The sequence below is a fragment of the Scleropages formosus genome, chromosome 12 (assembly GCF_900964775.1).
Source record: "Scleropages formosus chromosome 12, fSclFor1.1, whole genome shotgun sequence".
Taxonomy (NCBI): domain Eukaryota; kingdom Metazoa; phylum Chordata; class Actinopteri; order Osteoglossiformes; family Osteoglossidae; genus Scleropages; species Scleropages formosus.
In genome coordinates, this window is record NC_041817.1 from 20,525,654 (window position 1) to 20,596,501 (window position 70,848).

General features: G+C 42.8%; 4 protein-coding genes across 7 annotated transcripts in view; all 4 read right to left on the reverse strand.

Moving 5' to 3' along the window:
• Positions 1-9,024: 9,024 nt before the first annotated feature.
• Positions 9,025-20,367, reverse strand: sugt1 (SGT1 homolog, MIS12 kinetochore complex assembly cochaperone). 2 transcript variants are annotated; one of them, XM_018746413.1, is made up of 13 exons: positions 20,268-20,367; positions 20,108-20,156; positions 19,459-19,549; positions 19,016-19,085; positions 18,645-18,715; positions 18,512-18,565; positions 16,138-16,166; positions 15,582-15,601; positions 15,141-15,237; positions 13,659-13,766; positions 10,417-10,468; positions 9,813-9,985; positions 9,025-9,378 (listed from the first exon to the last, which is right to left on the reverse strand). In XM_018746413.1, the coding sequence occupies exons 1-13, from the start codon at positions 20,279-20,281 to the stop codon at positions 9,277-9,279; spliced, it is 930 nt and encodes a 309-aa protein (XP_018601929.1). In that variant the 5' UTR covers positions 20,282-20,367; the 3' UTR covers positions 9,025-9,276. The 2 variants fall into 2 exon arrangements, with proteins under 2 accessions (XP_018601929.1, XP_018601922.1); XM_018746406.2 differs by having other exon boundaries at positions 10,378-10,468.
• Positions 20,368-23,344: 2,977 nt separating this feature from the next.
• On the reverse strand, positions 23,345-36,624 carry LOC108930495 (ETS-related transcription factor Elf-1-like). Of its 3 annotated transcripts, XM_018745770.2 has the most exons (11): positions 36,557-36,624; positions 34,062-34,135; positions 32,904-33,054; positions 32,401-32,778; positions 30,135-30,309; positions 27,762-27,872; positions 27,379-27,480; positions 26,394-26,471; positions 25,382-25,574; positions 24,464-24,979; positions 23,345-24,218 (listed from the first exon to the last, which is right to left on the reverse strand). In XM_018745770.2, the coding sequence occupies exons 4-11, from the start codon at positions 32,467-32,469 to the stop codon at positions 23,756-23,758; spliced, it is 1,707 nt and encodes a 568-aa protein (XP_018601286.1). In that variant the 5' UTR covers positions 32,470-32,778; positions 32,904-33,054; positions 34,062-34,135; positions 36,557-36,624; the 3' UTR covers positions 23,345-23,755. The 3 variants fall into 3 exon arrangements, with proteins under 3 accessions (XP_018601286.1, XP_018601295.1, XP_018601303.1); XM_018745779.2 differs by lacking the exons at positions 32,904-33,054; positions 34,062-34,135; positions 36,557-36,624 and having other exon boundaries at positions 32,401-32,892; XM_018745787.2 differs by lacking the exons at positions 32,401-32,778; positions 32,904-33,054; positions 34,062-34,135; positions 36,557-36,624 and having other exon boundaries at positions 27,762-28,670; positions 30,135-30,152.
• Positions 36,625-46,201: 9,577 nt separating this feature from the next.
• On the reverse strand, positions 46,202-52,807 carry ednrba (endothelin receptor Ba). Its single transcript, XM_029256583.1, has 8 exons — positions 52,559-52,807; positions 51,455-51,933; positions 49,590-49,702; positions 49,279-49,483; positions 48,175-48,321; positions 47,935-48,068; positions 47,724-47,832; positions 46,202-46,710 (listed from the first exon to the last, which is right to left on the reverse strand). The coding sequence occupies exons 2-8, from the start codon at positions 51,899-51,901 to the stop codon at positions 46,573-46,575; spliced, it is 1,293 nt and encodes a 430-aa protein (XP_029112416.1). The 5' UTR covers positions 51,902-51,933; positions 52,559-52,807; the 3' UTR covers positions 46,202-46,572.
• An 11,260-nt stretch (positions 52,808-64,067) lies between these two features.
• The window catches only part of cog3 (component of oligomeric golgi complex 3), a 14,989-nt gene continuing 8,208 nt past the window's right edge, over positions 64,068-70,848 (reverse strand). The window contains exons 13-23 of the mRNA XM_018741505.2: positions 70,842-70,848; positions 70,633-70,741; positions 70,290-70,408; positions 69,843-69,932; positions 68,241-68,361; positions 67,929-68,017; positions 67,507-67,641; positions 66,996-67,071; positions 66,560-66,687; positions 65,572-65,670; positions 64,068-65,347 (exon numbers count right to left, since the gene is read on the reverse strand). The exon at positions 70,842-70,848 is cut by the window's right edge and continues 154 nt beyond it. Coding sequence (XP_018597021.1) covers positions 65,318-65,347; positions 65,572-65,670; positions 66,560-66,687; positions 66,996-67,071; positions 67,507-67,641; positions 67,929-68,017; positions 68,241-68,361; positions 69,843-69,932; positions 70,290-70,408; positions 70,633-70,741; positions 70,842-70,848 — 1,003 coding nt within the window. The 3' untranslated portion in view covers positions 64,068-65,317. The remainder of the gene's footprint in view (positions 65,348-65,571; positions 65,671-66,559; positions 66,688-66,995; positions 67,072-67,506; positions 67,642-67,928; positions 68,018-68,240; positions 68,362-69,842; positions 69,933-70,289; positions 70,409-70,632; positions 70,742-70,841) is intronic.

A 70,848-nucleotide genomic window follows, 5' to 3' on the forward strand; every position in this document is an offset into this window, starting at 1 on the left:
ACTGCTAGATACACTACTTACACTGAGTCACTCATTCATACATCAGCAGATGAACACACACTAACTGTACACTACAGTTACTCCTTGAGCTATCACTTTTCTCCCATGCACCTAACAATTATTTATCCTTTTATACAGCTGGGTAATTGTAGCAAAGCAATTCAGGGTAAGTACCTTGCACAAGAGTACTACAGCCAGAGAGGAGGCTCAAACCTGCAACCTTTCAGTCTAAAGGCAGCCACTCTAACCACTACACCATCAGCTGCAGCAGCAGAGGGCCTAAGGGGGGTTAAACCTCCGCAATGTAACTTGCACAGTTAGAGGAAATTAAACATGCATGTAGGTCATTTAAAGTTTTAAAGAAATTGCGAATTAAGTCCCGCCGACAGCCGAGCGCGGCGCGTCCGACGGGAAGGCGAAGCAAACGTCGCTCACGGAGCCCCTGAATTATCCGTCTGCTTTTCATACGCGCGTTATCGTGTCTCATTCCCCCTCCACGTGTCTTATTCCCGCCGGCGCGGAGCACAGAGGCAGCGCAGCGCAGCCCCGCAGACGCAGCCCGTCCTCGGCAGATTGGAGCGGCGCTCCTTATCGCGGGGGGCCCCTCCTCTCTTTACCATGGCAAAGTCAGCGGTAAACATGCAAGCCCCTCCTTCCCCCTTTCCTCCCCCAAGCCCTGTGCTTTAATGGGACTGTTGGTGAAGTTGTTCATCCGCTAGGTGTCGTGGTGCTTAAGATCACTTTTTTTAGAATTTTTAAATAAGCCATTGTGAGAAATAAATGGCTCTCGTGTTTCTTCTCTACCCCGATCTCTCTGTCCTCCCTGTCATTTTGGTGTGTGTCGGACCTGTTAAGAAAGCTGAAGTTCCTGTTTAACTTTTCTCCCTTTGTTTATGCTCAAGGGCAAACGGACACGACTGTAATATTACATATCCCCCCTATATCCTCTCTATATGTATAACCAATCACAGTGTTCTGTCGTTTAACATTACCTTTTATAGTTTTGTCCCTAGACCCCGACTCACTTTCTGAACCAATGAGAACTTATTTCTTTGTTCTGCAACATAGTATATAATTTTTGTGAACGTGCAATAAACTTGAGGAGAATTTGGAACGAAACACGTTGCTTGTTCTTGTGTCCTACTCCTCCCAGTGATCGTTGGTCTCTGGTGTCCGGATGGCTTTGAGGTGGCAGAAAGCTGAGATAGAAATTAAAATAATTTCTAATCTAACAGCCATATAGTTGTTAGTTCGAATCCCACTGCCCTGGGATGATAATGGCGTGTGTGGTTGCCTTCTCATACTTCTTCACCACATTTTTAGGGGGAAAGAGATGCAGGTGACAACTAGTTTAGCAAACTACATATGCACATCTCATTTTCATTGTCTGAAGGCTTACATTTCCACTGCAGCTCTGATCGAAATCATTGGCTTGTGGATTTTGCTGAATTTAGAAACGACTTCAGCAGTTCACTGCTGAACACTTGTTTCAAAAGACTATAATTCCTGTATGGACTTTTCAGGAGGCAGCAGGTGGTGCAGTGGCTGGATCCGTCACTTTGCTGTCCAAGAACCCCTTGCTGAAATTCCACCCCCCACTGTAACACCCTCGATCGATGTACTTACCCTTAACTGATGCAGTGAAAATTACACAGCTGGATAAATGGGTAGTAATTGTAAAGCTGATTATGTAGCACCAGACAAAGGAGTCTGATTACTAAAGATGAACAATAATAATTTCAGGATGCGGTAAATATTGAGGTAGGCTAATTAACTGTTGGGTAGCGTGGTGGTGCAGCGAACTTGGCTCGGTCCTGTTCTCTGGTAGGTCAGGGGTTCGAGTCCTGCTTAGGGTGCCTTGTGATGGAGTGGCGTCCTGCCCCAGGTGTGTCCCCTGCACCCTATGTTGCCAGGCTAGGCTCTGGCTTTAGCCAGTGTGTGTGTACCTTCAGGGTTTTGGTAAGATCTTGCTTATGTTTAATAGCTCAGAAATTGTTATTCTTGTTATTAACTGTGTGTTTAAAGCCACTTATAGCCAACAGGTGTCCAATTCCCAAAACACAGTGACATCGAGATGCTCCCAACTCAGCAAAAGATGATTTAAAGCTAATTATAACGCTTCTTATGCTTTTGGGAAACTGACCAAACAGGTATCAGGGACTAGAGGTGGCAGGATTTCAATTGCTGAGGTTTAGTTCCGGGGAACTGTCCTTTGTCCCCGCCCATTAGTAGCAGTGGTGAGCCAGCAGGGGGCACAGTGGTTAAGGACATGGCGTTAAGGTTGGGGGTTCAATTTCAGTTGACCCTGAATTGGTCCTCTATGAACACCCTGGTGTGTATAGGAATGAAATGATGAAACAATGAAAGTCGGAATTTAACCCTTCAAATAATCACAAGTTTGAGCATATAACTTTTATACGATGTATTCTAAACATGTAGCCACTGTGATGGTTTGTGTATGGTTTTGATTACATTATTTTCTCTGTATAAAGGGGGTGCGGTGGAGCAGTGGGTTGACCCACAGTCCTGCTCTCCGGTGGGTCTGGGGTTCGAGTCCCGCTTGGGGTGCCTTGCGGCGGACTGGCGTCCTGTCCTGGGTGTGTCCCCTTCCCCCTCCGGCCTTACGCCCTGTGTTGCCGGGTAGGCTCCGGTTCCCCGTGACCCCGTACGGGACAAGCGGTTCTGAAAATGTGTGTGTGTGTGTATTTTCTCTGTTTTGCAGGTGTTCTGCAACAGTGAGAAAGGTTGTGAGCATTTGAAAGTTATGTAATAACTTGAATGAAATTGAATACAGAAGTAATTAGGAAAGTTCAGATCAGAGAATGGAGATGGGTCCCTGTGGAGGACACGTGCAGTCCGATTCCCGCCCACCAATTTAACAATTTTTGTCCATTTTTGGGAATGAGCAGTGAATATTTATTTTGATCAATACTGTAGAGGAGAACATTTCTCATTCTGAAGGTTATAGTGCTCCCTGAGCGCTCACAAATGTAAGCTTTTTAGTTGTTTTTTGCAGCAGTTTAATTGCAGTAATTTTGGTGATGGCTGAAATGATTGTGCTGGAAGTGAACAATAAGTCTGAGTGCAACAGAGATGTGAAAGTTGTACTTCATCATGTTCAGATGTCCTCTGTGTTACCAAGTAACGTTTTACAGTGTACACTTGGGAATAGGAAATTAGAGGACAATGGTGTTTGACAGTGAAGAGACGTTACAGTCAAACCCAAGCGAAGGCTCCCCTTCCGGGTGTGGAGCTACTGGAGATGGAGATCTTGGAGTTCTCCCTGGTAGGATGTGAAAGAAACACTTACATGGCATGAACTGATACTTGGACATGGAGTCCTGTGAAGTCCATAAGTCCGGTGTATGACCAGTGCGTTTTATTTAATTACTTTTGGGTGTATAAATGATGTAAATGATTTAAATCATTTAAATCAGTGTGTTTCACTGATGTATGAATGAGTGACCCATTGTAAGTAGTGTATCGAGCAGTGTAAATCACCTTGGTGAATAAGGTGTGTGGGCTGATAACACTACATTGTATCCATTGTAAGTCGCGTTGGAGAAAAGCATTTGCTAAGTGAATAAATGATCTAAATGATCTAAATCAGAAATGACAGCAACAACGGGCTGCAGCTGGTAGTGTTCTGGTCAGAGCCGTGGCCTTGTAAGCTGAAGGTCAAGGGTCTGAATCCCATCCCTGCTATAGCACCCTTTGCCATAGTATTTACCTTGAATTGACACAGTAGGAATACTCTGTTCCAAGCCTAAGACAATAAATCATTACCTGATGGTAAGTCACCTTGAACAAAGGCATCTGCTCAGAAAAGGTTTACAATAACCATAAACTACAATTTTTCGACAGTTGCAATTTTGACAAGAAAATTATTGTGTTGGTATAAAGTTCAGTACATTGTTTTTTTTAAAAAAAATCAGACCTAGATATTAAGTGGGCTACCAAGTATTGGGATGCAGCTCTTTCTATATTTTATGCTATAAATCTGCTAGAAGCATTTAATTCAGTCTCATACATAATAACCAATAGTCCAAAACATCCTCACAACTCCTATTTCTATTGGGACTGCTGTCAAAACAATTTCCAAATTAGCCAGGCAAAGCCAATTCACTGAACAGCTGCAGCATTCATTTTGCAAAATGCTTTATTATAGTTCTAACTGTAAGTCATTCCCGAGCAAATTTATTTCAGCACAGATCATTTGAATAATTTATTCTTCAGTTTTGTGAAATGTTATTTTGCATGTCAATTCCTATGCTTCTGCTTTTTTTTTTTTCTTAAGATAGCTGGACCATGTAGATAATTCCTTTATTGCTTTGAAAAGGAGCTTTCAGCATTTTAATATATGCAAGCTGAGAACGAAAGATGACTTTAAAGTATTTTAACTCTTTATGGCACAGGAACGTGCGCAAGTGTCACGAGCCATGAGAGAAAATGATTGTGCAGATGTACGTACAATTTATTTACATACAATTATAGAAGTTTTGTAACTGTCCTGTAAGGATATGAATTTTAGTTATACATGTATGCATGGTTGTAAATGAGGATGTAAAGAGATGCATTTCTTTTCAATAAGGGGGCATAACAGGTGGCACGTGCTCTGGTTTCTTCTCACTGTCCAAAGGCAAAGGCATGCAATTAAGCTGAACTGGACACTCTAAACTGCAGATGGTGTGTGAATGGATGAGTGTGTGGCTACCCTGCAATGGACTGAAGTCCAATTCATGGTGTAAATACCCCCCCACCCCACCCCAGGCTTGTGCTCATTGATTCCGAGATAGGCTCTGGACCACCCTAACCAAGAGAAGCGGTTAAGAAAGTGAGTATAACACAATGCAGTGATGATGTAACATGTTCTGATGCCTTCTACATTTTGAGTATAAGTGTGTGGAAAATTCCCTGGTTTTGGTGACAGCTGAGCGGCTTCCTCTTTTTCCACTCAATCCTGCACATTGCCAGAGGTACCCAGCTGACCACTGCCCTGTGACTCCCAGAATTCATTTCCTATTTCACAGACTGAGGAACATGATCCCGGGCATCCTCACATCCTGCATCGTCCATGGGCTTACACTCCTGCCAGGCATATTTAGTTGAACAACGTTAATTTGGAAGGAAAACATAAAAAGTAATATGAATGTTAAAGAACTGGAGATGGCCTGAGTTTATTATGAGTTCATGAGCTTAAAAGACAAAATGAAGGCCTCTGCAATGCCAGAGAAACATGTTTTGGAGAGTTATGTTCAACGGCTGAGCAAATTTAGCACGATCGATGTGAAACACGGTGACTTCAGCAGTCGAATTGATTCCTGAGAATCCACTGAGAACTGATTGTTCAGCTTGTTTACTACGCTTGGGTTATATAGGTGGGAAGAAGAGTTGGAGGCCTGTCCTCCATGGTATAAAGGCAGTCTGAACCCTGAGTGTACATCCTGGGGGCCTCTGAGAGGGCAAATGAGGACACAAGTCAGTGGGAAGAGAACGGCGGATGGAGAGAAGGCTGGAGGAAGGGAAGAATCATGAAATAACTTAAAAAAACCTCAATCACATGATGACCGCGAGCCTTAGGTAACACAAGGGTCAAGTGTAAAGCACTGCTCAGTTCATGCATTCATTTATGTTTAGAACCCGCTTCATCTAGAACAAGGTTGTAGTGGAAAGAGCTTCTCCCCAGCAACATCCAGTGGGGAGCTGGAGCCTGAGCAGGATACTGGGGGTGGGGGTTGAATTATCATAATTTCTTATGAAAAAAAATCAGCTCCTGAATGAAAAATGTCACATGAAATTTTAAAAAAGTATGATGAAAAAAATTTTTTCATTTTTGTACTGTATTATTTAAACAATTTAGTTAATAGTGACTTGTTCATAGTTTATTTGTAAAGTGTGAAATAGAAGTAGGTGATGTAGTGGTTACAGCTGCCACCTTGGGACCCAGGTTCAAATCCTACTCCTGCTGCAGGACCCTGAATTGATTCAGTAGAAATTACCCTGCTATATAAATGGGTATTGAATTTGCTATTTCAGTTGGAGTTTACCTTAATCGGTGATTGGCTCAGATTGTTAATATCATAGAAAGTGATTATTTGTTATGGAAGAAGTGTAGCCTTTAATAAACTGGGGGGATGTTGTAGTGTAGTGCCTTTATTAAAAGTGAGGAGTCCAACTACTACCATTCGAACCTCACTTGTAATCTGGGGGTCATTGCTTCCAGTGTCATGGAGAGGTTGATGCTCTAGGTTAATGTAGAAAAAGCCAGATTGACACCAGTGATGGACAAAAACATTCTGGGTTGGAGACACCGAGTCTGTATCTCTATCCCAATAGTATGATATAAACCACAGTACAGAATTAAACACCCTTTGTTGAAGCTGAATGATAGGATGATGACCAAAAATGCTGTTGTACAGAATAACAAACCTATTGTTTGAAAAATGGGCGCATATTTCCAGCTGTTGCCATTTTTTGTCGTGCCGAACCCTGTCACAAGAGACCTGAGTGTGTTTATATTCTGAAATATAAAACATTTCAACAGCGGCATGTGTATGCGTGGTCGGAGACTTTAAAATACAATATGCACTTTTCAACTAAATGTAAGAAAAGCTGTTTTTCTTCCTTCCGGAAAGTTCAAAGAAGGAAATATGAGATGGCTTTTAGAGCTGGTCTCTTATAACTGCCCCTTATAATCAGGAGAAAGTTTCCAGCCTAAAGCAACTGTGACGATACCATTTCATCCCGCTGCAATCCCATGAAATGCCCTACATTTGTGACTATATTTATATAAAATCATCTCAGTTCCGGTCAGGGGGAGATACACAATCTCCTTTTGGCTCTTAACTCTATTAGAATAAGCCCCTTACAGCAGGGCAGCTGTGCGGTAAGTAACAGCTGCTGCAGCAGCCAGTGCGCGCGATGGTTGTCACCCAGAGTTTATTCCAGAGGGTCTTTCCCATCTGGGAGGCCAGAGCCTTTTGTCACCCGAGTCATTGTGTAAGGGGATTCCTCCCAAACCCCTCGACACGAGAGCGGTACAAGGGCGCACGGCAGGACGGCATGCTGGATTTCTCTTTCCCCGTGTCGTCTTTCCTCCATCCCAGCAACAACATACCCCCCCCCCCCCCCCCCTTATCGGAACCACTGAATCCCAAACTTAGCCAAACATTAAGAGGAAAAAGCAGTGGGTCGATAATCTAATAAGGGCAAGAGCTTTTAATCGCCACTGCTGCAGGCAACTGGATAAGCCTGATTAGTGCCTACATTGCCAGAAGTTAAACTAAGCAGTGGCCTGAAACGCGATAGTGATGATTTAGCATATTCCGATGCCTTCTATGTTATGCAGTAATGTTATGTTAAATATTGCATTTATCATAATTTTTTTCCTCTCATGTTTAATGCTTAGGAGAGAAAATGTTTTAAGTGGGAGGGAGCTGGAAAATGATAAATGTTTTTAGAATGTTTTATTTCAGGGTGCTGATGCAGCAGGTAGTGCTGGTGTCTATGAGTTCTTGGGCTGCGGGTTTGGACGTGGGTTTGGATCCGGCTCTGTTTGTGCACGGTGTGCTGTGTTTGCGTGGGTTTCCTACCACAGTCCGCAGACATGCGTTGCAGGTGAAGTGGTGACTCTAAGTCGCCCTTAGCGTGCGAGGGTGTGATCACTCTGTGGTGGACTGGTGTCACATCCAAGAACAGGTCCCAGACCATGGTGCCCATACGCTCGACCAGCATTTATTGATGAGAGTTGAATATTTTCTCCTCAACCTATGACAGATTACCAAATAATCTGTTGTAAATAACTTTCATAGTCACACTTCTGGTTAGACAGTTTGCGAGAGCCTCAGTGGCTGCTGTGTACAGGGTATATCTGGGTATTCTTTAAGTTATCTCACGAACTTGTGGCAAAAGAAAACGTGCAGCCAATTCCAAACAAGTCCTTCAAAATTCATAGGTGTAAACAATTTTTTTTTTTTTGTCTCAAGAACACATTGTATAGATTTCATTTGCCTGATCCGCTTTGAAGGCCAATGATTTCCCTGTTTTAGCAGAGCTGACACAAGAAACAAATAAGCTAATAAAATGTTCCACTTCTGCATGGGTTTTTTAATCACATTGGTAAATAGACTTTCTCTGCAAGAAGTGCATCTCAGAAATTGTAATTAACCAATGTTTTTTATGTACTAATAAACCCTCATGTTATTCTTAGATGTCTAGACCTTTATAAATCATTTTTAATTTAAAGTTTTTTTATATCTCTGATAAACATGTGCAAAACAGGACTTTTCATAAATCTTTAGCATACTTAAAAAAAATACAGTTCAGCTTCATATTTATGAGCTGCTTGTTTGATGCTCTGCAACATGGAGAATTTAAAGCAACAAATTAACCTTCACATCATAAAATATGTATAACTCTCAAAGCTCCACAAACAGTTAATAAATGTGATTTATGGTTTTAATGACTGAATGGTTTGAAATGTTACCCTTAATATTAATCAGAGTGCTCCTTTTGATGTCTGAACGAGGCTTTAAGCGGAGAAAAACAGAATTTCAACTGAAGCCCCGAACCTCTGTTTGATCAACAAGACAGAGGAATGTGTGTTATGAATTAAACATTCAGCAGACTGTCACCAAATTTGATCTGTTTGGGGCAAATTCATATTTATGCACTTCTGCGATTTTTAACGGCGCTGCTGCGCAAACTGGCACTCAGTGGAGCAGCAGACTCGTGAAGCTGGGAGAATATGGTGCGTTCTGACATCTTCACTGAGGTGGACTAATTTATGGTGAGTGCTGGTCTTGCAGTAAATCATATGGTCTTAAGTTTAAGAACATCAAGAAAGCCTACGAGTAATACAAAGACATTTTTAATTATATTTTTTAAAGGCATCCAAAGAAAAATAATTTGAAATCATAATCCAAAGGAACCAAAAATGTTGTGGAGAGAGTGAGACGGATATCAGCTCCAGTATTTTTAATTGCAACACGGTCGCTTTTCACAAAAAAGAAATGGGAGATGAAGTGCAAAAAAGGTCAGCTTTAATAAAAGATTTTAAACCTGTCTGGACGACAGCGGCACTCAGAGATGATCCACAGAGAACCCCTTCGTCTTCCTTCTTCACCGCATTGCGGAAATGTACAATATTGCTAAGAATATTTTCCAAGAGAGACAGAAATGGGTCAAGGGGAGTTCCAGTGCATGGTGAATCATGGTAACTGATCGTGTCGACCAAAAAAAGAATACGTATGAGGGTGGCAGTAGCGTGGGGATGGCTCAGTACTTCTTCCACTCCACGTCATCCGGAGGGCTCATTTCTACCTTTCGTCTGCCCACATCTGTCCAGTTGGTGCTCAGGACTGTACCTCCAGATTCCATCTGTAGGGGTAAAACAGTTTGCTTGTGAAGTAAAAGACTTCAGTCATCTTGTACTTGGTAAAAAAATACATACAGGTATAGCTTATTAAGTATTTTTTTTTTTTTTTTAATTTGATTGGTGAGCAAAAATATATATGGAAGACCAATGAAATTGTAAATACAACTAAAAGAGCAAGTAAGGTGGAGGCAAGGCACGAGTTGGGTGTTGAGTTAATACGGGGCCACTGTTGACTTGGACCTCGTCACAAGTCAGTGTCTGGAATGCTTGGTCTTTTAGCAAAAATGATGCCATATTGCTACATGTGTTCTTCAGTGACCTCGAAATAGCTAGAGAATGCCCCTGAGAAATATCTGCAATACAAATGAACGCTGACAGCGACGAGGTGAATGTTCAAGCTGCCCGGGTGCTAATACGCCAGGATGCTTTCACTCACAAAGGACTTGTTCATGGCACGTTTGACATCGTCGGAGCCGTCAGAGTAGATCTGCTGGAACAACTTGTTGAGAGCTGCATCCCCCTCCAGCTTCTCGTTCTTCTCCTCTTCCTTTATGTCCCCCACAAGCTTGTCCCAGTTGCGAGTATAATGTGAGGAGGAGGGGTACTGGTCTAGGATGAACGAAAGAGAACATGTGATTGATAACTGATTAATCAAAATTATTAATATGTGAAGGACTGTGGCTGACTTAATTAAAATACAAAATTACATACTGAACATGGGTCAAACGAGGATTGGGTTCATTAAGTGTTGGCCTAAGAGTCTAACAACATGATGCATTGCCTATGTTCATGGAAAAAGGAAAAAAGGCAAATTGTGATTTATAGATGAAGCTTCTTACATGAACCTTACAAGAAAGGCTACATTAATCCTCAAAATGAAGCAGAAAGGATGGCATTCTTTGCATCAGTTGTATATAACTCCATTCAGTATTACTGGCAATATTTTTGACCCCCCCGCCAAGTACCTACCAAGTCGTTACACCACCGCTCTACAGACTAACCTGGTGTGAAGTGCTTCACGTTAGGCTGGGACCCCTCACCTTCCAGCTTCTCCCACCTGATGGCTTCAGTTTTCTTCATCTTAATCTCCACCTGCGGCACAGGATGTAGGGTGTTTATTAAGGTACGGAAGAGCCTTGCAGCACCTCCTCCTCCTTCTCCTCCTCCTCCTCTTCCTCCAGAGCAGCGAGATTTACACATGTCACACCGATTCTTTTGACGACACGCATGACTTAAGGAGGCGGTGTGACATGCAACCCAAAATTGTGAACTGAAAAAAGAAACACCACTGCCTCATGTCCACCTGGGAGGCTTTTACTTCATGATGAATTCAAACTTATTTGAAAACAAAGGAGTCGGAGTTCAAGGGGCAAACTCCAGGTACAGTTAAGTCAGTAATGAGAAGTAGTCTCTGACACTGTACTTTACTCAGAGTTCCACTGCACTCCTCCACTAAGAATGACAAAAAAAAGCAGTGTGATGCAGCCTGATTCCACTGGGTGGAGGTACTTATTGTGTACAGTGTTAATAAGACCACAAAGCTACCGTAGGCTATGTAATATTAATCTGCCTCCCACGTCCACGGATGTGCTTAAAGGAAGGTGACAAGCATGACATATCCAGGACCTCCTGGCGACTTGGGCACCAGAGCTGCGCAGTTAAAAGAGCCCAGAATGCCCTGAAGTGAGGTACATTTGCAGAGGAGTCCAATTCCTATCACCGGGCTGTCACAGTCACGGTCGTTACATTCAAATCAACCAGCTGCATTGCGTTTTCCATGTTCTTAAGTCTCCTAAATAATACAGTCCTACGTCCTCCACCGAGTACAGGAGCCATATGAAAACAGGAAACCTGACAGGCATCGGGGGGGGAGATTGTAATTCTTTGAGATTGTCAGAATGAGAAAAAGGTTGCATGTTAACTTTTAATCACTGCTTCTGATGGTACTCAAATGAACAACACGTTATTGCAAAGAGAATAAGCCTAATTTAAGAAGTGGAAAAAGCAGATAAAGTACTTTTCAAGCTCAAATCCAGAGTTTTCAACTGCTACAGAAGCTGTGGCTTCATTCTCTGGCAATGTGCTAAATAATAGCCCTTGTGCTCCTTCTCGCACCCTCAGGGAAAACATAGCCCCGTTGATGTTTCCTCTGAACACAGCCAAGGGAAGAGCAGAAAGAATGTTTGAGGAGGGCATGGGTGCAGCTCTTTCTACAGCTGGGATCACCCACAGAGCCCTGCAGGCCAGGGAACAAGCAGACCTTTACAAAAACCACCCCTGCTGAGAGCCTAGATGCTGCTGGTAATAGGAGCCACACAAATAGACGGCATTGGGCAGTCACGGTCGACACAGCGTGCAACCCTACGTACACCCTTTCTTTTGTGTGGATGTAAAACCTATTCAGTGTTATATGTGCAAGATTTTGCAGGTATCTGCAGGAAATTTTACACTGCCATTCTGCATATAGTAACGTGTCCTTCAAAGTCTATGCATTTGTTCGTCTAGTAGACACTTTCCTCCAGCAACTTCAAATTAACACTAGGTAATGATTTAGCTGATACCATTTCACCTAGGATGTCTCACCATGCTACACACCCTACCTACAGTGAGTCACTCATCCATATAGAGGTAGAAAATCTCTTATAAACAGACACACACACACACAGTTACTACGAGCAACTTCAGAGTCACCAACTCACCTCAAACGCATGTCTTTTGGCCATGGGAGGAAACTGAAGCAGCCAGAAGAAACCCAGGTGAACATGGGGAGAACACGCAAACTTGACACAAACTGAGCAGGGATCGAACCCACATCGCACCACCCAAGCACTAGGCGCTGTACCACTGTAACACCCATCATCATCAATGGGTGTAAAAACAGCATCCTATAATGTATACTGCTAGAATGGTGTGCAGTGACTAAAAGGCAGTTTGTTTAAAATACAGACAAGATAATTTTACAAAACTCATGGATATAGTTGTAATAAACTAAAACACAGGCTGTATACATCTTTATTTTACATTTCTCACTTTGAGTTATATGAAACATTCATTTTAAATGAATGAAAAATACACTTCATCTTCACATCGCCTATGAAAGTAAGCTGAGTTAAGGAGGTCAGACACTGCCATTCTGTTTGGCTGAATTTTACTGACACCTATGAGCTGAGTGAGGAAATGCCAGTCCTATTCACTTCACTAGAGACACAAACTTTAGAAAATAGAAAAAAGAAAAACTTTGGAAAAGTTGGTATCTTCAAAAACTCCTTCATTTATAATAGGTGGAGCCAGGAATAGGATGGTGACAGTGTATGCAATTTTTTCTGTTTACAAAGATAACACAAAATGCAACAAGGCAAAGCTATAAAAGCAGTAGAAGTTGTAGTTTAGCAAATACCCTTGCATTCAAAAAGTTAAAATTTTATAATAAGGACACACACTGACCAAGAGCAGACAGTACCTCAAATGATGTTTCTTCAGAAAATAACTTCATTACTAATCACAAACATCCTGAAATCACCCAAAGGTAAGATTTTTTTTTTTTTTTTTTTTTTTTGTTCTCAAACTAGTACACAGAAAACCTTTACAGAAGCGCTCATTACATTTCTCTCCAATGCAGCATGTTCATTACTGCTTGTGTTTGTCCAGGGAGCCCCGTAACAGGACTTGCTTTATGTCCAGACCATATACTCTCCTATTCCCTCCTGGTGTTAATACCATCAAAATAAATGTGGCTACAGTAAGAAGATTAAACGCTTTTCAATCTCATGCTTGAGTGACCACTAGCAGCCTGGGCAACCAGATTCCTCCTCCTGAATTCAGGTTTCGTTAGAGTTCTCCTGCCTGAGGACCACCATTCACCCAAGCACTCCCCCTCACTCTATTTAATATGCAGAGCTCAAATTGTGTTGCAAATTGCCCCCAAATAAATGCACATTCAACCCTCACCACTCCATTATTTATGTGCTGCTTGTTCCTTCCTGCCCATCATCACAACCTGACTCTTTCATTTGTACTCCTGCCATCACACATTACATCATGTATTTTGTATGAAGAATTTCCACACAGTACACTCCTAGTGTCTGACAGGTTGATCCACAAGTGAAATTGCGCCTTCAAAAGCCTTGTTAAAAGCCGCCTTTGTTCTGTAGATTGCTGAAGTGTTTAGCGCCGGCACGGTGTTCCAGCACATCTCCACAGCACCTAAACAGTGTCCAGCTGAAAGGTGTTCTACAAAGAACAGTTCACAGGGAGATGAGTGGAAGGCAGCGCGTGCACTCACCTTGGTGGAGAGGACTTTGAAGGTGCTTTGCTGTGGTATTACAGGGTGCAGAAGATGAAACTTCAGGTTGAAGTCCTCACCTGATGGTAGCTTTATAGTGGCAGTCAGCTGCAAACACACAAACATGGGTAATGGGTGTGAGATGATATCCAAACTTCCCAGTACTGTGATTCATGATACAGAGATCACAGCAATTATTTCTGTGCAATCTATCAATGCCACTGTTGTCACAGTACTACTTCTTTTCTAAATAAATTCCTAGTATGGAGCAGCAACATTTTGATCCACAGCTCAATGCAATGTTTTTGGCCACATGACAAATCAGACAGTTATAATATCCTGACATTGATCATTTCAGAATTTAGTTTCATGCTTAGTAGACAGATATGCTGCTCTGAACAGGGGTACGCTCTGATTGAACTGAAAGTGCCACGTAACACTGTGAATAAAGCTTTGGAAAAACAAAATCACAGAGTAAAAGAAATGCACTTAAGGTTGACAGTTTGCCAGTTCCATGAGAATGCTTGCTGCTGTACACAAGCATGTAAAACATCCAATATTTTGCACCTCATTTATCTGGAATGTAAATCACTCAGAATGACCACAGCAAAAGGCTCCAAGTTACTGTTAACACAAACTCTGTATAATTACACTAAGAACAGAAAACCACAAGAACATCTGCGTGCCTTTCCACACAGCGCATTAAAATGGTTAATGGGGGAATGTGCTGGATCTGGCTCCCCAACACAGAGAGGGTTGGGACATGAAAGAGCGCCTGTTCAAAGTCATACCGGAAGCACTAAACAACTTCACGGAGAAAAAAATGCGCATGTGTCTCTCTCTCACTGGCTGCTATTGCATGAAGGTGGGTGCCTAACAAGCCTCATTACTTCCTTCCACTGGCGGCAGATCCTACCAAGCTGTGTCGCAGGAAGATGCGGCTGCGCCGCCAGGCTTTCAGTCCAACGCTCTTGCACAGCTACTGTACATAATTGCCATATGGACAGCATTTTGAGCCAGACTGAAAACTAAAAAGCCCAGCGGGCAGATTCCCCAGATAAGTCAATTAATATTTTATCTCATTTCCATCTAATTTGCACCAAATTATTATACAGAACTAAAATTTTTAATTAATTTATAGAACAGATCAAACACAGGTTCATACTTTGATTTTCGGGAGTTTTTTTTTTTTTTTTAAATTTGTAAGATTTTCTTTTCTCTCCTATTTCATTCTCAGGGCTTCATCACATTTACATACAATTGTACACTGAAAAGAAAAAACCCAATACAACATAAATAACTGCAAACAAGTTAAATGTTTGTCATGTCTGTATGTAAAGGTGAGAATTTATCTGCCATCCTATGGTTTAATTAATTTCACACAGTTTAATTAACAGTCTGGGGAGTGTCTCCCCAGGAAATGAAAGCAGCTCTGGCCACTCTTTGCAAAGACATCAGAGAGAGTACAAGTCCTTGGCCTACCTCTCTTTCGTCAATGTTGACCTGGACATCTTCCTGCCTGACATTTTTGACCATCACTGTGACAATGACTTGAGATTCTGTCTGGTACCAGTCGTGCCTAGTACAATAATAAACATGGTAAAAGCCAAAACACACCTTAAGCTTTTCAATCACCATGGGCTTATCATATTTAGACAATTCAGCACAAGCCTAATAATCCATATATTATCAACATTACATAAGTCACAGTAAATCAGCTCCGCATATTATTTATTCATTCATTCATTCATTCAGCAGATTCTTTTCTCCAAAGTGGCATACATCTGAGGAAAAAAACAGTAAGTGAATTACATATTATATAGTAAAAGTATTTAGGTTTGATATTAATGAGACAGTTTAAAACAACTGCACAATAATTTCAGATCCAAAACAAATGAATATTCAAATGCAGATGACACTTACTTCACAGTTGGTGCTGCAGGCTGCCATATCAGTTAATTGCAGGTCCATTAATCGAGAAAAAAAACAACATAAAGATAAACCTTCACAAGTAAATTTTAACTCGAGTTATATAGAGCATAACAAACTACACCTTGAGAAAACTTTCAACTGCAAAAAAACAATTTGAGGTGAAACAGCTCCCTCGTGTGGTGAGAAAAAGCAACTAAGATAATTCATTTCAGTTTAAAATCTTAATACCAAAAAGCACACACACACACACACACACACACACACACACACACACACACACACACACACACACACACACACACACACACACACACACAGAATCTGAAACCGCTTGCCCCAAGGAGTCGTCGAGAACCGGAGCTTAACCCGGCAACACAAGGCGCAAGGCCGGAGGGCTAGGGGACATACGCAGGACAGGATGCCAGTCCGTTGCAAGGCACCCCTAGCAGGACTCAAACCTCAGACCCACCAGAGAGTGGGACCCGGCCAAGCCTGCTTCACCACCGCACTCCCAATTCAAAAAGCAGATATACTAAACAATTCGTACCTTGTCAGGTGTTACATTCTGGTTTTCAGCTGTAATTAAACAGAAATGTATTCTGAGCATTAGTATTCATATAAAACTATAGATGCTACAGTTGCAAGAAAAAGTTTGTGAACCCATTTGAATTAGTTGGATTTGAAACTTTCTTCCTCCTAAAAAGTTGAATTTAACTCATGATAGAGTATTATTTAACAAAGTACACATAAAACATTTTAAATTGGCCTATCTTTACATTTTTTCCACTTAACAGACACTTTTCTCCAAAGCAACTTTACAATGGATACTATGTAGTGTTATGAGCCCACACACCTTATTCACCAAGGTGACTTATTCTGCTAGATACACTACTTATAATGGGTCATTCATCCATACATCAGTGAAACACACTCTCTCTGTGACACTCACACACTATGGGAGAACATGAACAGCATATCTTTGGAATGTGGGAGGAAACCAGAGCACTTGGAGGAAACCCATGCAGATACAGGGAGAACATGCAAACTCCACCTAGACTGAGCAGGGACTGAACCCACGTTCTCTCGCACCACCCAGGTGCTGTGAGACAGCAATGCTACTCGCTGTGCCACTGTGCCACCCATCTTTACTGAACAAATAGTTTAGACAATCTAGGTCACTGGTAGGGAAGAAAAAAAAAAAAAAAAAAAAAAGATGTGAACCTTTATGAAAACTGGATTCAGGTACTCCAATCAATGACTCATATGGTCCAACCAATTCAGGTGTGCCCTAGCATATTACAGGAAATAAAGGGAGGGGGGGGAAACCCACACAATTCTGTTTCCCTCTTCTTCAAAAGAAAATTGTGATGAAGAGGTATATGGCTCAATCAAAAGAGACTGCAGACTTGAGGAAGACATCTGAAAAAGAGCTGTCAAAGATCTGAACACTAGGAAAGGTTACAAGAGGATTTCTAAAGATTTTACCTCTATCAGTCCACAGTCAGGCAGGTTTTAAAAAAAAAAAAAAAAAAAAAAAAAAAGTTGCTATTCTTACTCTTCAGGGAGTGGGTGTCCTACAAAAGTCGGGGCAAGGACAAGCTACACAATCCTCAAACAAGTGAAAGAACCCAAAGGTGACAGCTAAGGATCCGCAGACATGTCTTGCACATCATAACTTCTGTGTTCGTAAGTGTAGCACAAAAAAAAGCTGAACAAGAACAAATGTCCTGTGGATCAACAAGGTAAAAATGGAACATTTTGATAAATGTGCACAACTTTTTATTTGAACAACTGCATACCAAAAACAAAACCTCATCCCAGCTGTGAAGCATGGTGCAGGAGTCAGGACCCAGGCAGGTTACAGTCAGTGAAGGACTAATGAATTCAAAGTTTGATCAAGAAATTGTACAGCAAATGTCTAAGGGTCTATGAAGAAAACTCAAAATAAGTCAGAGCACTAACTTATGCAAGAAGTCCCAAAAATATACATGAACTGGAACAGTTTTGTGCATATAAATGGGCTAAAATTACTGCTGGGCAGGTCTGATGAGTAGTTACAGATTTTGCTGAGGTTCCAGCAGTTACTTAAAAATAAGGGGTCACATATTTCATCCATCGATGACCTTGGCAGTTTATTTGTTCAATAAAGATATAGCAAAGTAAAATATTGTGTTTGTTTAAACAAGACTTCTGACTTAGAAGATCAGATCACATTTTAGGAGCCATTTATGCATAGAGATAATTCCAATGGGTTCACAAACTCTCAACTGTATATGGGCAAGCAGTAGTCTGATTAATACCACTTTCTAGCTCTGTAACTACCACAATTTAACAATAACCTTCAAAATAACTGTTACATAAGTTGACAACTGCTGTCTTTCATTTCAATCATGCACAGAGAAAGTGCAACAGAAAAAGCACAACTGGAAACCTAACAAAAAGCCCAGTAACACTCACACCGCTTTATGTTATCCCTGCTCAAGTTCATACATTTAATGATAATACTTGTGGTGAAGTGCTACTGAGTTAAAGTGTACTCTAGCAACTGCATAGTTGAGATGGCTTCAGACATTTGTGTTCTACTTATATCCTTAGGCTGGAAAAGAGTTCACCCATTGTTGATGTGAACAAATAAATAATAATAAGATATGCCACAGACAGGCGACGAGCAGCCTACCCTAACTAGACCTAAACTGTGGAAATTACCTCCTACCCAAGACCTTCAGCTATACCCTCTGAAGAGGTCTCTTGAGCAGGTATAGCTTTAATGCTATCTGAAAAGCTGTGAGATCTGAAAAACCAGAATAATAATAACAACAATAATCCAAAACTGGGGAAGAAGGGGAAAAAAAAAGGTCGATAAGGATAATGTCAGAACACTGGAATGAAAGCTAAGAACTTTGAAACAGAACTGTACTCACGGTCCATCTTCTCTTCACAACGTTTAATCCAAATTTCAAAGGTTTTGTCTGAATCTGTACAAACACATGACACCGTTACAACAGTTTAAAATGATTCATGGTAAAACGTGTTAATAATACTTCTTCCTCTTACCGTCTAACTTCCGTCCTTCTAGAAAGGCCTCGTGTGACTGTTTGAAGTTGTTCAAATGGTATTCAGCAATTCTGAAACACAAGTAAAAATGTTGTAATTATAAATAAGTACTAATTAAATTTGTGTTATTTTATCTGAAAGGCTGTACAGACTTCCAGTTTTCAGAGTTACATTATCCTTATCCAGAAAAACATGAGCATCAGCTTCTGACAGAAGTCAGCTGTAAAAACATCAGTGACCAATCCAAAACTGAAAATGAACCTTTCCGACCACCAGTAACTCTGTGCAAAGTCTAATTTATAAATGTTAAGAGAATTAACACTGAAATTATAGGTAGTTCAAAAACATGCTGAATTAAGTTATTTACACACCCCTTTCTCATGAAGGCAAGGGCAAAATCAGACTTGAGCTCAAGGGCCTTTGTAGCATCTTCAACAGCCCCTGGAATAAAAGAGGAAAAAAAATAAAAATAAAATGGAAAATAGGAGAAATGCTGGATTGGCTCAAAGTATTTCATACTCATTTTCAAAGACTTCAAACTGTTTTGCCACATAAACAGCTTAAGAAAACTACAACTTCTTGGTTTCGATAAAGCCACCGACTTTATTTACAAAGGCATTGCTCTGTTGATAATATTGTAAATGTACTAAGTAGACAGACATATAATAAGTAATGCACTAACTGTAAATGTACTGTACTGATTACTCATTATTTGTGTTGTAAACATTAACTGGTTATCTGTTCCCAGAGATTGCCGCATGCGGATTGAAATATTGCGTTTCAGCAAAACGTGGGCGAATCCCTGCAGACTTACTGCAGTATTTTTTAAGTAATATGTGGGCGTATGCTCGCTGGCAGAGCCATTCTGCGTTGTCAGATGTCTCCTTCAAAGCCTCATTCAGATCCTGCGAAAGACAAATTACTTCTATTAACTGCAAAGTTGATTCCTGTATTCAAACCCAACTAAGACTCTGCCCTTTTTATATACAGCTGGGTACCTGAGTGTACACCAACTTAATTACCATTCTCTAGGGTACAGCAACGGTGGGTTTCGAACCAACAACATTCAGGGCACATGATGTAATGTAAATATGTCAGCAGCAGTGCAAACGTCTGCAGCCATAAACTGCTCCTTCATTTGACACAGCCAGTTAACCCGTGGGTCTAACCTGTGTGTGGATGAAAAACAGCTCTGACCTGAGGCACTGTGTGTCACTCTGTGTGTGTGTTAGCTGTGACAGAGCCAGGTCGACGTGTGAACTCACTCAGTACTAAGCAACAGGAGGACAAGCCATATGTGAGTGCAGCACAAATAAAAGACAGCAATGAAAGGAGCAACTATTGCAGTTGGCTAAAGAGAAGCTGCTTATAACAACAAACAATACTCCATTTATTCTCCAGAGAGATATCATATAGCTAGCGAAGCAACTGACTGTGTGTGTGTGACTCTCTGAAGCATTTACCTCAAGAGCTTTCTTGGGATCCTCGTCTACGAAGGCATCAGAAAAGATCCTGCAAAACGAAAAATAAAAAGAAACAAAGAGAGGTAACACTTTGGGATTAGTAAAAATAGCGAGGATTAATTATAAATGCATCGCGTATGATCATTTGGGCAAAGCTTACCGTGCGCTTGCCATTAGATTCGTGCTATCAGTTGTCTTTCCGAAAGTTCTGGATCACAGGAAGTGAGCTGCGTCATGGCAACGTCAGGACTGTCGATTGCGCTCGCGCCGCAAAGACCCCCCATTTCTCCCGCCGGTAACGCTTCGACGGTGTCCGACAGCGGACATAAATAGAGTACTGCCACCGCGAGACTCGGGGTGGTAAAGCAATGTGATAGAAGTAAAAGTTGTCTTCACCAGGAAAGAAAAACTGAAACGAAGTCTTGTAGGCACGGAATTTTTTTTTAAACTTAAAGTGCTGTTCAGATCAGATTTATAACGAAAACTAGATTTTTGAGTGCAGGATGTGTGCTTCACTGGGATATTTTATTGTCAGTTAGCGCAGTTTTTTCCTGTGCCGTAAGTGACCCGAAAAAAAGTAAGATGCAGAATTTTAATGAAAATTCTAGAAAATTGAAATTCTAGGTTACTTACTGAACACAACAAACTTGAAACTATGAAGTCAGTCTGAACTTTAGAAATGTGGATAGGCATAACACTGCGAATACGTTTTCGTAACGTGTAAATGAATTTCGTCTTTTTTAAATTGAACTAAGAAACAAGAAGAGATTTTATTCTGCCTTCCACTCACTGAAGTTTGTCTTACTTATTATGTTATAATAACTTTCATCCTAACATTTCACTTTGAGAAAATCAGTAGTATATTTTGTCAAGTTTAAGTTTAGTTTGTCATGTAACATAGGTACAAGACCAAGTATCATGAAATTCTTCCTGAATGCTTCTCCACAGACTATGGACAATGACAATAGAAATACTGCACAAACAAAACAATGACAATGACAGTGAGTAGTGCAACAGCAATAGCAGTAAATAATGGTAACAGTAATAACAATAATACCAGTTGACAGCCAGAGAACTCAGAACGAGAGAATGAGAATGAGGACGCTTAAAGTGGCAGTGTAATTTACCAATATGCTTGGGTGGAGCAGTCCAACTCTATTTACTAAAGGTGGCACATTGGTTAGTGTTTTATAGTCTTACAGCAGTGGGGTAAAAGCTGTTCCTGTACCTAGCAGTGCGGGTTCGAATAGACCTGAGCCGCTTTGCAGATGGCAAGGAAGAGAGAAGTGCCCGTGTGGGGTGACTATGATCTTTCATGATGCGCATCATCTTTCTGAGGCAGCGTGTGGTGTAGGTGTCCTGGACTGCTGGTAGCTGTGTGCCGATGATTTCCCGAGCTGTTTTGATCACCCTCTGTAGGGCTTTCTTGTCCTGTATGGAGCAGCTGCCACCCCAAGATGTAATACACCCTGTGAGGACAGACTCCGCAGCACACCTGTAGAAAGTGGTGAGGACTGTAGTGGACATCCTAGCTTTCTTCAGATGCCTGAGGAAGTGGAGACATTGATGGGCTTCTTGATGGTTGATGCTGTCTGCTCAGTCCATGTAAGTTTGGCAGTGAGGGTGACCCCTAGGAATCTGAAGCTGTTGACCCTCTCTACCATGTCCCCTCCTACGTAGATGGGTGCCTGAACCGTATCCTGTTTGCTGAAGTCAATCACCAGCTCCTTAGTTTTACTGACATTGAGAGACAGGTTGTTGTCCTGGCACCACTCTGCCAGGAGCCTCACCTCCTCTCTGTAGGCCGTCTCATCATTGCTGGTGATCAGACCCACAATGGTGGTATCGTCAGCAAACTTTATGATGGTGTTGGAGCTGTGACTGGCCACACAGTCATGTGTGAACAAGGAATATAGCACCGGGCTCAGGACGCTTCCTTGTGGAGTGCCAGTGTTGAGGGTCAGTGGGGAGGAGGTATTACTGCCAATCCGCACACGCTGGGGTCTGTTAGTGAGGAAATCCAGGATCCACTTGCACAATCTGGCACTCAGTCCCAGCCCTAGTAGTTTGTGGATCAGCTTGGTTGGGATGACAGTGTTAAAAGCTGAGCTATAGTCCACAAATAATAGCCTTGCACAGCAGTTTTTATTATCCAGATGAGACAGAATGGTGTGAAGTGTGTGTGATATTGCGTCTTCAGTGGATCTGTTGTGGCGGTCGGCAAACTACGGTGGGTCCAAAGTGTCTGGGATGGTGTCCTTAATGTGTCCCAGCACCAGCTTCTCAAAGCATATATGACAAATAAATCAAAAATTTATTTAAAAATTCAGTTTATATTTCACAAATCTTGTAACATTTGTCAGTGCCAGGGATAAGAAATTTTCATAAAGGCCTTGATCACCATTTTTAACACACTATATCCAGTCAAAAATATTTTACAGTATTTACATCATTCCAAAATATGTATTCACATGTAAGAGTCCGTAAACCAGCATGTCATAATATTTCCAGTATGATTTCATTAAGAACAGTCATTTCTTAGAAGGCAACCAGCAGATCGTAAAAAACGTGAATGAAAATTTAAAGCAATTCTTATATGTTCACCGGTACGTAATATGAGTTTTGAATAAACTGAGCTATTCAAAAGAGCCAATAAGACTAAAAAAACTTTAAGATTTCATATAAGAAAATACATATTTGCAGACAAGAACACCAACAGATGAAAGGCCGTATGTGTGAATCTCCATCCAAATATTTCAATAAGCTCTTCTCCAGTGAGATTGTGCTTGTATGGAAACAATCCAGGGGGAATTATGGAAAAAAATGTATAAAATTTCCTAACTTTCTGAAACCCTTTGAATGTCCAACAGACAGCTAAACACTACACATATCCCACATTTTTTCATTTTGCTGGGTTACAGTTGATGGCTGGTATCCCTGGACCACAGAACCACACCAGTGACCAACTCTGTAATAATTCAGGCAATTTGATGTACAACTTGAATTGTGATCTGAGCTGTGTAACCCGCTTGGGAGGACAGTTTATTTTTGACCGAAGCAACTTAGGTTCAGTGTTTTGCTTGAGGGTACAACATAAGTGCCTCTCCTGAGACGTGAGCCAACAAACTTTGATGACAAGCCCCGATTCTTTAACCGCGATGCTGCCGTCTTCCCTGGCCTGTGTAAACTGCACATTCAGGACAAGCTATCGCACATCTTTGAGCAGAAAACAATAAAAGTGAGTCAGTTTTTTTTTTTTTTTTTTTAAATCGAAGCTACACTGAACGCTTTAATCATCAGATAAGTTCAATGGAATCTGAATAAATAATGACAGTAAATATCTGATGAAGAAAATTACACAGTGTATCAAATGTTTGATTTTACAAATTCTTCATAGTCTTAGCAGGAAAAAAAAAATATTAATTAACATCTCTGAAAGCCGTGTCGAACTTCACACGGCTTACACATGGGTTTATGCTTGCAGGAACTGGCTAATTTTAACCAAATTCATTTATTTATTATGGTCTCATTGGATTATTTACACTGTTTGGTGTCTGTTGAGGAGAGGTAGATGACCTCCTGGGTGGTTCATTGGTAGGAGTACTTAAGGGAGCAGTCAGAGTGATGCTCCATGATCAGTGTCCCTTTTCAGGATTCTGTGTCCTTCTGGCTGTCCCCGACACCGACCCAAGCGTCATTGAGGACCACGACGCTGATGGGTTCCACTTTGATGCCTGGCTGCCTTTCCAGCTCCTCGTCTCCATTGGATGGCTTTGCGGTCAGTTTGCTGTCCGATGTCGAGGTGACGGAGGCTATGACGGTGCCGGGGGGATGCGACACCAGTTGCTGGTTGCCTACGAAGGTCGTCACGGCAGACGCTGCTGGCTTGTCCCTGACTCTGTCTGCTTCCTCTTGCATCAGGTAGCTTTCTGGGGTGACTTTCTTCATCATCACTGTGACCGGCTGCAGCGAGGGGACTGTCTGCAGCAAGAAGGTGGAACTGCTAGTGGTCAAAGTCCCTGACTCAGAGCTCATTGGCACCGTCTGCAGCGTCACACACTGGCTTCCGGCTGACATCACCACCGGCACTTGTGTTTGACCAGCTGTGGTACTGAAGGGGAAAATACGAGTTGTAAACATTTATCCATTTATAAATATAGTCTTCTTATCTATAGTCTATAGTCTCCTTATAGTCTTCTGTTCAGCTACAGTAATCAAACGTGCAGTAACTGTTAGCCAATGTGTTTATCAACCTTTGGAAATACATGTTTTTGGCAAGTTATGTCTGGGGAAGTTGCTTAGAGAAAATGTTTTAAAAAGGACAAACTCAACAGGCTGTGAACTGATGAGTGATACCTGATGGGCCCAGCTAGCGCCTCCTGGTGGATGTCTTTGGCAGCGTGTCTCTCTTGCGCATTCTGTAGGCTTTCGAGCAACTGCACCGTCCTGAACACCGAGCCGTTTTGACCCGGCTGCAGTGACTGTATGTTCTGCAGTGTCCTCATCATCTCCGCAGACACAATGGGAAGATGGTGCTGCTGGATGAGCCCCAGTGGCCGAGCTGCTTTTGGACTACTTTCATTGCCCACTGCTGGCTGGAGGTCTTCCGCTTGCTGATCTGTACTACTTGCTCTGTAGTCCGCCATTACTTTCGATCCTCTGGCTTTGTGTTTCAGGCCTCCACTCCTCATGTTCGATTTGGGTTCGGACTGTGTGCGAACAGGTGCCTCAGATGACATTTTCTCATCCAGCGACCGGCCATTGTCAGGATCATCTTCACCTATCCACACAAGATTTTTGGGCATCTCCGTAAACTGATACACCAGTCTTTGGCCCTCGACTTTGGCCAAGATCCCGCGCTGATAGTAGTATCTTCCATAAAAAAAAAAAGAAAAACAAGTTAAACTGAAATATCTGCATAAAAATATGAAAAGGGGTACAAGCCAATTTATTATTATATTATTTTATTTATAATGTATAATTTGTAATTTATACTCAACACATTATTAAACTTAAAATCAGACTGGATGCATATAATAACATAATATAATACGGTACAAACTGTATCGGCACTTTAAATGACATAAATCAATATCCTTGACCCGACGGTCGCTTAAAAATATTAAAGGGTCAGAAGAAATTTGGATGGATTTAATGTGCAATGAGACCAGAGATGATGAAGACAGATGCAAGAGGATGCTATTAATTAAACTACACCTTGCAATAAATGAAACCTAATAGGCAAGTGCATCCAGTCCGACAAGGAAGAGTTACCTCAGCGCTCGGCCCATAGTTTCATAATTCATGTCAGGTTTATTTTTATGCTTTCCCCACAGACGGGACACAGCCTTGGAATCCACCAGCTTGAAGATGCCCTTCTCTCGGTGGGTCCATTTAATGTATTTGGGACATGTTGACTTGTCCTGCAGCAAGGCCATGAGGAACTCCCACAGATAGAGTGTGCTTCCTAGAAATCGCAGAACAGGTTATTTTATCAGTGTGGTGTATGTGTTCTTATTGTGTCCTTCACGTATGGAAATCATTAATGATCCTTGTGAATCTGCAGAAGACCCAGAACATAATTAGTTAGTTTAATAATTAGTTTTAAAATGTATTGAGCATTCTCATACATGGGACTTCCCACAATACAGGGAAGTGAAAGCAATAATTCTCACTTCATCTAAAATAAAAATGTTGAAAAAGAAAGGGTCTTCCCAGTTTTAGTTGTGTTTCCCTTGTTTTCTTTTAGATATTGTTGGAAGGTCTCCATAATACATTACTTTATTTAGCAGATGCTTCTTTCCAAAGCGACTTCCAATGAGCTCTATGTAATGTTATCAGCCCACACACCTAATTTACCAAGGTGATTTACACTGCTAGATACACTACTTACAATGATTATTCATCCATACATCAGTGAAACACGCTCTCTCTGTCACTCACACACTACAATATCTATAATACTTACAGTCACAAATTGACCTGAACAGCATGTCTTTTGACTGTGGGAAGAAACCAGAGCACTTGGAGGAAACCCATGCAGACACGAGAGAAAATGCAAACTCCACACATACTGAGCAGGGATGAAACCTATGTCCTCTCGCACCACCCCGGAGCTGTGAGAAAGCAGCGCTACTCACTGTGCCACCACTATAGCATAAGAATATCAATAAAGGGTGTATTTGACATGCGCAGACAACTAATGTCCATGTAGGTGAGAATGCCATGCAGAGCGACTCGGTCATTTTAGTGGGACGCACCCAGCCGACAGCCCTGGACACACTACCTCTACCATCTTTGCTCTTCTTCCGTATCTGGACATCTGGCGTTGGAGACACTGGGCGAGGCTTCCTTGGTTTCCTCCCTCAAAAGGTAGAACATGACAAAAGGAAAACTCAGACCCTTTGGAACAGAACACAAACTATGCTGGTGTTTTTTCCATACTAAGAGCCAATATTCAAATCATTTCAGATTGCTTCCATAGCATTTTAAACCATCTATCTGTTTGTTTATATTTACTCATTAAGCTGATGCTTTTCTCCAAAGCAATTTCCACGGTTAAGAAGCTTACAATTATTTACCTATTTATATAGCTGGGCAATTTATACTAAAGCAATTTCAGGATAATTTCCTTGCTTAAGATTGCTATAGTCAGAGATGGGATTTGAACCTGCAGCCTTTAGATGCAAAAGCAGCAGCTTTAACCATAACGCTTTCAGCATTTAACTTGTGCTTTTTTGCCAAAGGGACTTAGATTATTAGGTTTGCCCCCTAAGGTAATTCAAAATAAAATTGCTGAAACATTCATGCAGTTGAGTCATTTTTACTGGAGTAATTCAGGGTAGGTACCTTGTTTAAGAGTACCACAGCAGAACTTGGGGTTCAAACCCAGGTCCTTTGATTACAAGGCAACAAGTACAACCATGGTAGCAGTTAGAGCTGTTGATTGGGGACTCAACGATTATAGGTTTGAGCCTTATCTCCAACTGTAGTACAGCTGAGCAAGGTACTTATGTAAGTACCTTAACAGTGTAAGTTACATTGATAAAAGTGTCTTTTGAATAAATAAATGTAGATGACTTTCTTATCCAATGCCTAGTTTTGCACATTTCTACAGTAAGATATTTTAGTCGTGACCATCAGCTGTATTCTTTACCATCATGTTACCTGTTGTTCTTCAGGTGTGTTACGCTGTTTATGTGATGTCTTATGGACTGAGCTCTTGTTTGTGTTTTCCTTGTTGGATTTTGTCTCTACAGCCTGACATGTACCTTTCTTCCCTCCGAGCTGCTGGGCAGCAGATTTAACCAGGGCTTCCTGCTGGAGCTGAGAACCGGTCTTCCCTATGCTCAGTGGCACACCAAACGGTTGAGCTGTGGGCAAACAGAGATGCGTGTGATGCCGAGTACAAATGTCACAAGTGGAAACTCGAAGGACTGTCAGAATACTGTTGCCGTGGACACAGTAGCGATGCTTCGGATCTGTACGGTGCAAATCCTCTGACTTATGGATCCATGTCCGTAGTGAATCAAAACGTGACAGAAATGGAAAGAAAATTAAGAAAATTTGAAAGCATTGTGAAGGAGAACCTGCTTCCATGGGTTCTCCTTCACATGAAGCAGCTGGACAGCGGAGGCTCATGCTCCATACTCACACGTCTGCTTCTCCTCAAGAAGCATGGTGGAGGGGTCCAAGCTCAGCAGCATCTCCGGAGCCTCCACTGCTTCCATGGCCTCCTCTTCGCCATTGTGACAGCACGTCTCCACTGGAAGCAGGTCAGGTGCAAGGTGATTCCAAAAAAGAGGGTGGATAACAAAGAGGTGGAAGGTGATTCCAACAGCGTCCTCATTGAGGAGCAAAAGTATAACAGTAAAACAAGGTGAATGAACAACTTTGAGAACAATACATGAAATAATTTTTAGACATGCCAAGCAACCCAAATCTTGCATTAAGGGGGTATCCTCCTCTCGGACTTGGGTTCAGATTCCTTCTCATGCAGTCGTACCCTTGGTCAAGGTACTCGCTCTGAACTGACAGAGTAAAAATGACCCAGAAAGAGAAAGGGTCAAATCGTAAGTAGGTTAAGACTCTTCATAAAAAAATTTGAGCCGAATTAAAAAATGAAGACGACAACAATTAGAAGGAAGGACACTATAGAAGGGAAGGAGGGAAATATAATAAATGCTGTCAGATGTCTTATGTTGGAGTGGTTTGGTACTAAACAGCTGGCTTATCACAATCCCTAAGACAGCTGATAGAATAGCAGTTAGAGCTACTGCCTTTAGACCCAAAGGTTGTGGGTTCAATTCCCTTTCTCTGTCTATAGCACCCTTTAGCAATGAACTTGCTCTAAATTAGAGCAGTAAAAAAAAATGTCCAGCTGGATGAATAAGTGTGAGGACTTTGTGAGTTACTACATGAAATAATATAAATTAATATTTCAGGAGGCATGCTTAGTATTATGTACTAACAGCACCTTGTCACTTCCACCAACAGGGGGCGAGTGAGTGAAAAACAGCCCTTTCACATTTTCTGTCTTATCAGCAGGGAGATCAGGTTGCAGCTGTAGAAGGGAGGGACCAGACATGGTAAAGAAAAGAAAAAAGAAAAGAAAAGAAACAACTCGGGTACTTGTGCATGTGGCTTTATAGCTGCTTATTTAGAGCACCCAACGACGTGTCCTTTCACGGCAGCAATTCACAGAACTTTGTGCAAAAACCAAAAAGTAACTCCTACTGTGTTGACTTATGTTACTGTAATAATATCCATAATAACAAATTAATATTAGTTAGAAACATTTTAATGGTTACATTTTTTTACTTTGATTTCTATCATCTTTATTATCATTTAGTACATTTCACCAGCACTTTTGGTGTTAATGGAAAAATATCAGATTGTTTTTGTTGCCTAAATGCACTGTCAAATTCCAGAGTGAGGATTTACTCGACAATGTGACATATTTTAGATTATTTAGTTGAGGCGTTGCGGATTTCATAGATGGTAATTCAAATGTATTCACACCTTTAAATACCCAGCACAGCTGTTATGGATATTTTTAAAAATTAGCGAGAACATAACAGCTCAATGGCACGCTTTTCATTTTTCTTCCGAAAAGTGTCAAATTTGGGAAATAGAGGTTTTTTTTGAAACTGCTTGGGTATTCTCAGTAACTGATGACTGTGGGGGGGCTGCAAACAGTCTCATTAATATTTCAACTGTCTATTGTGTGTCTGCTAGTGCAGGAAGTGACTGCTCCTAACTGACAACATTACAACTCATCAGCGGCGGGATTTTTATTTTTGGACTTTACATTCCGATTCATTAAAAACAATGGCATCTATGATGTCACCAAACACGCACGAAATATGAGAAACTACAAAAAAAGTAAGGTAAAGTCTAACGTTTCTCAAAAAGACAATTTGAAAATGCTGCTTGTGGCAAAACAAAGAAGGCAGCTCTTTTAGAAAGATTACTGAGATTCGTTTTTCATCGATGCTTTCGTCAAACTGAAAGTTTTAAGACAGATGATGAAGAGTACATCGAAATCAATTTTTCAATACATTTATTCATTCGGCAGACGCTTTTCTCCAAAGCGACGTACATCTCAGCAAAAATACAATTTGTGCAATATTTCTGGTAAATGTTTTTATTTATTTTCCTTATAGGCAACTTACAGTGAATGACAAACGCACAATAAATTTGCTTCCTGTGAGCAACCCTCTTCCCGATTGCAACCCACCTGGGAGTAACAAAATTATACCATTAAGAAAAAGTGATGCACGTGTGTGTGTGTGTGTGTGTGTGTGTGTGTGTGTGTGTGTGTACATACACACACAAATATATATCTGTACATATATGTATATGTCTCTATGTATCTATATATAGTTACATATATACATATACACATTCTCACTTAAGATATCAGTGTATTTATAATTTAAAATGAAATATACACACACACACACACACACACACACACACACACACACACGGTCCCATTTTAAAGAGCACAGCAGATCTGGGTTACCTGTGAGAGTCACCTCCTCCTCCTTCCCCACCACCTGCTCCTCTGCCACATCCAGGGAGTTGGGATGGAAGCCGCCTGAGGCCGGCTGCTCGCACGCCAGGTCCGAGTAGCTAAGGAGGTGGGAGTTTGGGACCTGCTCCACAATCACAGCTGGGAACACTGACGGGTCGCTGAGCTGCACGTGGAGGAAGACCACCGTAAGGCTCACGCGTGGCGGTGGGGCGAAGCGGACCGGTTCAGTACGCAACCAACAGACAGCGCTCGGCAAGGTAGGGGTCAAGTATGTAGACCGACAACAGGAAAGCTGGTGACTCAAGTCCCAACTTGGGGCCCTGCTGCACCCTAGAGCAAGGTAAAATTTTTACTGCCCAGCCCTCTAAGAATGTCATGAAAACTAATTAGCCTTACTAAGAAAATGCCCATAAATAAATGCTGACAAAATATTTATTTCAGTGAAACTTCACATAGAATGTGACGCATAGTAAGGACGCAGTACCATTTTACTTTATTTCTAACATTAATTTAGCTCTGCAGAGTTATTTTCCAAGCAGACCTGTGGCCCACAGACCCAAAGCCCATCTATGGACCTCCAAGGGATCCATGGGCTCCAGTTTATTACCCCTGGTCTGAATGATTCATCCTACAGTTTTCTTAAGACTAAAGTGTCCCATAAACCATGAAATAACTTTCTCACACAGACAGGACTGAACTGGGCTGTTGACGGCTCACCTTCACCATGTTTCGTAAGGCAGTGACGTATCATTGTTAATCAGCTCAACTGAACTAGTGAGATCGGAAGGAAGGAATGCAGAGGGGAGCAGGGAGAGGAGGGCAGTTACACTGTGCAGTGTAGGGAGGGGCCGTGTATTTACAGCACCTCCCCAATAACATTCCACGCGGCAGCGAGGAGTCCGGGCAGCCACCTTATCCCATCTCTGAGACGATGGGAAGGACAGGAGGAGGAGGAGGAGGAGAAGGGCGTGGGAGAGCCTTAAGGCTCTAACATCAGCAGGGTACCGGTGGGCTTCGCACTGCCCCGTCCTGCAAATGACCTGAGGGTTGGTGACGTGCAGGGAACAGCTAAGCAAACTGCGAGAAAACCATCCTCATTTCGACGGCCCACGTTCCCCAAACGGGCGCGCGAACCGTCGCCGCGCAACTCGACCGGCGGCAGCAGCTGCGGCTTCTACGGAGGGGAAGTCGACCTTTCGGTTTCCAGCACGTGCCGCTTCGTGTTTGCGCTCGCAGATCTGCCCGAGTTGGCGGCGCGCTCGCGAAGCGCTCCGCGATGAGGCCGTTCAGACTCGGCTGTGGCGAGACGCAACGCCGCCGACACCCTGTCTGCTGGACTTCCCTCTAGGGATGACCCAAATGAGAGCTGGCACACCTCCAGGGGATGTGCAGTCTTCCCCTGTTGCTGGGCCACCTCTCAGGCCAAGAAGACCTCCAGCATCCTCCACGCGTTACACAAGTGGAGCTGCTGGAGGTGGAGCATCCTTTCTGAGGAGACGTCGCTATGTCTCTTCCGGCGTGAATCTCGCCAGGAATCAGGTGTGTAGTGAAGAGTTTGAATAATCCGCTGTTTTCGTGTTAGAGCCCACGTGCAATCTGAAATATTGCAGCGCAATTGTTTAATAAGCAGTCTCAGAAAGTGCTGAATAAAGCGGGCTGCGGGTAAGACTTTACGGGAAGTATCGGCGGAAAGTACAGGAGAACTGCAGGCAGCATTGTCGTGAATTCCCCTGCGTGACGCACGGAGCTGTAAAATGAGATGGCTGATCGCGCTGTGCGACTTTCAGAAAAATTTCACGCGACGCTATATAAGGGGGGGCGCTTGGTGAAACGGCGGGTGCTGCTGGTACGGCGCGACTCCTGCGCTGCAGGTCCGGACGAAACTTCTGCTGTGGTTAGCTCTGCGTGGGGTTTGCATCTCCCCCCCCCCCCCCCCCCCCCCCGCGGTGCTCTGGTTTCCTCCCGCAGTCCAAAAAAAAAAAAAGCTGCCATTTGTGATTAGTTTTCCTACACGTGTGCGAGAGCGAGCGAGTGTGCGATTTACCCCATGCTGGGCTGCCGTGGACGTCAGGGTTGTACGTGACGCTGAGGGTGTACCCAGCCTCGTGACACGTGCTTCGGGGACGAGACCGCCACACCTTATATTCTCTCAGTTTCAGAGAATGTAATAACGATGTCAAGAAGCTTTAAAAATAGTCAAAAATATATTTTGCAGGCGGCGAACACGAAGAAAGGAGTGTTCGGAGTGGCTTACCTGCTGTACGCTTTCTATGCAGCTACTGGCAAACTCAATGACCAGTTCGTTGTTTCCAACGGCTGCCATCGTGCTCTAACGGCTCCGCAGCGTCACGGTTTCATCCCAAAACGCTTCGGAGCGGCGCCGGCTCGGATCACAGGGACTTCGCTGGATCGGATCACTGTCTGCCACTTGAGAAATCCCTGGAAGATTTCAGGCGCCGCTGGCGCCGAAGCCCTCCTAGATAATGTGCTTGGGGGAGCAGCTGTGCGTTATCTTCAAGAACCCACACGCGGTCCAAGGAAGCGGCAGGGAATCGTGACCGGACTCATGCTGCTTCTCATTTGCCAGGTTTGGTGCGAAGAAAAAACACGAGCGGAGGACTTCAACTTTAACCTGGAAAGGGTGGGGAACAGGTTGCCGTCATTCTTGCAATGACACCCAAATGTCACCAGCTTTTGTCAACCGTCAGGCGGCGAGAGACATTGGGCGAAGAAAGAGTCCGTAGGGTCCGAACTCACCAGGTCAGGGACACGTTTCCCAGAGTTTACAGCGGCCCACGATTTCTCGGCGGACCGCGGCCCGTGGAGCGCGGAGCGGAGGGAGGGTTTGTCTCGGACCGCCCTGCCTCTTCCTCCCTCCAGCCTTGTCTCCGACTCGGGGTCGAGAACGCTGCAGGAAGGAAGCGGGCCGACCGCGTCACAGCAAACAAGAACATGCAAACAAGCAGCTGCGCCGGGGCGCCCCGAAAGCGCGGCAACGGAAAGCAGCTGCCCGCCGCCACGTTTTCTCAAAGGCTCCCGTTGTGACGCCTCTCTCCGAACGCACACCTGCAGGCGTGTTCCAAGCAGGGGGCTCAATGTGCAACGGTGCAGCAGGGGCCCAAATTCAAATGTTAGAAAACATAAAAAGGGTCAAACTTTCCAACTTTGTTGGAATTTCAGGAGGTTCCCAAAGAGCAGACGCAGCTACATCTGCTCTCACGCGAGGCCGGACGCTAACGTTGCAAAGCAAATCGCTTTAATTTGTTTTCGAAGAGCTAAAAATCTCATTGCAACAATGCAGTGCGGAGTAACTTATTTTGAAAGTGAAAATCTGGTTTTTTTTTTTTTGGTATATTTTAGAACAATGGAACCCGACTTCCTCTTTCGGTGAAAAATATTTACAGCCATGGCCACAGATGGATTTCAAGGCTTGCATATAACAATCTCACACACACACACACACACACACACTGTCTGAAGCCGCTTGTCCCAAACGGGGTCGCGGCGAACCGGGGCCTAACCCGGCAACACAGGGCGTAGGGCCGGAGGGGGAGGGGACACACCCAGGACGGGTCGCCAGTCCATCGCAAGGCACTCCAAGCGGGACTTGAATCCCAGACCCACCGGAGAGCAGGCACAGGCCAAGCACCCGCTGCGCCACCGCGCCCCCTTTGCATATAACAATAAACTTTCTTAAGTTTTTTTTTTTCAGCTCATTTACACCGAACCACTCAGATGTCGTTCGGCTCCAGGACTTCACAGCTTCGCTGACCAGAATGTTTGAAAAACAAAAGTGATTTAAAAAAAAAAAAATGAAGACACATGACAGAAGTGTTGGAACGTCACAGAAAGTCCCTGTGGATCATTGCGGCGAAACGATTCCACTCTCGTGGAGGTGTGTCGACGCTCTCGTACCCGCGTTCTCCGCTCGGCGCCCGCCGGAGCTTTCGGTTCCCTCCTCCGTGCCGGTCCTCCTGCTCCTCAGATCTCTGCAAAAGGCAAACTGTCTGTTTGGTTGCCGTCAAACCGTCCTTTCATTTACGCTGTCGTCTCCTCCCCACCCGACCCCCAGCCCTCATTATCTCACCGCTCCTAGCCGAGTGTTGGGTTACGGCGCACGAGCGTGTCACCGGGTGCCTTGCCAACCAGCCCCCGGAGGGGCTGGAGCTTACCCGGGAGGGGTCAGGCCTACTCGGTTTCTCAAGGGAACACGTGGGAACGGCCACGTGGGGGGGGGGGGTTGTTTGTGCCGCAGTCCCACAGGCCTCGGCTTGCGCAGAACGAGCCGAGCCGTAAGGCCGGGTTTTACGCATGCCGCGTTCTGCAAAACTCCGCTGACGGCGCATTTGAAACTCGCCGGGCTGAATTCAAACTGCTGATGTTTGAGCTGAAGAAGCTTTAAAATGAACGGCGGACAGCGAAACGCTGCATCTACACCCAGTAACACTTAGCGGGCTTTTACATTTTCTTATTTGGCCGACGCTTTTCTCCAAAGAGACTTACAATGTTATTTACCCTATTTATAGAGCTGGGTACTTCTAGTGGAGCAATTCAGGGTAAGTACCTTGCTCAACGGTACTACAGCTGGAGGGGAAGCTTGAACCTGTGACCTCTAGGTGCCGAAAGAACAGCTCTAACCTCTACCTTACCAAGTGCCCCTTTCAGACCCTAAAAGGTATTCTTTAAGACACCCAGGAGCAATGTGTATCTTTTGTAAAGAATGCAATGCAATAAAGTCATTTCAACTGATTTCTCTTTATTGAGAGCCGGCAAAAAGGTTTCTAAACATATTTCTCGGCTAAAAATATAGCTCCTATAGAATGCCCTCTATGTGGTGCATGAGGACTGCAGTATGTATGGCCTGGGACATTTAAAGAGGGGTCAGAAATGAGTGGCTGGGTCTCGGGAAGCTATAATTCAATATAATAATAGTAGACAATCTCCTAGGCAAACAAGGGCAAAAATGACTTTGACTCAACCAGAATTTCAGGTCCAAATATCTAGTAACTGCTGGGCAAGTTTTATCATGAAACTAATTCTTAATGTGAATCACGCCAGGTGTAAATATAGAACCACAGTCGCACATGTCACCGAAACACGAATAACGCGTCAAGTAACAGATGGCTCTTCAATGAATCACTTTAGCAAAATATTTTATTTGCATAGTGGTTAAAAACTTCTACACGTAACCCAAAATCCTCTAGCCAGAGTCCCAGAAGCCAACGTGCTGTACCAGTAAGAAAGGTGATAAGCTTAATTTTTTGGTAAGTAATAAAAATATATTAATTTCTTCATAGATATGTATATATATTCACACATACATATTCAAACATATATAAGTAAGTATAAATAAAAGTTCCAAATTACAAGGACTGGGGGAAGATAGAAAATTTATCACCACATGTGCTCTACTGACAACAGATGTGCACATAAAATTTAAAAAAAAAAAAAAAATGCAATCATAACAATATTGTTCATCATCGTGGCTCACTTATTGTACTTAGATATATGTTTTCTTTGCATTGACTTCATACAAATCCTCTATAGTTGAGTGACTGGACCTTCCGCTGCAACTGGTGGAATGACCCTGAAATACCACGGTTAACCAAAGTGTCAAAGCAAAACATAAACAAACGGGCCCCCGAGTGACCCGGTAACGGCCGGCCGTCCTCAAATAGCGCGGCACCGTGGGTGCAGATGCTGCCCCGGCTTGGAGGAGCCCTGTCCTACATTTCATTGTATTCACTTGCTCATGTCCGTCTTCTTCCGTCCAGTTTAAACTGTAACTTCCAACTGCCGGAGTATTCGGACTCACCTTTAAGGCCTAAACACAACTATGGAGAGGAATGTGTCCGACCCGCACCGTCGGAGCTACACATTTGTCGTTCTCGGAGACAAAAAGGCAAATAAAAGTGAAAATTCACAATTCAAAACTCAGTATCACTGATCATGTGTTTTTTTATGACAGTGGAACACGTGGTCTGGTAAATTGTGTCCCTCTGTTGGATCATTTCGGAGGCAGTGAGCATAACTGCAGTGAACTGAATATCCGTTCCTTTGCAGCTGCGAATCTTTTTCCATCATCCTTGCAGTTACACCCGAGCGAGGATCGGACCAGCGTGTCCATCCTTCCACCGTTCTTGATTCCCCCTTTAACCCCTGTCATCCGGTAGACGCCACTCAACAGCCCTTTCCAATGCATATGCATTAAGAAAAATACCTTTTTCTGGAAACATTGACTGATTGCTAAAGTTGATTTAACTGTCATCTTAGCTTCTCAGGCCCTTGGAGAATTTTCCCTATTATTACTTGAGAGTGGTGCCACCTCCAGTAAACAGACGCCATGGGCCTTATTAATTTTTAAACCTTGGCTGCAGGTTAAAGCAAGAGTAGACCAGCATGTACAGTACCTGCGGCTCTTCGCTGCTTGTCGGAAGATGGTCGCGCTGCTCTGCAAAATGGCTACATGTGTTTGGGGAAGTGGTTTCACTTCAGTTTAGGCTGCAAGTCAAATATTTGTTTTCCCCTGAAGCCCCGCCCCTTTGCTGCTTTCCCTCTGTTCACTCAGGTGAAGCTCCCCGCCCACTCTTGGAAGGGGCGGAGCCTCGGCCTCACCGTGAAGGTCAAAGGTTCAGCTACGAAGAAAAGGAACGCCGAGAGTTCGCACAAATGATCCATTTACTCAGAGCAAACACTGGATTTTTTTTTTTCCCGTGGCTCCCAGCTCACTCACAGAAGATCCGGTTCCTCGAATACTCTTAAACGTTTCTCTACAGATTGATACATTCTTTGACAAAAAGACATTCGTCCAAGAAACAGATCCCCATTAATGACGTAACGTGAGAAAATGGAGGGAAATTAATTTTTAGGTTTTTTTTTTTACTATTTTTTTGCGTAGAGCCTTTTCCTTATTCCCAAATGTGTTCAGTATGTATTTCCCTGGAACCAAATCAAAAGTAATGTAAATATCAACCCATAAAAGAGATTGAGAAGTTATAAAAGGTGATTGCTGAATATAAGAATGCATTTGAATCATAAAGTTTCATATACATATATAGCAAAGCACAAAAATGTGCATGTTAACAAAGCCTGATTCGACTGACATGCTTAGATTATCAGATCATTAGCGCCACCTAGCGGCTAAAATTGCCAGATTTTTCATTGGACAGAGTTCCCTTTCGGCTTCCGCCCAACAACTGCTCGTTAGAGCTTCTCCTGTTCGGGGCATCAATATTGACAATTACTTAGCAACAAAACGCCTAATGCAACTGACTCCAAATTCTTCATGTGTTGAGTGTTGCACAGTTCCAAGTAGGTGTTCTATCTGAATTATTGTTCACATGTCATGTTTTACTGAAACATACAAAATGATGAGATAAGACTGTTTAAAATCTATTATCTTTCATTATAGCTTAATTTCCCAAAGAAAAAAACACGACTGTGAAAATAATTTGCAGTAAAAAAAAGTGATGTAGACTGAAGCCTAAATAATAATGAATGAAGCCCTGGGAATTTAGGAAAAGGACACAAAAAACTGCAATCTATACAAGGAGAGAGATTTGTGTTAAAAAATGCCTCCATCATTTTCGACTTTTCTTCGGAAAACTGTATTTTTGCCATTAAGGCATCATAACGTAGACCTTGGGTAGGAGTCCACATCTGAAGAAATCCGTTGCCAATACAATGACATTGAAGATGGTCACTGATGAGAAAATCAATATTTAAATATTAAACAATCCTCTTTCCATGTGTGTTGACTGATGAGAGACTTGCCTGCCAAACCGACCATGCCTTCCATTCATTTTTACAGCGTTGTGATTTATTCAGACTCCTGGGCGCGTAACAGAGGATGAAACCTGGATGTTCTACGAATTGGAGAAATAAAACACCTAGAAGAATTGTTTTAATCTATATTTTTGATTCATTGCAAGGATATAGACCGGCTTTGGTTTAAATGAGTTCAGTCTTTTTTCTCGGCTGTTTGATCTGTTAAGAAAAAATTATGCGATTGTATTTTTTTTCTTGTCTATCCAAATGCCGACGTAAATTGAACCAGTGTGGGGACTTTCCAGAGCACATTTAATGCTTTTCTTTCAGGTTGTGGAGAATAAACTTAACAGACTGTTTTTTTTCATGGGTGACACAATTTGCACAGAAAGTGGAATTATTAAGAGGCCCAGATTACTCAGCAAACTATATACAGCAACATGATATTGTACTTCTATCTGATGCTTCTCTCCAAAGCAACTCAGAATTAGAATAGAATTAATAGCACAATCAGAGACAGTTGGTAGCACAGGGGTTAGAACTGCTGCTTTTCAATCCAAAGGTTGCTGGTTTAACACCCCTCTTTGGCTGTAGTACCCTTGAGCAAGGTAATTACCCAGCTGTTTAAATGGGTAAATAATTGTAAATACCTTAATGTTCTAAGTTGCATGGGAGTATAGCATCAAATAAATTACTTATATAGCTGGGAATTTTTAACTGGAGCAGTTTTGAGTTCAAGGGTACTGCAGCTAGAGATGAGGCTCAGACTTGCAACCTTTGGGTCCAAAGGCAGCAGCTCTAAGCACTACGGTACCAGCTGTCTCATTCCCTTTTTCGTTTCTTTTTAGAGATTCATCAGCTGCTAAAATGCAGTTTTACCGTTTTGTGAATGAAAGCGAATCGTTGCGCTGATTCAGTGAAGTGCGCCGTTTGCCTCTACATCTAATTTTGGTGCCCTGACATCATCGGCCGTTTTGTGTTTTATTCAGCTCTTCTGGTCCTGAGCCTTTCTGGGAATGAACTGCCCACAAGCATCTGAAGTCCACAGTGTCAACCTTTCATAATCTCTTGAAGACAGCAAAGAATCCGGAACCTCCCCCTCCCGCTATCGTGGAACCCATGGTATTAGTTATGTTTGTACTGCAATGTGTGCCACATACTGTAACAACGCGGTAAGAAGGCGTGGTGAGCGATGCAGTTGAGGAGCCGATTTACAGCGATACGTGGTGCACGGACTAAGGTTAAAAAGTAAGCAATATGGACAAAGGAGCATGCAGGGGACATGAGAGGTTAACTGAACGGATAAGAGGAGACCTGGAGGGTGAGAGCACACCGCCAAGATTCCTAAAAAGTGGATGGAATGAGATCCTTTTTTAAAGATCCCCGTGATGAGCTGATGGCATAGAGCGGTACGCAGGTTGGAGTGAGGAGTCGGTGGTGGAGGAGCATATGGGCCAGAATTTGGGAAACACTGGTCTAGTCAGATTCTATATAATCAACAATTGCTCCTGCTTTTTTTAAAAAAAATGTTCTTTATTCTTGGCCACCAACCCCCTGCCCAACTGAATCAGTATGAAATCATTGCTTTGTTAATATAGCATAAATTCAAAAGTATGTCTTTGTTCAGCTGCATTCCGATATCTACCATTTCTATAGAAAATATTTAATATTAAATTAAATAAAAAATATTAAAAATTTTCTATTTTTTAATATTTATCTAACACAGCAGCAATGGCGATAAAAGCCGCAACCGAGCAATAGGAAAAGTGAAAAGGAAAAATTGTAATTGTGATTAATGTTGCTTTAAATTGAATGAGTAAACTAAATTTGGTGCATTTAACATTAGTATAAAACAAAATGATCATGGCAGTTTAAGCATGCTCATAGAATGAGTTGTGAAACTTGGAATGTGATTTCATTTTGTTTGATTTATTTTAATCATATCATACATCCAGAGCAACTTGTCGTTTCATTCATTTATTACGCGAACCGACAACCTTCGCGTTACAAGTCCATGCCCTTAACCACACTGCGACCTTTGGATACGTGGGACCTCCTTCTTCTTTGCTTTAGGCTAAACCTGCTCCAGCTGAGGCCCCGTGAATCACGGTCATCGCTGTGGTCATGTGATCCGCACTCGTCCCCCCCCCCCGCGGCTGAGTCCGCAGGCCCGATCGCGTGGAACGATGCTGACCTGTCGTGTGAGAACGTCCGATTGCCTGCCGCTGAGCTGATCTTATTTAGGTCAAAAGTGGATCTTTGATTTGCTCGGGAGAAAGGGCTGGCGATTCTTCGATGCGTACAGTTAAGTGCAGCGGAGCTCCACTCATCACTGAAGCCATTGTGCACAATTACCGAGGCTTAAAGCGTGGTGAGGAAATGCGAGGGCTGACAGCTGGAGCCATACAAAAGGATTCTGTGGGGTAATTTGATATGCATGGGGAACACTTAGCTCCTGGGGATGTTGCCAGGTCACAAGCGGGAATGACGCCCTCACATGATCTGATAGGATCGCGCGCATAAAGAGTCACATGACCCCTCTGAGGCTCGGTGGCAGAAGCCCCGGCACACTTCGAGTTCAACGCCCATGCAGGGCAGCGCCGAAGCTGTGTCTCTTTTCATTGATAAACTAGGGGGCGATTAATCACATGCATGTTGGTGGTGCAGAGCACATCGATGATAGTTTTTATCATGGTTGTGCGCTTTATTAGCATGTGTCAGACAGGGGCACAGTTATTGTCATGTATTCATTTAGCTGACACTTTTCTCCAAGGCAAATTGCAATGCTAACCTACTTACAGTTATTTGCCCATTTATACAGCTGGGTAATTTTTACCGGAGCAATTTCGGCTAAACGCAGTACCTTGCTCAAGGGTACTGCAACGGTAGGTGGGATGTGACCTTGGGACCTTTGGAACTGCTCCCCCGATTTAGCTGACACTTCTCTCTACAGTGAATTACAGTGTCAGGTCTGCATGCTAAAATACTTGCAATTGTTTTTCCATATACAGAGCTGGGTAATTTAGGGTGCCTTGCTCAAGGATACTGCTCCTTGAGTAAGGATTTGAACCTGCCATCTTCAAGTGCAAGAAACTGAGTCTACCTACTATGCCTCCATCCACTATGTCATCTGCTGATGTTAGGGCCAGTCTGCTGGAATGAGCTCCCTATGTCCCTCGGAACTGCTGAATCCCTTTCAACATTTAAGAAGAGTCTCAGATCGCGTCTCTTTTGGACCCGCTTCTCTCCTGATCTTCTGTCTACTCCCTAAACATGTGCATTATCTGTTACAATCGCCTTTGTATTTCCTATCAATTCTATACGCAGCTATGTGTGTAAAGCATACGGACGAAAGCAGCGGTACTGGGCTATCAAAGATCCCGCACCTGCATCTAAAACTCTGCGTCTCGGCGCACCTTTATTTACTCAGAGTTGTGCGTCACTTTGGAGATAATCATCTGCCAGATGCGTAAAAGTGTCCTTTAGAACAGCTGTGATCACGGAGTGACCCGTCCCATGTGTTCTCTGAAATCCCATCAATCCCCAGCACCATCAGTAATATTTAAAGGGTCATAACACAAAAATCATTCCGTAACAAAGACGGTAAATTTTTGCGTGTTTTCTTCAAATGCATCAGATAAGATCTACTGACAAACACATCAGTCTGAAATTTCTCCGCGTTACATTTATCTGACGCTGGACTGCACTGATTTATCGGACAACTGACACTGGAGCCTCTTCTGTGTTTTTTTTTAGGCTAAGTACTTGGGTCAAGGTTACTCCAGCTGGAGTTCAAACCTGCAACCACTGGGTCTAAAGGTATTGAATCTAAGCACCATGCTACAAGCTGCTCTTCCTAGATGTTTAAATGCCCCACATTTATAATGCAGTTGTTTGGAGGTTAGCAGAACTAATTAGTCCCGTGGCGTAGCCTCAGACTTATCCTGACCCCATTCTGTCATCACACTGGTCAGCGGTCGCCTCCACCAGCGACTGCAGTGGGGCACTGGGCTGCTCGTGAGGAAAAGCCCTTGAATGAGTCCAGCCATTTACACTTCTGAGTCTTACTGTGCCCCCCGTTGTCTCGACCCCCACCGAATGCGAGCTTCTCCGGTGGCCTCCCCTCAGCGGAGTTCCTGGATAGCATCATCTTCTGTGTCCCAATCCATAAGCGTGCGCTTGTTTACACACTCTGACATAAACAGGAAAGCGGACTGTGCAGCCGCTCGGTGACGCTTCCAGACGCCCGCTGACGTCAATGACTTTTTTCATACTGCTCAGCTCCCGCCTTCGTATACGGAGCAGGGTAAAGTGTCGGAATGCGGACGGCCTTGTTTGCTGAAAGTCAAGTGTGGTGCCGTCGCCACGGAAACGAAGGAGTAAAGCAACGTGAAGCTTTCCGGCGAACATCTGTTAGGCAGTGATTTACGATGACAGGAGGTGAAAGGTGACGTTAGAATGGTGGTGTCGTCACAGGTTGGGTGTTGGGGGGGGCGGAGTGAGGGCATTGCTCCAGCTGCAACCAGATGTGCTAGTGACGGGTGACGGTAGCTCTTCACGTGCTTGTGTGTGGAGTGAGTCGCGAAGCTCTGAGGAAGAGACACCTGTGGCTGGAGGTGAGTCTGCGGGAGGAGACAAGTCGTCTCCTGTGTATGAACGTCAGCCCTGCAAAGGCGAAGCGCCCTCTGGTCAGCGGTCCAGTGAATCAGTCTATGGTGGAGATAACTCCATCAATGAGCCTTTTGTTAACCCACTTCTCCATGATCTATGAGCATAAGAATAATGAAGATAAACTTCATGCAAGCAAATTTAATCCCAGTCCCTTCCAAGGATACAGATTAAAGTAAAATGTCAGGTTCGTAAACGAATGTGGTCAAAAACTTTCAACCAATTCCTGAACGCAACCGTTTGAAATCAGATAAGAAGACCGTTTTCTTATTAGCTGACCCGTTGAAAACGTTGCAAATGGAATTAAACTCATGTTGCTTTCATTGTTTTTTTTTTTTTTTTTGAAGAATAATTCCTTCATAGGGGGTGCAGTGGCGCAGCGGGTTGAACCACGGTCCTGCTTTCCGGTGGGTCTGGGGTTCGAGTCTCGCTGGGGGTGCCTTGCAACGGCCTGGCGTCCCGTCCTGGGTGTGTCCCCTTGCCCTCCGGCCTTCTGCCCTGTGTTGCTGGGTTAGGCTCTGGTTCCCCGCAACCCTGTATAGGACAAGCGGTTCAGAAAATGTGTGTGTGTAATTCCTTCATTACTTATTTTTTAAAATCTATCGTTTATATAACATTAATTTAAAAATACGTTTATGTTTGGAACGCTTCTGTAAGTTAAATGTTTTTCGTTTACTTGTATGTGTTTCAGTTTATATGTTCAGTTTTGTCAAACTTTTTAAAATACTGTTTTCATAACAGTCATTCATATACAGGTATATAGATTTTGTGCTTGTGATGTGTTGAAAGTCATGATAATTCATCTATCCAGTTTCAGGGTCTTAGAGACCCGGAGTCTCTCCTGGAGTCATTGGACACAAGGCTGAGATGGGATATACTCTGAATGGGGTGCCAGTTTGTCACAGGGTAAAACAGAGTATATTGCAGAGATCATAACCCTGGAGTTGCTCTATGCAGTTAATTATTTTTCAGGTGTAGCTAAACCCAGGGGTGTGGTGGCACAGTGGGTTTGCCCCGTGCCTGCTCTTTGGTGGGTCTGGGGTTTGAGTTCCCTGTGGGGTGCCTTGGGATGGACTAGCCTCCTGCCTCCGTGTGCCCCAGCCTGCTGTGACCCCACTCGGACAAGCGGCTTCAGTCAGCGTGTGTGTGGGGTTAAATCTGAATAGAGTAATACCTCGCCCTACGTCGTTAACTGGTTCCAAAGGGTGCGACTTAAGTCGAAAAACGACGGAAAACGAAATAACCCCTAAAAAACTGATTTAGACCCCCTATTAACCCCTATTAAGCATTCCCCTTAAGTGTATACACTTCAATTAATGTGAAGTAAAGAAAAAACAAAAAACTTTCTTCTTAGCCATGGGAGCAAATATTAAAGTCACAAATGCACACTGTGAATAGCACAAACACAAGTTTGAATCGACTGGCGGCAAACAACGACGACGCCACGCGGCGGAACTCGATGTTATCGGCGCCGAACGGCAGGTAAATTAGACAATACTGTATTTTTTTTCCATTTTTAAGCTTTTAATTGATTGTATAGTTTACAATATATTATTTTCTATATTTTAACGTTTATTTTTATTTGATTTTACACTTTTTTATTGTTTTTAAGTGATTTTTAAATTTTTAACAATTTTTAATATTTTCAGCTGACCGACATAAAGTCGCATCAGCCGACTGAAGGCGAATTGTATTTTTCTTTATATATTTAACAAAAAACCGACATAAAGTTGAAATCGACGCAACACGAAACGACGTAGGGCGAGGTATTACTTATAGTCTACGTTTTTTTTCTAGGGCAGCAATCAAATGACATAATTGTAGATATTTATAGAAGTCCAGACTGGGAAGGTGAAAATGATTTCTTAGGCAGCTGAAACTCGCCTTTGTTTGATCTGCAAATAAATATGATGTATGCATCACCCATTCAGACAGCCAGTTCTGGAGCCAAATATGTTTGTTGTGTGTGTGTGGGGGGGGGGAGTCTGGATACAGGGGACCATGGTATGGCATGATAGTCCATTTGGGATCCCCACACATTTCAGCATCTCTTCAATCTAGAAGAGTATTAAATACAAGAAATTTTTGGGTCAAGACAGAATCTTATGGAACTTGAATCTTATGAATGAAAGGGAGAGATCTGAAGGATTTAAGAAGCACAAAGCTGTCTCCATACACAGAGAATCAAGTCCAACCTGAAACCAGGTAATCATTTGTTTATCGTGCAGCCCAATACTTAAATCTCATTCTCGGTGCAGAGTTCTCAACCATTTCTTGTGGTTGGATAAGTTTGGGATTCTGGGCCAGACTTCAAAATTTTCAAAACATTTTGTATTTCTCTAACATTACACTGCTCAAAATGACCAAATTGTGGGAAAAAACAAAGCAAAAATAAAAATCTTCCAAAAATGTTGCATTTTCAATAATGCTCAAGTATTTCTTTGGAAGCTGCATGGCATTTTACGAGAACTGGAAAAGCAGTTGAGCGAGGAGCAGCAGTAATCCAGAACAGTTTCACTGACATGTTTACATCGAACATCACAAAATCATTTGGGCACATCTGAATATTTGATTTGGATGTAGAAAAAAGATAATAAATATTGAATACCCTGATGACAGCTGGCAGTCTAAAAGGCACACAAATGGAGGGGGTCACAGAGGACGATGTCAAAGACATTATTAAACCAGACAGTAGAAATAAAGCTGGTCTGAATGTATCACAGTTCTTTCACATCAAATGAAACAAACTTGACATTTAAAATTGAAACATATTTATTCTTTTATTTTTTTACATTTTTACATAAATAGAAGAAACTTTTGGCAGTGTGCAATGGTTTTAGCACAATTCAAATACAAAATCCAGGTGGCAAAAGGCACAAAAACATCAACTTCAGAACTTTACAAAGTATTTACAACAAACACACAACAACACGAATACCACAATGGTCGATTAAATAGGAAGGCAGTCTAATACTACAAACATGTAATAAAATTGATTACCATTGAAAAATGCAACCCAAGTTAATGTGAAAAGTTTGTTATCGTACATTTCTTTAAACAGTGGCCTGAACCAAAACAAAATGTTCTACTTGTTTGCTGCAGAGTACATAGTGTCAAAGGCTTTGCTTTCAGATCAGACAGTAAACCACAGTCCTTTGGGTCCCAGCAGCTTTTTCACCGAGGTTTCCGAAGAGCCGTTCAGAAAGTCGCAGTGCACAACTGGGATAAATTGGGGCTCCTGGGGAATAGCACCTGAATGTAGAACAACGGATTCATTGAATCACTGGTCCACTGGCAGCCAATTCTCCACTTTCTTTAACCACTTTAAAAGCTAGGGAAATGTCCAGAACCACTAATACAGAAGAAGGCATGGTCTCGTATCTCAGCCCTGGTCTCTGGAGTCTTATCTCAATCGACAAACCCTTTCCAGAAAAAAGACCACTTTAGCTGTTCATTATTAGATTCTACCACTCTTACTCATTCTAGCAATATGCATTTTATAAACAAAAAAGTACCTCATAATTTCGTACTAAAATGGTTTGTTCTTTACTACTGCTTATTTATGACCAATTAACACACCAAAGTAATATTCACATCTTGACAATCACTTCACTGAATGTGGGTCTTTTCAATGTAAATAAAATCAAATAAAAATAACAAAAAGTTGTAAAATAACGTCTTCAGTTTTTCCTCTCATTTTCAAAAAGATCACATTTCATTCGTAAAGGAATTAAAAAAAAAAAAAAAAAACAAACACATATGCCAACAGGATGTTTGGCTTCTTTCTTCTCCAGCTGGTTTCATCATATTAACAAATATGAGGTATTTTTAACTCTATTTTAAGGCACTGGTTGTATACCTTTTTTTTCCTTTCTCCAGCTTACTATTCTCTTTGGGAATAAGTAAATAAAAAAACAATAAGTACACGCTTATTTTCTCCCAGGCTGAAGGGCCACAAATACTGAACTCCACAGCTGGGTTGTCGCTCCCCTCAGGTGGACGTGTACTTGTTGGTGGACCGCGAGTTGCTCTGGTCCGAGGTGCGTTCGTTTGCCTTGGACTTGATGCACGACTGCTTCTCATCTAGCGACAGGATCTCAGGGGATGTGCACCAGCAGCACAGACACGACTGCAGGACAAACACAGCGCTGTGTCACATGTCCAATATGTAACACTAAATAAATCATATGAAAAAATACACAAAAATGTGAAGCAAGAAGAGATGAGTAACAGGATACGCATATGTGAAAATTATAGAAAAACTATAGGTATAATTAATCTACACAATCAGAACAACAGTACAAAACTAAATAATTATGTATATCTGCAGCTGATCATTTTATTACCGTTTATTCACTTAGCCTAAGCAACTTAGTTATTTAATCATTCACACAGCTGGGTAGTGTGTACTATATTAATTATGGATAAGTATGTTTTTCAAGGGTACTACCAGCTGGAGTGGTGGTTCAAACCTGGATTCTATCAGTACACAGTGGTGTTTCTAACCACTACGCCATCCGAAATCCCCACCTGAAATGATCTTGGCATGCTCAAGACCCCCATATGTTTACACTGCATTCATTGCTAAGCAACACTGAGTGGAACACTCAGTAAACTTCATGTCATAAAACTATTAAAAAGCATATTTTAATGTAAATAGATACTGTAGCTATTTTATAGAGCTATTAAACTATATTAAAATAAAACCACACATAAGGCCGGTTCAGTCAGTCTGTATAGAGAATAAATGTGCGAAACAAAAGTGAATTGAAGATGAGTCACTGTAGGTTTGAGAGTTGAGGATATACAGGGGTTCTCGTCGCTCGGTGTCTAAAGCCCGTCTGACTCAGCACAGTCTGCCCCGGGTGCTGTCTGACGGGCTTTGATCAGCCCCCCCGAGTAGCCTCAGTGTTTCCCTCCGACAGGTTTGCGCACTCGTCTCCGGGCCGAGCTCAGCTGTCCCATCTCGGTGTGTCAGAGCTGGCTGCTCTCCAAGGGCATCAGCCCCTCGGCAGCCGTCGATGTCTTTGCTTTGTGTCTCTAGCGGCCGCTCTGACGCCTGGCTAGGACGTATCTCTTTCGCGACGCCCGACACCCGAGATGACAGCGGCTGGTTGTGGCACAAACGCGGTGTCGCCTTACCTTGAAACAGTTTTTGAATCGCTTGCTGACCATGTACAGAGCGATGGGGTTGATGCACGAGTTCACGGACGCCATGTTGATGCCAATATAGTCCAAGACAAGGAAGAAACTGATGAAGCATATAGAAGGATCGCGTCAGTCTCGGCCTTTTTTAGTTAATATAAATTGAACTGACACCAGGAAAGTGGAACCTTTCTGATCGTTTGATTACCTCAGTAGTTCACACCTATTGGGATCCTTCTCATCATAAATGGTCAATTTCAAGATCCGGCTGAGGTGCAATGGCAGCCAACAAAGAGCAAACACCAAGACCAAACAAAACACGGTCTTGGCTACTTCGCGCCTCTGTGGATAGACAGACAGAGTAGATCAATGTGAGATCAAGTTAGATCTGCATTTCAGCACCTTCTAAACTCATCGCTTGACAGCCAAGCATTGCACTCCGGCCTACCTGCTTGAGGTGGTCGTTGAGGGAAATCTGCATCCCGTTCTTCTTGAGCATCTCGCACGTCATGAGCGTGTAGAAGATGGCTGTGCAGGCCAGGGGCATGCAGAAGTAAAAGCTGAAGAGCCACCAGTCCTTTGCTGATTTGTAAACCTGGCCAAGCGAAAGGAAGGAAAGAAGGGAACGTTTGTTTGGTGTGGTGCTGACTCTACGAGGTCAATAATCCATAAAGAGCTTGTCACAAGATCACGATGTGGAAACTGACCCGAAGAACTGTTGCTGCTGTGGCTCCCTAAACAGTTTATGTTTTACAGAAAAGCTACATAAACACAAGACCTTATGACTTCACATCAGTAATTACCCACACAGACGCATTAGCTGAAGCAGCTTGTCCTGAGCAGGGTCGCGGCGAGCCGGCGCCCAACCCGGCAACACAGGGCGTAAGGCTGGGGGGGGGGGGGGGGGGGGGAGGGGACACACCCAGAACGGAACCGTCGCAAGGCACCCCAAGAGGGACTCAAACCCCAGACCCACCAGAGGATGGGGACCTGGCCAAGTCCACTGCGCCAACGCGCCTCCCTCAAAAATTACTGCACGGTAATATACTGTACATATCACAATACAGTTTGACTGCAAAACAGCAGGATGCTGCACATTAAAATGACACTTATTTAATTCACTGGGCATATTAGAAAGCAAATCTTACTGGTAAGGAATGTTTTTTTGAAAGTATGCGAAACAAGAACCCTCGATCAACAACTGTTGTAAAATTATTGATTTTTTAAAATTATTTCAGTTGATGTTTTTTTTACAGAGCAACTGACAATGTAAAGTCATTCACAGTTATTATTCATTTATATAGCTGGGAATATTTGTATTGGCACAATTTACAGTAATATTCCTTGCTGATCAATACTACTGCCGCATGTGGGATTCAAAACTGCATGGTAGAAGCATTAACCACTACGCCACCTGCTGCCCTGGGTTGCATTACATTACATTTGAAAATTAATTCCCTTCAGTTTCCTTGGCTCCTATGCAGAAAAAACACGGTCAAGCAAAGGCAGCTGCACCTGTGTTGCTTTAGATGAAAAAATCATTGAGTCTCACCTGCATGAAGTGGGTTTTCTGCATTGGATGAAGCAAACATATTCTCAGATGCTCCCCTTTGTAGTCCATGGCAATCATATCAAAGGCGATGGCTTCTGGCACGGCCAAGATGATTGATATCACCCATATCAAAGTGATTTCTATCGCTGTCCACTTGGGAACGCCGATCCCTTTGATGCGATTCCAGGAGGCGACAGCTCGATACCTAGAATGCGGATCGGATGAGAGTCCTGGCTGCACTTGTCAGCAATAATTGAAGCCAGTATGTTCATGTGCTGCTGCACTTCTTAGTGCGGTCGAGCTGAACGTACCTGTCGATGCTGAGCGCGCACAAGCTCAACACGGTAATCCCCACAGACGCTTTCTGGATGAACGGTACCAGTTTACAAATGCCCACTCCAAAGGGCCAATCTTCAGCCAGCAGCTGGAATACAAAGGGCACGATATGAACTGTGCTATATACACACATAACCTGTTTTCCTGCTTATTTTGCCATGAACTACGTTGAAAAATTCATAATGAGCACATGGCACAATGGCCTGATCTTCAAGCCTTGTAAATCTTTGAAATCCACAAGTGAGCAAAAATTTGCATACATAAACCATGTATAACAGCAACAGAAATTCTCCAGTGTAGCAGGCCTACTATCGTCATGTAGGAACGCATCTGACTGTATACATGAAATAACTGATCAGTCAAACATTTTGCTCCCTCTTCCTCTGAATTTGACCACACAGACAAATAAAACCTGAAGGTAAAATTTATATGACAAGGTAAATAAACAGCGAAAACACCATTGATGTTCAGTTCCTTAAAAGGCAATTCTGGTTCTAAAGGAATAAATATAGGCAGTATATTAATGCAATACACACACATATACTGTATATTATATATATATATATATATATATACACACACACATACATACACATATACACACACAGATAATATATGGTAATGGGGTATTACACTGCAAGAATTCTCAGGAATTTAACTTTTTTTCTGAAATTGAAAAAAATTCTAGATAAAATTTATATTAAAAGCATAAAACATAATCCACTGTAACAAATTACTTCTTTAGATTACATTTTCAGAGACATCAAGATTATTAGTGGTGAAGCCTTTCTTTGAATTCAAAATTAAATTAGGCTAAATAATGTTCAAGGTTTACATGCAAGGAGGGTATATAACAATAGAAACATTTTATGAAATTGATATCCAAAGACTGACTATTGAATTTTTGATTGAAGCACTGAATTCAGGAAAAAAAAAAGAAAGAAAAAACCTTCATTAAATGGATTTCATGGCCCTGTCCCGAAAATTAAAAGCAAAGCAAAAAATGCATTGTTCTTATCAAAAATCTCAAAATATACAATCATTTATTATGAAATGTGTCTCCAAAACACAGCGCTGTTCCAGTTAAGATTAATATATGAAACAAAAGAAGGAAAAATAACTTCAGGCCATGGAGAAGAATTTTGTTCATGTGCAGCACTGCCGGTAAGTAAAAGTTTAGTTGAATTGTTGACTCGGACAGTATCAAACTTTGAAGAATTGTCTACCTTCTCATAAATTTAGCTCCACAAGTATCGGTAGTTTTGCAGCCAATGACAAATTGACAGCACATTTCATATCCACTGACTGTACATGAAACTGAGTCTTGGTTATTTATCACGAGAGTTCCTGAGTAATTTTATACAGCCCCCCCCCCCACTTGTCCCACCCCTGCTGCCACCATTCCAGCGACCCTTTCAATGTTTTTACACCGTAAATCAGTGCTGGGAAAGTTCAGTTGATCCCACATGATCCCTAAGGGATTCAGTCGAGTTCCCTCAGAATTAAATTATTTCTGGGAATCTTATCTGTGCATCTGATACTGTTTTTGATCAAGTTTTATTTATTTAATTTTTTATTTCAGTCCACAGACACATACTTCTGTTGAAAAAATTAACAGAATACAATGCCTAATCCACACAACTTTACCTCCAAGGTCTGCAGATTTATTAATAAAACCAGAATGGGCATCATAAGTTTATGAAGATGCATCCAAGGTATTTATGATCATATTTACATAGCGATGAAAACTTTCAGAGTTCGCACCGACTTTCAGGAGGAGCCAAACAATCCTCAGAATGTCTAATGTGAGTCATGATGACACGAGTATTGTTTTGCTCACCTTGTACACATTGATGGGTATATCAATGACAATATGGACCAGGTCCCCCAGGGCCAGGCTGGCGATCAGAATGTTGGGTCCGTTCCTCATGCATTTATTTTTGTAGATGATTCTGAGCAAGGTTGAGTTCCCTATTATTCCCACCACAAACACCAGACATGACACCACCGTGTTGATGTATTTGAAGGTGTCCCTGATCTCAGTCGGACCAGTGCACATTGGGGGAAGGGGTCTGGCGCGCCCGGGGCGCAGGGTCCAAGGGTTCGAGCTATTGAAGGGGATGGCCTCCTTGTCACCCCATGGTTTCTGCATCGGCGATGTGGGGCGAGGGGGCCTATCTTGGGGGTCTACCTTGGGGTTCTGATCCCTGGTCTGGGCACAGACCAAAGTGAGGGGTCCCGTGACCACGAGCAGTAACACACACAGCACCAGCAGTGCGCCCTTCATGGCGAACCTCTGCAAGCCCCTTCTTCGGCCGCCTGCCAAATAACACAAGCAAATATTGTCAGAAGCCTCCAGACATTTACCAAGTTTAGGAACTTAAAGCAAACTCAACTCCAAGGGTTGCATTTCATCATGACAAAGAGCAAATAATTATGAACCTGCATTTCACCCTCACCATTGACTGCCCAAGGCAACTCGGTGTTAGGTGATCAACTTTACAATGATTTACCCATTCATGTAGCAGGTTATTCTCACTGTAGGAAGTCAGGACAAGTTCGTCGCTCAAGGGTACAACAGAAAGGCGAGGAATCAATAAACACAAGTGATTTACATCAAGGTTGTCAACGTTTGTTCCCCTTCTTGTTTCACTCTTGCTTTCACAATTTCATAATTCATGTTGGGCAGAACAAAAAAAAATGCAATTTTCAAAACATTTCTGGACTATGACCTGCACACAACACAGATCCAATTTACGTATTTATGAATCAGCAATTATTGGCAATAATTAGCTCTTCCTGTCTGTGTTGCTCTGACCCAGATCCTTTTCCACTGTAAATATACACATAATATAATATAATATATAATATAATATAAATAAGCACACAGCCAATCATGTTTAATGCAAATGGTGACGAAAGATACCAGAAGTAAAACTGTTACCTCCTTCGCACTCGCAGCTCTCTCTCTGCAATAATAAATAATAAAAAAAGTTGGTCCAGACGAGCGAAAACTTTCGAGACAAGACTGACTGTCAAGTTCCTTGGCCGAGTGCGCTCCTCCTCTGGATTGAAGAAGAAGAAAAAACAAACGTAATTTACTAGACTAGTGTTCAGAAGTCCTTCGTGCTTTTCGAACGCGCTGTGAGGAAATCGGTTGTGGCGCGCGCGGACGGAGCGTCCCGCTCGATCCCATTGGAGCCCAAACACGCGCCTGTCCCGCGCGCCAGTTTTTATAGCGGAGCCCCGGCGGCGCGCGCGTCTCCACCCCCGCTGGGCAAAGAGCCTTCTGGGCGCGCGAAGGTGTCTCCGTGCACGTGGGGTGGGTCTTTGGGGGCGGGGTTAACAGCAATAATAATCATAATAATAATGCAGTTTTTTCAAGTTGCCACAACTCTGGCAAACTCCTCTCGTTCCAAAAAAATCAAAATCATAATCATAAATAACGTGAGTCTTGACGATGAGACGACGACGCTGATTACGACTGATGATTGTAATGAGTTGTTGTTGTTTCTTTCTTTCTTTCATTTAATATAAGAAAATCCACATTCTTACATTTCAACTGTTGTATCACAAAGACTCACATTTACTGTAAGATGACATTTTTCAGTACACTTAATCAACAACATAACAATTGGAGTATACTTAATTAATATATTCTATTTATTCCTGTATGTATGTATAGTAGGGGGTGCGGTGGCGCAGTGGGTTGGACCGCAGTCCTACTCTCCGGTGGGTCTGGGGTTCGAGTCCTGCTTGGGGTGCCTTGTGACGGACTGGCGTCCCGTCCTGGGTGCGTCCCCTTCCCCCTCCGGCCTTACGCCCTGTGTTGCCGGGTAGGCTCCGGTTCCCCGTGACCCCGTATGGGATAAGCGGTTCTGAAAATGTGTGTGTGTGTGTGTGTGTGTGTATGTATAGTCCATTTCGGTATGTTGTTACTTTTTAAAAAATCTTTTAGTTCTGTTACCACTTTTTGAGCCAGTTTTTTGTGCGATGTTGCGTGGGGCTCAGAAGCCAAGAAGGGCTGGAAAAAGAAAAAGGGAGAAAAAAAAAAAACTCTTTGAAATGTAACATACCTTGTCATAGCATATTCCATATGCTACCGAAAGCCAACATAAATAGTTTTTTTTTTTTTCTTTAAATCATATTCAGAGGTCAGAAATGAGCGGAACCCCCAACACATCTAGTAGGCGAATGAGCGGTAGAAAGAAGTAAATGTTGTGGCAGAAAAGTAAAGAACTTCAGATCTTTTAAGTTTTCATGGGATCAAGAACCTGGCACAAGAAGGTCACCTTCCAGAGCTCTTCAAGGCAGCAGCGGTGAGGTCCCGTCCAAAACACCCAGCACCGGGGAATCGGTTCTTCACCTGTTCTTGATTTCATAACCTCGGGAGAAACAAAATTGCCAAAAATTGCAGAAATTCCTCCAAAGGAGCATCAGGACCAGATGTGCACACTTGATTGACTACATCTTGGCACACACTCCATGGAAGAAGCTCACAGAAGCCTGTGGAGGAGAGGCCTAAACCCCTCATTTCTCACTCCACATGATTTTCACTGCAGTGTGTTTTCTTTATTGGGAAATGTGTGTTTTTGTGATATATGGCTAAAAACAGTCAACATGAAGGTTCTTGGTTCACATCCCAGAAGGGGCCCTTTCATATCACACTTGCTCAAGGTACTTCAGGATCTGAATTGCTCCCGGGAAACACCCAGGTTGCAAATGGGTAAAAATTAGTCTCCGTAAAAAATGACAAGATAAGGAATTAAATAGAATTATGAAGAATAACAGACATACCGGCACATACCTACACAATCGATACGGTATTTGTGTGGTTCCTTAACCATGTAAATATTCTCAGCGGTCGCTTGCTTCCTTGTTTTTTGCTTTTATTTTACCTGAACCATTTATTCACTCTGAGCAAAGCATTTACCATCGCACCTGAGGTGACAGAGGGAAGGATTTTTGTTCTCTTCCTGCATGCCGTATGTTTTCCTACGGACTGAGCTGAAAATGAAACGCATGCGAAAATACTGGGGCTTTCAGGTTAACGCAAAGTGGAAGTGATTATGTATGACGCCTTTCTCCAAAGCGACTCACAACTTTAGTCTGCTTACAGTTATCTACCCATTTATGCATCTGGAAATTTTACCAGAGTCATTTTAGAGCATGTACCTTGTTCGACGGTACTACCGCATTGGGCAAGATTCAAACTCACACTGTCTGAGGCCACAGTGAACTGGAGCCCAACCCAGCAATTCAGGGTGGATGGGGTGGGGATGCACCCAGGATGGGATACCAGTCCATCACAAGACACTCCAAGCAGGACTTGAACCCAAGACCTGCCAGAGAACAGGACCAAGCCAAGCCCGATGCACCACCACACCCCCCGTTCACACCTACAACCTCCCTATCTGAAAACAACACCTCTGACCACTACACTATCTGCTGTCCCTGGTAAGAGATATATAATCGCAGCTGGTATCACAGTGGTTAGAGCTGCTGTCTTTAGACCCGAAGGTTGCAGGTTTAAATCTCACCTGCAGCTGTAGTATCCTTGAGCAAGGTACTAACCCTAAAGTGATCCAGTAAATTATGCCGCTGTATAAATAGCTTTGAAGAATGAATTTACTCACCTAAATTAATAAATGTACAACTGATGGGTCATTTTTACAGTGAATAACTTTATTAAGGCCACCCCAGCAGGTGGTGGGAACTGAACCTGGCCGTTAACCACTACAATATCCTGCTACTCCACATATTTCTTCAAATATAAGTGTTTAAATTCCACTTGTCATTGTTGAATGTTGTCAAACCCACCATATAAATGGAGTGTTTCAGGGAGGTTCTCGCCTCCTCTTGTGCCCTGGGGCTTGAAATATGTGCCTCCATTGTGGTTCTGATTTGGTCCCCCTTAAATGGCAAAAGTGACTGGTCTTTTATAGTTTGTAATTTAGAAGTATGATGTCCATTCATTGTTTCTTACTATGAGCGACTGTGTCTGCAGAGTTTCAGCCTAGTTCAGCAGACACTAGCCATGACCGGACATCTCCCATTGGTCACTCTTTTATTCAGTGCTGGCCTATTGCCTTTTCAAAAGTTTAAAGGACAATTAAAGAGTAATTTAATTTCATGCTCTACTGCTGGCGATGAGAATCTTAACAAGGGTCCGGGGCTGCGATGCGCTCTCGGGGGCTTGCCATCCTGACATGGTCATTAGTGAAAATGGAGACTCTGGGGCGATTCAAAGAGATGGGGTCAGGAGTGAGCAGGGACCATGTAAATCATTACTCTAGGGCTCTACGAAGCCACTGTCACTAAGGATCTGAACAAATCTTACATTGTTCTACCGCTAGAACAGAAGATCCACTCTTTGAGGTTCGGTACCTCCAGTTAAGCTGGTTTTTTGTGTATTATTATGTTTTGAAAATAAGAAAATGTCATTATGCGGACATGTTCATTGATGTTTCTCAACGGTTTTCTCCTCTTATTGTGAAACAACTGATCTGATGCCTTTGTTCAATGTGACTATGAAGTCATACGAGGCAGCAATACTTTTCCAGCGATTTTCCTGATCGTACGGCCGAGTAACTTACACTGAAGCAATTTTAGGTTAAGTTCTTGGGTCAAGCATTGCAGGGAGGAACGTGATTCGAAACATTTGAGTAGAATATGGCCACTCTAACCATGATGCTACCTGCTGCAGAGACAGTAATTTCAGTGGTATTAATTAATAATGATATTTTTTTATGACTTTAACAAGAACCAAAACAAAATTTATTTGAACATATAAAATGAAAACGCATGTGTATAATATTCCTTATTACTTGAAAATGAAACAGTTCCTTCATTTATCTTAATAATCAGTATGTAAATTTGCTATCGTAATGGATGTTTTGTTTCAAGGTGTAAGAGACCAGCAGTGAGTAACAGTGGTGTCTCATAGCTACTGGGCTTGTGGAACTGGACATGGGTTTGATCCCCTATCACTCGGTGTTGAGTTTGTACTTCTCGCCATGTTTCTATAGGCCTCCACCAGGTGCTCTGGTTTCATCCCACAGTCTCAAGATGTGCTTCAAATAGACTAATGTCTCTACAGTAAAATTGCTCGTAGTGGGTAACTGTCTGTGTGGGGTAACCTGTATCTGTCCTTGGAGTACCCTTCCTACCCAGTGCCCAAAGCCATTAGCTCAATGCTCTCTGATTTTGGGATAGGCTCCAGACCACTGTGACTCTGTTAGGACAAGCAGTTTTCAAGAGTAAGTGCAAAGGACAGACTGAGGGTTAGCTTACTGACATGCGTTTAACCATGGAATTATAAGAGAAGGAATAATTGTTCTATTGTTTGAGTTCATGGATTTAAAACAATCTTTTTTGTAGGTAAAATGACTGTCAAAGATGATCAGTAACGTCAGCATTTAGTCACAGCGAATCCGCAGGAAATGGTTCGAAATTTTCATCCCTTTGTTAGTTTATGAGATACATTAGGTGTATGATATACACAGACACACACAGACACACACACACACACACACACACACACACACACACACACACACACATATAGTACATTTATATATACAGTATATATTATATATATGTATATACTGTGATGGAGTTGTGTCTTCTCCAAGACGTGCTGCCCATCTCCCATGAACCCAGTGATTCTGGGATAGCTTATGGACTCCCATAACCCTGATCAGGAGATATGATTGATGAAAAGAGATATATACAGTATGTGCATGTGTATATATAGAGAAAGAGAGAGAGTAAAATGTACAAGTAAAAGGAGCACATCCTACTGTGAAGTAAACTAATTCATGTCTGTAACCCTTGAACAATGGCCATGTGGCTCCTGATATCGCTGGCTGCCATCGCGGTCTGGTCCCTTTCATCCCACCTTTTCACTGGCAGCGGGCTGCGGTCCAACCGTGACGCATGCACCCGTCTGCGGGGACTATCTCCGCTCCTTCTCGGGAGATGCTCCTTCCATCTCGAGCAGTCAAACCGAGCCATAATTGCCCCATTGTCTGAGGAATGTGTGCACCAGCAAGTCTGGTCACCTCTCCAGCGGTTTGCCCCTACAAGAGGCTCAGCTTGAAAGCCGTGACTGCCCAGTTAGCCAATTAACACACGGCTCAAACTGCGAGGGACACAAAAGCCCCTCACATGCGGCAGAAGAGAAAAGGGATTGTCCCTGTTGGTCACACATAGGCCCTGGGTCCCGAACCTAAAGTGGGTAACAGTGGTGGCCTTGTTCTCGGATGACTGAGACAAATTGAGAGTCGCTCATCTGTCTGCGTGTCCGACCGGGCTTCAAATTACTGTGGTGTTGTTAATGCGCTGACACCTTTTTTGTGCAAATACAGCGGGTTCAAGCGTATCGGAATCAAAATGTCAGTGGGAAGCACAAAGCTGCAGAGATGAAGAGGGGCCAGAGGACTACAGGACAGCAGGAGGACGAGCTTTTTGCAGAAGAGGGACTAGATGAAGACCGTCTGTGGGATGGTTCGGAACCAGAGTAACAGAGAGTACAGATATACTAAAAGAGAGTAAAAAACACAAACATCTCTCATTTTCATTTATTCACTTGGTGGACAATTTTCTCGAAAGCAAGTTACAAGATGAGATTTGTGCGCAAGCTCCTACAATTATTTACCTGTTTATATGGCTGGGTTATTTTTTCTGTGTTAGGCCAGGACATGGACCGTACTCTAGGGTGCTGCAGCAAGAGGAGGGATTCGAACCCGACTCCTCCAGCTGAAAAGTAACAGCTCGAACCACTAAACTACTATCAAAATATATAGGGAAACATCAACATTAGAATGAATTTTCTCTTAAAACGAAATGGATAGAAATATGAACTATATTTGAGCCAAAGTCATGAAATCATCGCCTGCCGAAACATCTCCTCAAGCTTGTACTCCAGCTTTGGGAAACCTTTTCAGATTTTTCTCATTCTTTCTCACAATTTCCTTCCAAAACTGGAGCTTCTAACTCGTTCCTTCACATTTTCCTTGAGTATTTTTTAATGGTTCAATAACTGAAACATTGAGGCACGGAAAGCATCCAGAACACCTCCTACCTGAGTTGTCCGTGTAACCTACCCTTGTTCTCGTTGCTGGCCTTGCGTGCGGTGGATGGAACCCGCGCCTTTCTAACGGCGACCGAATCCAGTGCCGAATGCTCTCTGCTCACTAATTACCTCTGAATGATTCCTCATGACCATTAGAAACTTCTGGAAGGAAAACACCGAGCCAAGAGAAGCAAAGTGCAGACCAGACGGAGCCAATCCTTCAACATCTAGTGGAGCTTTGCTCCAAATGAAAAGTTCAGGAATAACCAACGATGGCCAAGAAGAACTGTGGTCATTTTAACCAGGAAGGACTGAAATTAATAAATAATACAGAGGAAATTGCCACTGTCTTTCTGTTTATGTAAAATAATGTACATACGCTCATTCATTTTTCACTCACCTCTTACGTCAAGGGATGGATATCATATACTAGACTTCGTAACGTCTTTATTATTTTAAATGAAAGTTATGTTTTCATTTCTTCCTACTTTTCTACTACTTTAGGAGTGATGTTGCGACATTTAGTGCCCTAAATGTGTCAGGTGCCACAATATTTAGATGACAACCTCTTGAATTTTGCATGAGTTACCTGTTCAGAATAAGCATATTGAATAATTCCGCTGTCGGTATTAATTAATGTATTGTTTGCCTTGGAGTAGTTGCAAGCAAACGTTCAAGCAGAATTATAATTTTTTCTGGCTCAAGTTGCTGAACCAAAACAACTTTTGCTTATAAAGAATGGGTAACAAGTTTCAACCATGTTTTGAAAGCAAATACCATGTTGCACTGATGCAGTATTATGTTTTTCTATGGCTTGGCATGCTCAGGCCTAAAGCATAACTTTACAATATTGGTCATGAGCTAATACCCTGAGAAAAAAAAAAAAAAAAAACATAAAATATAAAAAAAATAATAATAACACTGCAAAGACATAATAACACTAGTTAAACACTGCAAAGCATTTAAATTGTTTCTCCTTCCAACTATATACTACAGAGCAAGGCTGGTTTTATAAAATAATTCCAAGAGTGGATCTTTATTCAAAATACAGAAAAGAAGTGCCTATTTGAAATCATAATTATAATTCTGGATCTTAATGACTGTAATACACAAGAAGGGACTCAAGTGGGGGCAGCTGGTAGTGTAGTGGCAGGAGGGGACACACCCAGGACGGGACGCCAGTCCATTGCAAGGCACCCGAAGTGGGACTCAAACCCCAGACCCACCGGAGAGCAGGACCCAGTCAAACCCACTGCGCCACCAAGGCCTCCCAATATATAGTATATACAGTTAAAATGACCCGGTTATGTGAGTGGGTTAATAACTGTGAGTCACTGAGTGTACAAAAACGAACACTGAAATTTCCTTAGGAGAAAAGTGTCAGCTGAAAGAATAAAGAATAATAGACAATTTGATGTAGGGAAGCAGCTGACAAAAGAAGTGCAATCCAAATGCATTTGTTTACCATGGCTGTTCAGCAATTTTACAAATGGTGCAAACACCAAAAGATAAACAGTACTACATAATGAAATCTTCTTGAAATCTGTCCATCTTTTCATCTCATTTTCCCGCTTTAATCCTTTTAGGACCATGTGAGATTTACTTCTATTATGCTTTTTTTTTTTTTTTTAATTTTTTGGAAAATGAACAAAAACATAGATAGATAGATAGATAGATAGATAGATGCACCATATCTATCTGTCTATCTATCTACGTACCATTTTCTTTAAAAACTCAGTAGAACTGGTTAAAACGATGCAGAGACAGAAACGGTTTCCAGAAAAAATGCAGAGACGCTACGTACAAACATGCAATGCAGCATTTTATTTTGCAGTAGACAGTGTGCAATGCAGTCCATCGGCATTACGTTCAAATGGAACATGCCCCGAGGGGATTTTGATCTAATGAGTTGGAAAGGGCTTCTTCACATGGTCCACAAATTACGATCTTATCAAACACTTGAACAGAGCGCCATTGTGCAGCCCACTGTACGGGCTGAGGCCGAATGATTCACTTTATACATGTTGGCTCAACACACATCATTACCGCTGCCCTCAAGATGCAAGCGAACGAGCAGAATCTCAGAGCGTGAGCGAATGTGTGTCACCCCGCAGTACGTAACCAATGCTACTTAACTAGAGCGCCAACAGACAGACATAAAACTATTCCCTCAGCAAGAGGGAAAGGAGGGGAATTGTGGGAATCCAAAACCGCGGCGATTGCCCCACAGCCATTAAACTCAAGCATGATATACGCGGGTTCGACTCGCTCGTTACAGCCTGCATCTCGCATCACTCAGCTGGAAGGAGTGCCATAGCAAGTACAGTGTCGCAAGGACCACATGTATGCATAATTGCATCTAGGAAGTGGGGTCTGACTCTGATTAAAGTATATTTTTCCAGCCTCCAAGTTCAGCCCTAAGAATGGTAGCCCTTGTTCTTTCCCGGGTTACGTTTTATTAGATGCACGCATCACCAATCGCTTTGCATTAGTTTCTCATTCCGGCATTAAAGAGTTTCAGCTGTCACGTTGTTTATCGGTGAGCTACATTTTATTCTGGAGTGTTGCACTTTACCTGAAATTTTAGCAAAAGAAAAAGATATTTTTATTAGTAGAATTATTGGGTGACATGGCTCTGTGAATGGAGATGGTGCGTCAAAGTTCATCGGCTGTGCGTTTGGTTGTGAATTCGAATCCGACTCAGTCTGTGCAGTTCATATTCTCCTCGTGAGCGAATGGGTTTCTTCCAGGTGCTCGGGTTTCCTCCCACAGTCCAAAGACATGTTTCCAGTGAACTGGTGACTCTAAACTGCCTGTAGTGTGTGAATGAGCAAACTTGTGTCCAGTCCAGGGTGTACCCTGCCTCACACCCTATACATCTTGGATAGGTACTTGACCACCACTCACCTGTATCAGAACCAGCAGCCCTCAATAATGAAGGCGTGTCATTACACATGGGGCAGCAGGTAGTGTAGTGGTTAGAGCCACTTTTGCTGGTGTCACTTGGAGGCTCAGTCCCACTTCCTGCTGTAACACCCTGAAGCAGGGTATTTTCCCTGCATTGTTTCCTTAAAAATTACCCAGCTGTATAAATCACTGTAAATGCCCTACCATTTTAATTCACTTTGGAGAAAAGTGTACGGTAAATGCAAACTTCTGCAGTGCAGAGATGCAGCAATGTGAGCAGCCGTGGTTATTCATGAGTATAAATGAAGCGCAGAGCTCCTCCATCTGGTCAATATGTAAGGATTCCCTGCGATTACCTTGTGTCCTCAACACTCTGCTCACGGGCACATTCAGAGCCATGTCTCAGAGCAGCGCCACACCCTATGTGATACGCACTATGGAAGCCAGTGTGGTCATCAAGGTATGACCGGACCTGGAATAAATGAAGGACACTGATCAAGAGGGGCGGCACTGGCTGGTCGTCCTGCTCGCTGCTGTGACGTGATCACTTTACTCTGATTCACTGTCATTACGTCTTTCGGCTCCGCGCACAATAGGTCAGCCCCGTCTAACAAACACATAGTCACTGTCAGGTGTCAGTGAGTCAAATGATTTAAGGCCCAAACAGTGACTCAGTAGTAGGATTAACATCCCTGGGGGCTGCTTTAGATTCTTCCTCACGTTGCACGTTTGCTCTTCTTCCAGCTCAGGTTCCAGTTCGGCTCATGATGAGTGACTGGTTTTCATTGACTAAAAAAATATTCTAAAGCAAAAAATAATTAACCACTGTGTATTCCTTCATTCAGCTGATGCTTTTCTCCAAAGCAACTAACAGCATTAAACCTATGCATAAAGCTACTTACAATGATTTACCCATTTATAAAACACAGTATTTTTTGCTGTATCAATTCATGGTTAAGTACTGTACCTTGACCAAGGGTACTACAGATGGAGCAGGGATTTTATCCTTCAGTTGGAAGACAATGGCTCTAACACCTATGCTACCTGATACCTTCCACCCATCCAATTTCAATAACTACTTGTCCTGAGCAGGGTTGCAGTGGCCAGGAGCCTATCCAAGTAGCATTTTCACCCAGTCAAACACCACAGGCAATTTAGCCGCACCAGTCCACCTGAACTGCATGTCTATGGAGTCTGCCTGCTGTTCTCTTATGAAAAACCACACAAACAACAAAATTATGACCTTATATATATGCTCCTGGCCGCTGCAACCCTGCTCGTGTGTGTGTGTCTTAGAGCTGTTTCCTTTGGACACATAGGTTCGAATCTCATCTGTAGTACCTTTGAGCAAGGTACTTACCCTACATTGCTCCAGTAAAATCACCCAGCTGTAAATAGCTTAATATTGTAAGTTGTTTTGGAGAAAAGTGTCAGCAAAATGAGCAAATGTACATTTCTTTGCAGCCACGTTAAGAGAAAATCATGAGAAGGAAAAAATGAGAACAATATGACTGAAATTAAGAATGGGCTAGACACCATATGAAGATGAGAGCTGGAATCTGACATGATTGATCCCTTTCCTATATGCAGATCGAGACTCCCTCGTTCATGTCGTTTCCTAGGGCTACGTTTGATTGACCTTCACCCCCCACAGGTGTACAATGAGTACCACGAGGACCAACAGAGTTTAGATTCATCATGGTACAATAGTGCTCACTGATCATAACTGTACCCTGTCCTCCACTCACAAAAGTATCTGACAATTTTCATAAGAAAACTGTGTGTGTTCTATCAGTTCAAACAACTTAGTTCCTCTTGTGCAATCGGCTTGTTGGAGCAGCCAGAGGACCTGGTGCAGTTTGGCTTGGATGCCCAAAGAACAAAATGACCCTGGGGATAGACTCTCCATTGGGCAGGATCCAGAGAAGAACCATCCACGGGTGCTGTCCAAACTCCCTGAAGAACCATTCCCAACAGTGACTCATGATTCAGATGCAGTGTCAGGAGACAGCTTGAGAATATGAACAGCAGGAAGTAGATTCTCTCCAGTCACTGATAGAGGAATACAGTTTTGTGTTAAAACAATATCAAAAAGGGGGGGGTGAATTTGTACAGTGATCAATCTGTTATTCAGTCGAGATAAATTAGCCGATTCACCTGAAATACACACCTTTGGGCTGTGGGAGGACACCTCCACACGAACTCGACATCGACTGAGTTGCATTCGAACCCATGACTAAACCTGCAGTACAGGAGATTTGAGGCCCAAGAGCATCCACTAACCTGCCATTAGTACTGACATTGCATATTTAGTTACTTAGTCTCTTGAACATTTTGCAATCTTTTTGCACATTTTATTTACATTGCACACAGGAGTATACAGCATAATAAACATCATACACCCTTCTGTCAGTGTGATATACAAAGCATTTGATATCTTTACTTCAAAGAGAAAAAAAAGATACAGGTTCATTGTGTTAGATGAATATCAAAACTAAGATAAACCGCAAAACATAAACAAAAGTAAAATAATGGCAGCTGCACTGAAAAGACCCTCTTTTTCCACTTACCAACACATGAATGAAGTTAATCCACTGCCCTTCTAAGAATGTTAACCATATTACATCGGTGTTATTTTGGCATCAGCCATCTCACGCAATGCTGCTGCAAAATAAACCAGTTCTTCTGCTTCACATGTCACTGCAGCCCTGGCATTTTGATCCAATTATCACACCACCTCGAATTTAACTTGTAGGGGGACAGGGGCAAACAGCCTGTAAATAAATCCTACGATGGGGGGGGGGATGAGGGACCCCACAAAAAAAAAAAAAAAAAAGTTGCATTTGTAAAACAGACAAAAAAAAGGAATCGAAACAGATCAAAATTCAGCTAAAATATTTACAATGTTAAAGCATTTATTAATTGTCCCCACACTGAAGTTAAAAATCAACATCTATTTCCCCCAGTTGCACTAACCCTAATCTAGGTGACTAATAGATAAATTACCCTCACAGTCAAAATAGCTAATTTAGCCACTGATCCTACAACCTAGAAAAGTCAACGAAACTGGTGAAGAAGTCAATAGAAAATAACTCAGGTAAATATTTAAACCCACCCTTTATGTTTCATTTGCTTAAAATAAACATAACAACCCTTTTCAGGAAGGAAATCCACTGACTATTATAGAGACCTCCAATATGGAGCTCAGTTGGAATGACAGTCACCTGACGAAGCTGTGAAGATATTTTCTCTTTACAGTAGTTCTCACAGCCCTCACACAGCATCATCATTCTATTTACTTGGCAAAATGTAGTGTACAAAATTACAACACGTACAATATCATCACAGGTTGGCATCAGCTTTCATAAATATTGTACATGCCAATCATGAAGTGAAAGCAAAAAGGGGCTCAAACAAACAAGAAACCAAGATTTTATACTTTCTTGCTATTATGATCAATTAAGTTTTAACTATTTATACATACACACTTTTTTTTTTTTGCTGAAGTGAATGGACCCTGAACCAATGTTTAGCTGTGCAGCCCAAGCTAAGCTTATCCTAACCGTGAGAGCCGAGGCCCTTTTTTGCCTTGAGACCTCACGAGCGGGAGGCCCAGGGTCCTGCTGTAGGCCCCCTCTGGGCCATGTGAGCTTCTGTCCTCCAGCCACAGTGGGACCTTTGCCCTCAGCACGAACTCTTGCACCTGGAAAAACGACTAGACTACTTGTTCACCGACAGAAGCAGGTTGACCTGGAGAAGAAAAACCACTCAGTGTTACTTCCAGTTTTCTCACATCACGTCTGGGTCGCACTACGAAGTCACAAAAACGACGAATGCAAACATCTTTCTAGTGATGCAGCCATTACTGTAGCAACTCACTAAACACAGAGTAACACATGGAAGCAAGAGATCACCAAAAAAAAAAAAAAAAAAAAAAAAAAAAGGGACTTTCTGCAGTGGCCTTCGGGAGTTACCTGTTCCATGGAAGGGCAGGCTATGATCTGGAGGTCCTCTCCGCTGTATTCTTCCTGTAGCAAAGCGTGCATCTTCTGGAAAGCCTGCTGGATGTTGTTCTGCAAAGAGGATGCTGTCTTTACACTACTGCACCCATTTGCTGATTCACTCAGTGAATCCAAGTGATGGAAAGCAATCTGGTGCTTCTCAGCTGGTGCTACACACAGCACCAGGCACAGAATGGCCTGACTCAGGGTCACTCAGCTGCAAAGTCTGTATTTTAGATCTTACCATGCAAAAAACAACCTTTTGACAAAACCACATCAAACTGTACCTGACATCTCCTTGGCTATGGATTCACAAGTGGGTTTAAATACAGCTCAATTGGCATGAAGTTTACACGCTCTATCCATGTTCGTGCGAGTTTCCTCCTGGTGCTCTGCTTTCCTCCCACAGTCCAAATACATGAGTTTCAGATGAACTGGTGACTCTCATTTGCCCGAGAGTGTGCGTATGAGAGTGTGTCTGTCTGTCAGTCAGTCAGTCAGTCAGTGTGAGTAGCGCTGCTGTCTCACAGCGCCCTGGGTGGTGCAAGAGAACATGGGTTCAATCCCCACTCAGATTGTGTGGAGTTTGCATGTTCTCCCTGTCTGCATGGGTTTCCTCCCACAGTCCAAAGACATGTGGTTCAGGTTCCCCCATAGTGTGTGAGTGACACAGAGTGCATTAGTGACCCATTGTAAGTAGCATAAGTCACCTTGATGAATAAGGTGTGTGGACTGGTAACACTACATAGTACCATTGTAAATCGCTTTGGAGAAAAGTATCTGCTAAGTGAATAAATGTAAATGTAACGTGTGTGGCAACTCTGCAATGAACTGGTGTCCCAGCCACATATGCCTTCTGAGTTGGGATCCCCGTTAAGTGACACATCCCCATGGGTGGAAATGTGTGGTTCAACATGAGCGGAGACCACTGCTGTGTCTGAACCAGTGACTGCACACCCACCCTGACAGGCTTGAAGAGAATGAACTCTGTGTCCTTGTTGGCCAGGTACAAAGACATGCTCTGTAGTGTGCCCGGAAGCTTGGTCTTCATCACCCGATAGGTGGCCATCACAATGTCATTGATCTTAGCTGCAACAAAACCAGCAAAACTGTGCTGTTACTCATAAGATATTCAGCAGTTGAGACAGCTTAAGCTAAGTATTTCATAAAGCTGGATATTTATAATCTTTTTGGTCAGTGCATCAACCCTGATGCGGAACAAGTCCATGTGTTCTTGTGTGGCTTTAAAAAAAAAAAAAACCCCAAAAACACTTTACAGTACAGGGAGAAGATCAGATTAAGCAGAGGGTACTGCTGCAGTATGTTCTGGCGTGTGATCCAACGGCCCCAGAAGCTAAGCAAGGGACTCCAGGAGTGGTCTGGGGCCAACCTCTCACCTGGCTGAGCCCATGGCTGCTGGGAGAGGTTATATGTGGGACCCCCTTGTATGGCCATCGTCTTGAGAGCAGAAACCTGGAAGTGTGCCAAGAGGGGAAAAAAAAAAAAGCTCAATTCTTACACAAAAAAGAAGATTTAAAAAAATCCTACACAGGAAAAACAACTTACGTAGTAGTTATGAATGCTGTTTGTCATCAGCAAGGTGTCTCATTTTCCTTGTAAATAGTGGCAAATCATATATCCCTTGTAAATAATGGCTCTTAGACCCTTTACTGCTCAAAATGAACCACCTGCACCCCTAATACAAATTCATTACCCCAGGTCAAAAACCAATTCTCCAAGACAGCAATTAAGGATTCTTGCTCACTTGTATTTTCAGGTACTACAAAGGTTCTATTAAGCAGAATATTTCAGCTTTGGTTTCAGAGAGACTAATAAAAAAAGTGTAAAGCCCTCCATGACACGACTGTGCAGCTCAGTTTGAAACCCTTCCCAACTTTCTGATCACACCTTGGTGAGGAACTCCTCCAGGTTGCCAACAAAGAGTTGGGTCTGCTGCTGGATGAACTGCTCGCAGCTTGATTTCAGGTGCCGGTCCACTTCTTTCTTGGAGTCGATATAGTGCTCTTTGATCTCGGGGGTTCCCTGTGGTGCAAAACAAGCAAGTGCCTGCTCACAATCAAAAGCTACTGGACAACTGGGCGCAAGCGAATCTGGTGGTGTTTGACCAAACAGCCAAGCCATCATTAAAGACAAAAAAATCAGGAATCTTTATCACCCCCACCCCAGTAACACAATTAAGAGGTTGTACTAAATGTTTTCATGCACGGGGGTAAGGGGGGAGAAAAAAAAAAAAAAAAAAAAAAAAAAAAGACTAACTTTACTTGAAAGAGAGAGCGAGAGAGGGGAAGAAAAAAAAAAAAAAAAATTACCTCTAATAGAAATTCAAGGATTGCATTGTGACTGTTGAGTCTGAAGAACTTGGGAACTGTCTTGGGATTCAGGATTTTGAAAGCAGCATCTAAGATTCAGGGAAGAGAGAGTTAATTGACTGTTTCACAGGGAGTAAGAGCACCATCTAGTGATGATGGGACAATCGGCAGGCTTGCCCACGTGCACAAAGAAAAGCGGACAAAGGCTCCTTAAGGTGTGTTCATAAAAGCCTATGGATGCAACAGAGACTATGGTAACAGCAGCTTTAGTGTGGTGAGGCCCTCAGGCGGAGTAGCAGTGTTGCCTCTTACCTCGCGTCTTTTTCAGGTCCAGGGAGATTTCTTTGATGGCGAAATCGGTGTGAAAAGGAGCGATCTGCTCTCGCATGATAAGCAGGTGTTTGATGAGGAACAGCTGGCCGTCTATCTGTGTCTGGAGGTGAATGAGAGAGAGAACATGCGGTCATAAACCATGTCCGTTTTCTCAAACCGATGCAGCGGTTTCAATCGAGTCAGCTGGGCAAGCCGCTTAACTCAGGGTGCTCCCCCAAGCCAAATCCTCTGCTTGATCTCCAGTATTCTAGGATCTCCTAGGTATGGCAAACAAGCGAGGCAAAAACATACCCGGGAGACTGAACAGCATCACAAAAAAGAAAAAAAAAAAAAAAACACACAAACGGATAAAAAGGTCATCAAAAAAACTGCCCAAAGAAAGATTTACTTCAGCTGTGGCACCCTCTTACCAACACTTCACCCCACCCAGTAACCGTCACTGTTACACAGTGTCTACATGCCTACATTGTTTTCAGTGCACAGCCTGGCTGTTTAGCCTATTTACCTCAAACCTGAAAGTGATGTGCCAAGTGAGAAAACCCTCACAGCAAGTGGATGCTGTAAACCTGAAGGACCCAGGTTCATTTCCCACCTCCCTCTATAGTACCATTGATGAAGGTACTTACCCTCAATTGATACAGTAAAAATCACTCAGCTCTATAAATGGGTGAATAACTGTAAATAGTTTAATGAACAAACTTTGACGCTGTAAGGGGCTTTGGAGGAAAGCACCACCTAAATGATGAAACAATATTACTTAGACACAAATCTACATCAAGGCATAGGGTTGGACAACAATGTTGAGCTTCTGCAACCCTCAAAACACCCAAAGAAGAACAAATGTGTTTGCTGTAGGACAGCAGGATCAAGCAGCACTGGGATTATCTACAGCACTGGACGGGCGCCTCAACACCTGCTTGGAATTAAACACAAAGTCGCCTCTATTCAACGGACACACAATTGGCAGGACATCTTCCCCTGACAGCTTACACGGAGATGAACCCAAACGGTTTGAGCGTCTCTAGGGATGCCTGCCATTCGCTTTGAATCCTCCTCTCTGCGATTCCAGCAGCACAATAATCCTGACATCCTAATGTGACAGACAGATTATACAAGTCCTCCAGCGGGTGAACTTGTTACTGCAACAAGTAGAGAGGGGGGGGGAGAGGGGAAAAAAAAAATAAAATAAAATAAAATGAATAAATAAATAAATAAACGAAAAGTAACTTGCCCTAAATTCAACAACAAAAAGGCAAATAGTATCAGCCAAATCCCAAAGCATGCATTTAAAAAGAACACAGTACGTTCCACAACAACTGCACCAAGGCGTCCCCAGCTGCCATCTTTAAAGAATGGATTCATACAGGGGAAAACTGGGACACTGTGCAGTAAAAAAAAAAAAAAAAAAAAAAAAAAAATGTTTTGAATGAACATATAAGAGCCTTTATTTATTCATTTTCCCATCACATAACAACTGTCATTCGAATGATGAGTGATCTAGATTTGGGGTTCCAGTGGGACCCCATTACTGGCGCCCTCTGTGAGCGGCATATTGTTGCGTTTCCGGCGAGACGGACAAACCTTGCTCTTGACAATGATGTCCGTGGCTTTGAGCAGTGACTGGATGCAGGCGGATAAGGCCTCTTGTGACAAGCCCTGGAAGACTGCTCTCTAGAGACAGAATCACGGAAAAATCAAACTCAGACACAGAGGCACCGAGGAACTTAATGGCATCCAAGCTGAATGTGCACAATTACAGTAAAGAGAAACTTCATCCTTTCCTGCCTCATTACTGATATCAATGTTTAATAACTAGGAAAAACACTGTCATATATGCAAAATGTTACTGGTCATATTTGTAATAAATGCATATGATGTATACAAAGCACATAATAAATTTACACATTTATGTAATCGTGCAATTAATACTTTACATATTTACGCTACCTGACATGGCGGACAAAGCAATGACTAAGGTGTGTGGGTGCGTGTTTGTATTGCGAGAGGAAGGGGTGATCTCCTACTCACGTCAATACACCTGTACAGCTTGGACAGGCAAACCAAGGTACGCCGCACTGTCGGATACCACATGCCGTGCAGGTCCGCGGGCGAGATGGTGGCCTGCAACCGGGTGCCTCCCACTCCTCCAGGATGAAGGGAAAAGAGAAAAGAGTTGCACACACTGCAGGATCACAAAAGAGGATTAAAGAAAGTAGTTGGCCGAAGATGTATGTCATGGAGTTGGACAATGTAGTGTTTAACGTTCTAATCCAGGGAGTTTGTGTACACTGGTGCTGTGTCAATTTGGGTAAAAGGGCTCGCTAACTGTGTGTGAGACCGAGACCGTTCACTACGCTCACATATCACGTACCAAGGCTGCTGGCTTTCCTGACTTCCGTGTCCTCCAGCTGAACATCTGAAAAAGAGGTGTCCGGAGACGCCAGCCTCATCTGCTCCTCCTTCAAGCTCTGGGCAATTTTCTAAACCAGCAAGGGCCAAAGATGAGAGAGATGAGAACCATGAGCGACTGAACCAAATGGACAGAGAGCTCCTGCAGAGCAGCTGGAGCCATCTGAGCACCTCCATC

Bases quoted from the DNA above. Each gene is read 5' to 3' on its own strand.
- LOC108930495 (XM_018745770.2), bottom strand. From the start codon at position 32,469: ATGGCAGCCGTTGGAAACAACGAACTGGTCATTGAGTTTGCCAGTAGC. The intron at 26,472-27,378 runs GTACATGTCAGG...CTACCTTTTGAG, and splicing joins GCAGCTCGGAGGGAAGAAAG to GGAGGAAACCAAGGAAGCCT. The intron at 24,219-24,463 runs GTATCACTCATC...TTTCCCCTTCAG, and splicing joins GCGCTAGCTGGGCCCATCAG to TACCACAGCTGGTCAAACAC.
- ednrba (XM_029256583.1), bottom strand. From the start codon at position 51,901: ATGAAGGGCGCACTGCTGGTGCTGTGTGTGTTACTGCTCGTGGTCACG. The intron at 49,484-49,589 runs GTACGTTCAGCT...TCCGCATTCTAG, and splicing joins TGCGCGCTCAGCATCGACAG to GTATCGAGCTGTCGCCTCCT. The intron at 48,069-48,174 runs GTAGGCCGGAGT...GTCTATCCACAG, and splicing joins TCAACGACCACCTCAAGCAG to AGGCGCGAAGTAGCCAAGAC.
- sugt1 (XM_018746406.2), bottom strand. The intron at 18,566-18,644 runs GTAAGAGGAAGA...GTGTTTGTACAG, and splicing joins AGAAGGACGGAAGTTAGACG to ATTCAGACAAAACCTTTGAA. The intron at 15,602-16,137 runs GTACGAATTGTT...CTGATATGGCAG, and splicing joins AGAATGTAACACCTGACAAG to CCTGCAGCACCAACTGTGAA.